Here is a 72,089-nt window from a genome sequence, read left to right as displayed (position 1 = left end):
ACACTATTGAAGTTATGCCAATTAACGTATTTGCTAGAATAATCGAATCGATTCTTCGATCATACTGACATCTGTACTTTAAAATCCGCATTGCTTTTGGTTTAACTTACAGTCTATGGGTATCTACTATATAATTCCTGGTCAACTATGTCCTTGGATGTAAAATCCTATGTGTTATAGCAATTCGATATATTTTAATAAAAATTATATTCGATATATATCGAGCGTGAGACTACATACAAAACAAATTTCCATTGCGCATTGTGAGGAATACAAAGATGTACCCATTCACCAAATTTCATTGGTCCAACGGAAACACAATTGAAGTTATGCCAATTAACGTATTTGCTATAATAATCGAATCGATTTTTCGATCATACTGACATCTGTACTTTGAAATTCGCAATGTTTTGGTTTAATTTCTGGGATATGGGTATCTACTATGTATTTCCTTGTCTACTATGTCCTTAGATGTAAAATCCTATATGCTATAGCAATTCGATATATTTTAAGAAAAAGTAGATTCGATATATATCGAGCGTAAGACTATATACAAATCATGTTTACATTGCGCATTGTGAGGAATACCATGATGTACCAATTCTCTAAATTTCATTGGTCCAACGTATACACTTATCATTTTATGCCAATTTCCGTATTTGCTATAAAAATCGAATCGTACATTCGACTATACTGCCACCTGTATTGAAAAATTCGCATCCTATTGATAACCCGTCCATTCGATGGCCATACCCTTATCCCTCTCTTCTCTACTATCCCCGCTTTCAAAATTTCGTCTATGTTCTTATATTGGTGACGCATATAGGGCGATGCGTGTATTTCTTACGGGGACCTAATACAAAAAGATATAAATTCATATTGATATATCTTCGTTAGGAAACAATACTCATCTAAATAATTTATGTGTACGCATAATTCATTTCTTCCCTTACATATTTTTATAATTTTTATCCCCGTAACTATGTAAAAAGGTCTGAAAAATGGCTCAATCGAAGGCAACCTTTTATCGATCATAACTTCGACTGTAATCGCTCGATTCGCTTGATTTAACTTTTGTCGAAGAAAAGACATTAACAGCAAAATTATATATGACTTTCACATTCATGCCTTGATTTAGAAAAAAGTTATTAGTGATTTAAGCGTAACCAAGGAGATTGGTATCGATATAACTCGCACATGAATCGATCGAGCGAAATGGTCATCATTGCAAAAGTTGACCATTGTGATAAAAATATTACTCTGAAAATTTCATTTCTCTAGCTTAAACGGTTGCTAAGATATTCAAGATTGCATGCTCCACAAAAAAATGGCGACAATGATTTTTCGCGTGCAGGACATTTTTCGGAATTTAATTATGAATAACCCAAGAGGGATACGGAGAAAGTGAGCTCAAACGTGAGGGTTCGGAGAACCCTCTAACGGTTTTTCCTAAAGAGTCCAAATTTTCATATGGCACATGTCTCAAGGCTGAAATCCGAGTTTGAAAATTCGCCCATCACGACAATGTTAAATCGAAATCGTTTATTCCTCGGAATTATTTCGACGTACGAAAATTTTAAGATAGCCAAAAAATTAACCAAAGAATTATCTATCTTTTTGGCAAAGGAATTTGTCGTACGATTATTGGAAGTTGGTCAAAAAAATTCCCAAAGTTTTCCCATAAGAAAAGCATTGAGAGCATTCAAACAGTAATAAAAAATACTAAATATCAATTCGTCGCTATGACAACCACACCAAAAAATCGACCAAAAAATCTAGTCCATGTCCATTGAATATCATGTTCCTCGGACGTTTAAAAGTACAAAATAAAAGCGAAAAAGTTGTAGTCCCATAAGGCTCCCATGTTAATTCAAGTCGATATATCTCGAAAACTAATCGACTTTTTCAACTTTTCAGATTTTTCCTCCCGATGAATTTTTTTTTACTTTCACGTCCAATATTCCATGTACCCACACCTATCACAGTTTGGGCTGCTAATTTGTATCAATCACCCAATCAATGATCACTTTCCCACTTTATAGACGCAACGAGTCGATTGGGTGCTTGAATTCTTCAAGCGGGTAATTAGGAGGGTGGGAACATTGTTGTGTCACGTGTTGTCGAGTATTGTGTCCATAAGTGTTTAAAATATTCAAAAATTTCCCTGCTGGTTTATGAAAGGGTAAGACACTTAATTGTTTATTTTTAAAATTATTTGTTATTTTCAAAATGATTTCATTTGACGGATAGTTCATTATTTGAATAGGCTTAGTTTATCACCGATACATAATTGGAAAAAGGTTTTTAAAATTTCAAGACAGTGATGATTTTGTGGTTATTTTTCAACTCTTAAAGTCCAAAAGCGTTGTGATAATCGAAACTTGAAAATGAAACGCAGATTCCTTGGATAAATATTTAAAGATATACCACTCGCAAAACATATGTCCATAATGCTGTGTGTAAAATACTAAATTGTAACGATTCCCCAAATTTCTTTGGTACTAAAAAATAGTTATTCTCAAGATATTCCAATTTGAAAAAAATAGCTTTGGCATATTTGCTATCATTATCGTATCGAATTATCAAGTATACTGACACGTGTATTGAAAATTCGCAATCCTGTTCCAGTCTTTGATCATCAACCCTAAAATTCCTGGTCAACTATGAACGTGGATAGAAAATCCTGTATGTAATAACGATTCGATATATTTTAAGAAAAAGCATATTCATTATATATAGATCGTGAGACTACACGCAAAACATATTTCCATTGCGCATTGTGAGGAAGACAAAGATGTACCCATTCACCAAATTTCATTGGTCCAACGGATACACTAATCAAGTTATGCCAATTTAAATATTTGCTAAAATAATCAAATCGATTTTTCAATTATACTGACATCTGTACTGTTAAACCCGCAATGCTATTGGTTTAACTTCCAGTCTATGGTTATCTACTACATAATTCCTGGTCAACTATGTCCTTGGATGTAAAATCGTATATGTTATAGCAATTCGATATATTTTAAGAAAAAGTATATTCGATATATATCGAACGTGAGACTAAACACAAACAATATTTCAATTGGGCATTGTGAGGAATCCCAAGATGTACCCATTCACAAAATTTCATTGGTGCAACGTATATACCAATCAAAATATGCTAATTTCAGCATTTGCTATAACTATCGAATCGATCTTTCGATTATACTGACATCTGTACTGTAAAATCCGCAACGATATTGATTTTATTTCCACGCTATGGTCATCTTCTATATAATTGCTGGTCAACAATGCCCGTGGGTGTAAAATCCTAAATGTTATAGATATTCGATATAATTTGTGAAAAAGCAGATTCGATATATATCGAATGTGAGACTACATGCAAAACATATTTCCATTGGGTAATGTGGAGAATACCAAGGTGTACCCATTCACCAATTTTCATTGGTCCAACGTATATACTAATCCAGTTATGCCAATTTGCGTATTTGCTACAATAATCGATTCGATTTTTCGATTATACTGATATCTGCAATGTAAAAACCGCAATGACATTTTTTTATATCCAGTCTATGGTCATCTTCTATATAATTCCTGGTCAACAATGCACGTGGGTGTAAAATCCTATATGTTATAGCTATTCGATATTAATTGTGAAAAATAGGATTCGATATATATCGAATGTGAGACTACATGCAAATCATATTTCCATGGGGCTATGTGAGAAATACCAAGATGTACCCATTCACCAATTTTCATTGGTCCAACGTATTTACTAATCCAGTTATTTCAATTTGCGTATTTGCTAAAATAATCGATTCGATCTTTCGATTATACTGACATCTGTAATGTAGAATCCGCAATGACATTTTTTTTATATCCAGTCTATGGTCATCTAATATATAATTCCTGGTCAAGAATGCCCATGGGTGTAAAATCCTATATGTTATAGCTATTCGATATAAATTGTGAAAAAGCAGATTCGATATATATCGAATGTGAGACTACATGCAAAACATATTTTCATTGGGCATTGTGAGGAATAAAAAGATGTACCCATTCACCAAATTTCATTGGTCAAACGGAAACACTATTGAAGTTATGCCAATTAACGTGTTTGCTATAATAATCGAATCGATTCTTCGATCATACTGACATCTGTACTTTAAAATCCGCATTGCTTTTGGTTTAACTTACAGTCTATGGTCATCTACTATATAATTCCTGGTCAACAATGCCCGTGGGTGTAAAATCCTATATGTTATAGCTATTCGATATAAATTGTGAAAAAGCAGATTCGATATATATCGAATGTGAGACTACATGCAAAACATATTTTCATTGGGCATTGTGAGGAATACAAAGATGTACCCATTCACAAAATTTCATTGGTCAAACGGAAATACTATTGAAGTTATGCCAATTAACATATTTGCTATAATAATCGAATCGATTTTTCGATCATACTGACATCTGTACTGTAAAATCCGCAATGCTATTGGTTTAATTTCTGGTCTATGGGTATCTACTATATATTTCCTGGTCTACTATGTCCTTAGATGTAAAATCCTATATGCTATAGCAATTCGATATATTTTAAGAAAAAGTAGATTCGATATATATCGAGCGTGAGACTATATACAAAACATGTTTCCATTGCACATTGTGAGGAATACCATGATGTACCAATTCACTAAATTTCATTGGTCCAACGTATACACTTATCATTTTATGCCAATTTGCGCATTTGCTATAAAAATCGAATCGTACATTCGACTATACTGCCACCTGTATTGAAAAATTCGCATCCTTTTGATAACCCCTCCATTCTATGGCCATACCCTTATCCCTCATTTCTCTACTATCCCCGCTTTCAAAATTTCGCCTATGTTCTTATATTGGTGACGTATATAGGGCGATGCGTGTATTTCTTATGGGGAACTTATACAAAAAGATATAAATTCATATTGATATATCTTCGTTAGGAAACAATACTCATCTAAATAATTTATATGTACGCATAATTCATTTCTTCCCTTACATATTTTTATAATTTTTATCCCCGTAACTATGTAAATAGGTCTGAAAAATGGCTCAATCGAATGCAACCTTTTATCGATCATAACTTCGACTGTAATCGCTCGATTCGCTTGATTTAACTTTTGTCGGAGAAAAGACATTAACAGTAGTATTATATATGACTTTCACATTCATGCCTTGATTTAGAAAAAAGTTATTAGCGATTTAAGCGTAACCAAGGAGATTGGTATCGATATAACTCGCACATGAATCGATCGAGCGAAATGGTCATTATTGCAAAAGTTGACCATTGTGATAAAAGTATTACTCTGAAAATTTCATTTCTCTAGCTTAAACGGTTGCTAAGATATTCAAGATTGCATGCTCCACAAAAAAATGGCGACAATGATTTTTCGCGTGCAGGACATTTTTCGGAATTTTATTATGAATTAACCAAGAGGGTTACGGCGAAAGTAAGCTCAAACGTGAGGGTTCGGAGAACCCTCTAACGGTTTTTCTTGGAGATTCCAAATTTTCATATGGCACATGTCTCAACGCCGAAATCCAAGATTGAAAATTCGCCCATCACGACAATGTTAAATCGAAATCGTTTATTCCTCGGAATTGTTTCGACGTACGAAAATTTTAAGATAGCCAAAAAATTAACCAAAGAATTATCTAACTTTTTGGCAAAGGAATTTGTCGTACGATTATTGGAAGTTGGTCAAAAAAATTCCTAAAGTTTTCCCATAAGAAAATCATTGAGAGCATTCAAACAGTAATAAAAAATACTAAATATCAATTCGGCGCTATGGCAACCACACTAAAAAATCGACCAAAAAATCTAGTCCATGTCCATTGAATATCATAATCCTAGGACGTTTAAAAGTACGAAATAAAAGCGAAAAAGTCGTAGTCCCATAAGGCTCCCATGTTAATCCAAGTCGATATATCTCGAAAACTAATCGACTTTTTCAACTTTTCAGATTTTTCCTCCCGATGAATTTTTTTTTACTTTTACGTCCAATATTCCACATACCCACAAATATCACAGTTTTGGCTACTAATTTGTGTCAATCACACAATCAATGAATTACTTTCCCACTTTATATATGCGCAGCATACGCAATATGGGCACGACCCGGGTTTCGTAATGTAACCTGAATATGTAACTAGGTTACGAAACCCTGGTCGTGCCCATATTAATATAATAGTGAACTTTACAAAGTTTTATTCCATTATTTCCAATAAACTCAACCTTCAGCAGCTAACCTGTACTCAGGACTATATTAATTATAAAAAAATATACTGCAAAATATTGGAAAAAAATGGATCGCATTGCACTCATCGCCGCACCGCGGACATTTTTGAAAACCTATTATAATGCGAATGAAGCGGTAACAGAAATCAGCCTTCTATGCGATGGATTGGGCCTCCTCTTATAGTCCAGGAAATGAAGCTCCTAAAATTGCTAAACCTTGCAATTTTTTCAAACTGAATCGATTTGCATAAAAATTTGGGATTAGACTAACCATACCCCCTACTTCAAATTCTATATTATGCCGAAGGGCGCTTTTTATTTTTTAGGGGTGAAAACTACCCCTAAATTCTAAAACTTATAAAATTTTATTATCAAGCTAAATAAGGGTCAAATTTAGTTTGAATTAGTTTTATAATTATATTTTTATGGTTGTAAAATAATTTTAGAGTGTTTCAACCCTTAATAATCAACCCTAATTGGGGGTTAATTAAAAAAATTATTCTACCGCAAAAAATTAATTATTTATCACATTGTGTTGATTTAGGAATGCTGTTGATTGAAAAATGTACAATTTCATTTAAAAAATTGTCAACCCTTAAAAACCACCCCATGTTATGCTTAATTGGCATAAGTAGGAATAAAGTCAAATCACAGAATCAGAAGGCGTTCGAAAGATGTACTCTATCTTCTTATTCTCTTTCTTACTCCTTTTATTATATATTCACTTTTTTCTCTGATGATTTTAATCACAGCACAGAAAAGATATAACAATAGGATAAACAGAACAAAATTCGTCATGGTGACGTAAACAAATAAATGTATATTTATGTAGACATTACTGGAAACACTATCAAACGGAGACTGTATGGCTTCCAGTCTTCCCGCCGCATGCATGCAAACAGGTCACATGCGAGGGAGAGCATACATACTCACATATGTGTATGTATATATAGATCTTATGGGTATGTGTGTTTATATTGTATTAAATTTGAGCGCATCGTTAGCTTCGAACGTAAAGCAGACAAATTATATACTGGTTATGAGGAATGTTATGCTCTGAAATGTGGTTTTCGAATTTTTCAAAAATAAATTTGATTGATATTTTAAACATAGCTCCTTTATTTTTAATGATAGAAAGTTCATGTACATATGTATTTTGTAGATTTTTTTAAGGACTACAAGGCTATGTGAATGAAATTTCTTTCAAATCCCTAATTGTGAACGGGGAGGGGTTTAATGGGCTGGAATAAGGTGGTGCTCCCTTGTAAATAGAGGTTTTAAACATCAATATCTCACCAAATATTTATTGTACAGAAAATTAAAACAAACCAAAGTATTTAAAAATAAAGAAGCTGCAAATCATTACTCTTGCATTTTTTTCATATCTACAGTTTTTTTGGAGTTATTTTGAAAAAAAGAGATTTTTTAACGAAATTGTAGAAAACGGCTTTTCACTTTTACCTTGATTTTTTTCAAAATTGAGAATTGTAAATTTACCAAACTTCTAGTATCAATTAAAAATACTTAAATAAAGAGAAATTATGAAGGGAATTAATCAATTTTGACTAGTGTGGTAATAAGGAGTTGTTTTCACTGATGTTTTCGTAGAAAAAAGTAGGGACTGATCTTATTTTTAATCATAACTCGCTCAAATTTCATGATAAAAATTTTTTTTTCTCATTATAAGAAAGCTTTTTTTAAATACTTTTAAACTAATTGAATAAGTTTTCCTCGAAAAATACAGTTTTCTCGCTATTTGATATTGAATCTTTCAAATTTAGCATTTGACAAACAAAAGGTAACCATGAACAAGTTGTAGCTCAGTCCGAATTGGTCATATAGGAAATATAAAATAAGATATTTATTTAATTTTTTACAAGCTACAGTTTTGTAGTTGACAATTTCCTGATAAATTTAATACTTTTCAAGTTATTTGCCAATAACCGATTAAAATCGTTGATTTTTTCGTGATAAAACTGTTACTTTCAATCGCAAATAACTCGAAAAATATAAATTTGACGAAAAAAATGGTAATAACATTTTATTCTTAGAATTTCATTTTCTATCGATTCCTGTGGTCAAAATACAATTAAAATTTTCCACCCCCGAGATGGGGTGGAAACCACCCCCAGGGTAAAAGCGCCCGTCGGCATCATATAGATTTTGATTCTTGGTATATTCCCTACTTATTGTGAAAATTTCAAGAAAATCCATTCAGTTTGAAAAAATTGCGAGCCAAAATGCTTCATTTCCTGGACTATTAGGAGTTCTCTGATTTAAGCGGTGGTAAGCGCCAGCCACTCGCCAGTTGCCCTTCCGAAGGCCGAGGCCGGAGAAGATGAGCGGTCGGCCAAGATGCTTGTTGCCCTTGGCCTTCGCACTTAGTCGGAGAGAGCGGGCGAGGAATGTGTGTGTAACGTACGGAATCTCCCTCCAACACATTCAAGCCAATTAGCATTTTGTCTGTATCGTCACACCCTTACCCATTGTAACAATGGATTCAAGCCGTCACTCTAACCCGTTATAATCCAATGCTTCCTCTGAGCAGCATCAATAGTGTATAAATTTTCAGCTCAATTCAGGAAAGATTTAAAACACTCGTTCTTTTTTGCTGTAAAGTTTAATGGCGATATATATATATATATATATATATATATTTGCCACAATTATCATGATTAAGTTTTGAGAGAACATTTTTAAAATGAGAAGTTTTGAAATTTTATTTCTCGCAGAAGCAGCTCTGGGGTAGAAAATATTAAGTGAGGAATTCTTCATAGGGCTCCCGACGTAAAATGAAGAAAGTTTTTAAGATTCCATAATTATTTACACCACCGAAAACAGCACATGAAGGCCTTTATCATCAGAGTTTTCAACAAATTCAACAAGTGTACGTGCACCAACAACCATGCCCTGGATTGGGGCAACCTACCCAGGCGGGACTTGAACCAACGACCTCTTGTTTGGCAGGCGAGGTATTTACACCGCCGCCATCGATGCCGGCGTCATTAAAGAATATGAGTCATTCAATCCAATTTTGACGAGAAAACCTGATTTTTGAAACAAAACAAAAAACACTTGATTTTTATCCTGGATAAAATGGAAAAACATTGATGCAATAGGTAAGTAACTGATTTTAATCGATTGAAAAGAGATTTTATAAAACTACTTACTTAAAATGGCTTGAGATTTCTGGAATCTACGTCAATAAGGACCATTGAGACAAAAGCTCTCGTGGGATATGAGATGGACAAGAATCATGAAAAGTATCATGCCCTCCAAGGGGGAATGATTTCGTGACGAGTAATTCCCTGGCGTCGACAAAAAGGAGTAAAAGCTTACTCACAGTGCATACATTTGAGTCGTAGGAATAAAACAAAAATATATTGACTGAATTATTTGTCCTCAATTTCCAAACACGCAATTGTTCGAGATTAACATTTATGAAACGCTTACAGCTCTAAATGACGATGTGAGTGCTACAGATTACACAATGCAATTTATGCATATGTCTGACCATTTTGTATTTGATCTACTAGCCACTATTTTATTACGTTTTCCTTACCATTTTTATTTATACATACGTCCAAATTTATGTAATGCATTTGACCGTCATGAGTTCTTAAAATGTAAGAAATTATGGAGTTATTAAATTAACCATCTAAAACAGTAACTGCTTGTTATAGTCAAGTTCTCCAGAAATATTCCAGCTTTTATAAAAATGTATAATTCAGGTACTAGAAGTAATTGCATCGCTCGCTGGATAAAATACTTCGGCAATTACAAAAGTAGAATTATTGCTTTCAACCGTTTAAGGTGGAAATAAGGATAAAATTCCACTTCATTTATTGTACAAACCGACAGAAGAGGCGATTCACGCCATTGCATCCTGTCTACTGAATGCACCCGCTGGGATATAACACCCTATTAAGAAATCAATTTTAATGGCAAATAAATATCTCTCAACACCACATTCAGTATTCTAAAGGAAACAAGGCTGCTCAATGAGCATTTATCGCTCACTTTCGAAACATAATCCCAAATCACGTTCCTCCGCTCTGCACTCCGTCAACTCACCTTTCAAAATCTGTAGCACGGCCGGGAGGGAAATAATTTGTTTCCCTGTCAATACCAGATGTCTTATGCATCGTGTTTTAAAGGCTTCTACCCAGTAATTGAGAATAAAATCCAAATCACTGGCATTGTGGACTCAACGCACGTAAAGAAATTGCAATTGAGGAAAATAAATAGTGGTTATATAAAATGCATTCCGTTAGAACGATTCATATAAAATTATCCAAACGATTACGAAACGCTCAATTATTTTTTGTAAAATATTAATGATAAATTGAGGAGTAAAATCTAGCACACATTCCATTATACATGTAATCTGATAGGTGTGTGTTTATGCACATTACTAATACACACAACAAAATGGCGCCACCCACAAATCCGTATCCTCAATACTCCATATTTTAATGAATCCTCAGAAGCCCACTCCTCTTATCCCACTCCCTTCAACGGATTAATTAAAAATGGGAAACATTTGATATCACAATTCACATGCACCGAAAAAATTTAAACACTTCATACAAAACCGCACCCGTAGCTGGAAGTATAGGTACCACCAAAAGATCCAGAAAAAAAGGTTTATCTCAGGCAATACTGCAGCAATAACATATGAAAACATTATTATGAGAAAAAGTGATGCTTAAAAAGGGTAATAATACACACTTAATAGTGGGATGTGATAGTTGAGTTAAATCATCACCCCCCAGGATGAAAAGTCGTTTGAGACAGAATCGCTCCTCTCTTGATTCAAAAGAGTTCAAGATTTCCATATAAACTAAAAACAGAAAAACCAAATATTAGAAAAATATCAGCTCTATGAGACAGATGGTGATATAAGAAGTATGGAAACTACGGAAACGTAATTACCCCTTTACTTATACACATACAATGCATAGATACAATTAAAATTTATTTCTTAATAATTTCCCTTTTGCTTCATCATTATGAGAAATTTATTAAATAATTTCTAGCAAAAAAATCTGAAGAGAAGGGAATGATAAATGTAAGTCATTTTTCCACTTGGGTTTGAGGAATATGTGATCGTTTGCCAACGTATATTCACAATGACAGGAGGATGTGAATAAAATAAATCTATCCGTAATATGCCTCCAATAAAGTTCCCCGTGAATTTTTTCTTCATGCGGCCTTGATCATGAAAATCATTCCTTATAAAATATTTCTCATCTTCGTAGAAATAAAAGCTAAAAATATTTTACATCGATCGATGAGAGCCTTGAAAAAAGAAAATTATGTTGTCCTTAAAATTTAGTTCTTTATACCTCGGACTTAAGTTTTTTCCTTTCTCTTGACCTCTATTTATTTAAACGTTGATTAGTGTCTCGGAATACAGGTCTTTAAGAATTAAGTGGAAAATTTTTGGCGATCGTTTCGGTATATTTTTAAACCTTCACATTCATTCATAGCCCTGATGAAGGCATACAAATATAACGAAACGTTGGCCACAAAATCTGCATTAAATTTGCATTTAATTCTTAATAAAATACACTCCAAGACCTTGGAAGTTTAGTCACCACCGAGAAAAGAAAGCTGTTTCCGCCCCGTAAATCTCTACAATAAGATTTTTTACTAAATTCTATGAATCATCAGAGTATAAAAAAACATCCAGTGTGACGAGAAAGTAAATCGGCTCCATATCGTGAGTGACAATGTGAATGCAAATTTAACTTCTCAGGACGCTTTGTCCGTACTGCCGTGTATTTAAGTTCACAAAGGTGGGCGAGGGAAATGATTCCGGGTGCATTCACCGCCAACCCATGCAATATCCCTAACCTATCCCACCGCTGACGGCGTTCACCAGGTCACGACGCCGAATAAAAACCACCTACAACCTCAACTTCCTTTCACCCTTCCCCTTTGTATCCCGGCGCCTTTCCCAGACTGCACCGCGATGCCCCTGTTCCGCCGTTTATATTCCCAAAGGGGAATTCAGAAACCGGAGTCGCCCTTCCCATCGCGATCCAAGACTTTCAATTGTTTTCTCCACGACTAGATAAACTCTCACCCTTTTCGCCGGGCGAAAATTCGCCATTCATGAAACATCCTCCTCGCATATTCGCACAACAGGGGGTGAAGAGGGTCGACTCAATTGTTCCCAAGCTGTGGGAAATGCACTCGCGCAGAAATTAGAATTCACCGCAGGTATTCCCTGAGAAAGTGTAGAATCTTTCATTACTCAAACTAACCTCCCTTTCACTATGTAGCCAGGATAGATCTCAGAGAGTGATTAGATATAGTAAGAAGAATGGAGGAACAAGTTTGATACGTGGGTGCGCCAAAAAAGAAAACCCATGAGCAAGGAAATTTACGATATCAACATCGTAATTTACAATGAAAAATGTTCTTCACAAACTTCCCTGTTGGTTTTTTTCGTAAATTGGGAAGATAATATTGTAGCATGAAGTGATTCAAAGATTCTTTTAAAATTTTAATATAAATATTTCTTTAACAAAGTGAGTACTTCTTCTTACTAGATCTCGGATAGGTTCTTTCAGAAGTACTTTTCTCTATACCAGCTAGTGGGTGTAGGGGTTCAACCGTTCCTCCATCATTAGCTCATGGTCCCCGGGGCACACAGAGGCCGTTTGGAAAAAATAACGGTGGCCTTTTGTCAGAAAATAGTTTGATCGTTAAATGATAGTACAAAAACAGTATTTTAAATGACCTGAAGTAATCCCAAAAAATATTAGGATTCAATACGGCATATCTTCATGGTTTACATAAGGGGTTCGTCTCATGATTCACATTGCAGCAATTCTTAATCCTTACGTAGTACTGAATTGAAATCTTGCAAACAATTAATGGTATATAAATATATCAATCGAAAGAAGGAATAGATTTTTATTATTTTTGTCTTTGGATAATGATGCAGAGAAGCAAAATAACTGATTACGGGCGGTGGAGTTAAAAATCCAGTTTGCTCTTAGCTTCACCCATCAATTTGTTCACATCTTTTTGCACTTGTTAAATGTAACTTTGTTCACATTGCATTTTGCTTTTTTAAAGAATAATTGTACGTCTCTTTTTACAGATTTGACTAAATTTAATTTGAAGAATAACTTGACAATGCATTCCTTTGCAAATATTTTACACATGACAAGAGGTTAGATGGATGAATGGGGATTTCCAGTCCCAATCTCACCAAATAAAGACGAATTGTTATCATTGTTTTTATTAATATAATGTTATTATTGCCAATGAGGACATTGCCGGCCTCGGTGCCGCCAGGGCCGGAAACTGCTAACCGGCTGGCAACTACTAACCTAGTGGTAGCGGATTCGAATCCCGCCTGGATGGACTGGCCAACATCCAGGGCATGGAAGTATGTAATTGTCCAACAAGTTAATTGTAAGAGAGGGCTATTTAACCTATTTCACTAGTGAAATAAATGAGACATTAATATTATTATTGGTATACTAAAAAGTAAAACAAAATTGATCTCCAGCTTCTCATATCCTTCTCAGGGAGTTTTTCTGAAGACACTTGGACAATTATGCAGCCTTGCTGGGGTGACATGCGCTCATTCTCAGTGAACTCTCTCGATAACGGGAACCGAAGGGCAGAAATGAAAGATATTCGAGGTGATACACTGAAAATTTCTAACAAGTCGTTGTAGAAGACAAAAAAGTAATAGAATACTCCGAAAGTGACATCATCTTCAGTTATGTCCGCAAAAATACCAAAATTTCAAAACTTTAAGTGCGATGCGGCAAGTTCTCCCGCTATCCGATTACAAAACTAGTTTTCATGATTTATTTTCTCACCGAATGGAACAAAACTGGGGGGCGTCCCAAAAGAAATTCGAAAACTTTAAAAATAAGAACCATCCTAACGCAGCAGTCTATTGATCAGCAGAACATGCATTTTATTTGTCCACCTGTGGCGGAGTATATATTCTCTACTTCCCTCGCCGACACTACAGCTATCTTTCCACGCCTTTCCCTTTCAGAATCGCATTCCCGTGCCATGCAATGATGGCGCTCCGACGGAAACCCCTTGGGTGGCCGACACGAGACTTCAAACGCTCGAGTCTCAGTCAGCCTCCAACAATTGTTCCCGTAGCAAGGTGGACTACCAATGGAAGGGGGAAAGAGAAAAAGATGGAGGTGGGTACAGGGAAATAGAAAGTGACAGTCTCTAGACGTACACAGCTGGAGAGTGACAGATAAAGCTACGTTCCGTCATCCAGCTCCAATCGTCGACGCACAAATGAATAAGTTCCACTGATTCAGGCATGATACAGTGCAAGTTCGACATATTGAAATGAGAGGTAGTTGTATTTTTCCCCATTAACCTTCCGTCGGGCGCAATGGATCTGATAGACAGAGCGCGAGTGTTTTTTTTTTCATTTCTCCATGCCACTAGGCGCCATAGACCCTAGGCGCTTATAGTAGCTTTTTGTTTTGACATGCTATATGCAGCCTTTCCCTTTTCGCATTTATGCCGACAGATCAGAGCCGGATTATTTAGCATATTTAAACAAAAAAATCGAACAACAAATCAAAATAAAGGCATTATTGGCTAAATCAATAGGAAAAATAACAACGCTGATCTTATAGAATGCGAATGCTAAAATACATTACATATAATAACACTTCATAGCCTAAACACCACATTAAATACCACCTTACTGGATCCGTCTGGGGCCGTATGACGACGTGAAAAGGTGTGCATAGCACATAAGACATCATTTAAGTGTCCAACTACGTAAAAAATAGTGATTTAAACTTTAGAGGTGTACCACAGAGCCATCGTAAGAGTTAATAACGTTTTTTCATACCTGTGCCTGTCAGGCATATTGCGCCTGAACTCAGAAATTCCGATATTGTGCCTGACGGAAGGATAATTTAATTCGTACGATGCGTTTCGTCTCACAGAGCCATTATCTGGTGCAAGACATTGTAGTTCTTGGGAACGTACAATGATTTAGATGCCAAAAAATGCTTTAGATTTAGGCCTTTGACCGCATGTAATAGCTGCTTCGGATGAAAAAGTTTCACGGAAAAATGAAACTCAATTTATTGAACCACCCTCAAACTCCAATTTCCATAATTACTTTAGATAAGCTTATCGATTTATTTTGTCCTCCTGTAACTTTTTGCTCAGTACTTGACAGTCTAATGTAAAAGCATTTGTGTCGTTTACCGCGGTGAAAATAAATAAACTAGTGAAACGAAACATGCTCACCAAATTGCCAGCAATTGAAAGCAGAACTAATTAAGCAGGTTTAGGGTACAAAAATCCATGTCAAGGGATGGCGGAGAATTTGATAAGTCTGAGGAAGGGGTAGGAAACAGGCTTACATTGGGGAGACCGTAAGAAAATAATAAACTAGAGTGATAAACCTTCCTCAAAGGTATAGAAGTGATGTTCTTATGTAAAGACAAAGATAAAGAAATGTATATTGTTCTCCGACCCTTGGTTCACTAATAACATACAAAGGTATACATTAGTATCAGAGCTCGAGTACACAGAAAAATTGGATACATGCAATTAATTATATAATAATAATGGTGACAGAAAAAACAAGCATATCGGTAAAATTAATTTTTTATTGTACTAGCATTACTATTGAACAGCATATTTTTGAAAGACATCAGTGATTTGGAGTTTTTGATTAGTTCAGAAGCAGTTTTCCATATTCCAGTCCCAAAAACAGAGAAAAAGATTTATTAAATGTAATGGTCCGATTTAGTAAGACAAGAAATCTGGTGACATTCGAGTTCCAAATTTCGATTTTCCTCTTCAGACTAAAAAAATTGCATGATGTATTCAGGCTGTTTACAACTGAAAAGTTTATATAAAAAGGAGGCAAGCAATATGCATGTATATATGCATATCTACTGCGATGTCTTGTACCAGATGAGAGCACTGTGAGCCGAAACGCTTCGTGCACATTAAATTATTGATGAAAAGTTCAATTACCTTTCATTTCCACACAAATAAATGCCCACACTGCCAGGTTCATTTTTCAATTACAGCGAAAACGTTTGTACGAGAAAGCAAGTTCCGCCTATTCCGACTATTTTCAGAAAGGAACTTCTCTGGGGATATACTATCACAGCACGGTATTTCGAAGGGGAGATTTTTGGCATCACACATTGGTGGTTTGCCAACCTTTCTCCTACATTTTCCAAAGGCTTCATTGTGAGTCAAATGGGACGCCTCACTTGCTTTGGAGAAGAATTTTGATTACCGATTTCCCGGCTCGTCAATGCACCAATTCAACCCAAGTATTTGATACTTTCTTGGTTAAAAGGCGAGTTTCCATGATAGCGGTCATCAATTTTCCACCAAAAAGACCATTAATTTGTACATAATTTTAACATTCCGAGGTAAACAACAGTTACGCTGAATTATTCTCTCTAATTTTGTGAAATATCCACAGAGAAAAAAATCATTCGTTTTGACCAGATTTTTTTCTTCCTTGGATATTTCGCACAATTTGTGCATTGCTGGTGACTCCCGTAAAAGTTCACCGCGGCTAGTCCCGGTATACTTAAAACTATTCTCTCTAACATTCGTTCACCTTAGAAAAAAATACAAGTAAACCCACCAAAAAATGGTCTAGTTTAAGATATTTTAACGCAAGTAATAGATGTGATGTAATGCAATGCAATGTAGAATAACGCTTCGGGTGAACAGATTTTATGGAATTTTGCACAGAAAAATGAAACTCATTTTGAAATGAAAGGTAGTTGAATTTAACCACAGTTTTTTTAAATTAATACGACGCGTTTTTATTGGCGTTGATAATTTTTGTTTTGCATCCAGAGGATGGCTATAAGAGCCGAAATGCGCCGTAAGCAATAAAGAAAATGTTGAAAAGTCTTATATTTTAAGTTTTTTATTTCAATAAGTAGAACGTCCTTTATATCACGCCAGAATCGTTTAAACTTAGATCAAACTCAATCTATTGAACCGCTCTTTGACTCCAGGCTCCAAAATTACGTTACATAAGCTTCTGGATTTATTTTGCTTCCCCGTAACAGTTACTGTAGTTCATGAGAACGTATAATGCTTTAGAAGGCAACAAATGCTTTAGAGTTAGACCTTTAATCGCATGTAATAGCTGCTCCGGATGAAAAAATTGAAAATGAAACTCAATTGATTGAACCGCTCTTAAACCCCTGGTTCCATAATTACTTTAGATAAGCTTATCGATACACAGTAGAATAGCGCAGGCGAAGAGGGCTTTCTACAAAAAGAAGAATCTTCTTACAGCTGAAAATACCAGCATAGAAGTAAGGAAACAATTCATCAGATGCTACATATGGAGTATGTTTCTCTATGGAGGCGAGGCTTGGACGTTGACAGCAGCAGAGAAGTCAAGAGTGTGGTGCTACCTATTCGAAATGTGGTGCTACCGAAGAATGATGAAGATAAAATGGATTGACCGTGTGAGTAACCAGGAAGTGCTAAGGAGAGTGGGAGAAAAGAGAAGCCTCCTAAAAACATTAAGCAGAAGAAGGGACAACTTAGTTGGCCACATTTTGAGGCACGATGGTCTGATGAAGACAATCGTTGAAGGACAAGTGGAAGGGAAAAAGAGGAAGGGACGGCCCCGAATGAGTTATATAGGACAGGTTATAAAGGATGTAAAAGAGAATAAATATGTAGCTATGAAAAGATTAGCGGATAGGAGAGAGAAATGGAGAGCTGCGTCAAACCAATCTTAGGATTGTTGACTAATGATGATGAAGCTTATCGATTCATTTTGCTTTCCCGTTACTTTTTTTTCCAGTAATTGGGATTCTAATGTAAAAGGATTGGAGCCGTTTTTGTCAGTGAAAATAATTTAATAGGCAAAACGAAACATGCTTACCACAATGCCAGCAATTGAAAACAGGGCTAATTAATCAGCTAATGAGAACACTAATTCATGTCATATTAGCATGAATCTTAAATTATGTACTAGGATGCGTGGTAATAAATCTCAATATGACTGAAAATGAAATATACCTGAACGTAATGGTTAAAATACTTATTAATGACGCCCATGAGTGCTGAACTGAAAAGAGCTTTATGATTGATATTGCTTGAGTGGGATCCATATGTAACTCATTTATTTTCCTCATGATGGATTTATACGGATTTTTAAAAGCATTCCTGAATAAACTATTGAATCTGAAAAATGTAAACGATTTCGCTGTCATTGGTTAAAATTTAAGCACACTTATTGGGATAATGTCAAAACAACATTTTCAAAACTTTTTAATGAAAATTAATATCTTAGGAATAAAGACTAAATATTTTCTGAACCTTTGGGATTCCATTCATATAGCACACCTTTTTTTGAGATAAATTCAATTGCTCATTGTGGCATGATAAAAATAATACGTGAAAAAAGTGAAAGTTGTATCTATAAAAGCATTTTAATCAAACGAGTCGTGGCCGTTAAGGTTTAATTATAAATTTATATAACTCTATTGCCACGCCTCAGGTTCATATGACCCTCTGACCTTTCGCATTGTAGATTTTATGTTGCCACTTGGATTGAGTTAGAGGCTTTTAAAAAGAGATTAGACATAGACTAGTCCTATTAAAAGTACTTGGAAGAGTTGAAACTGCTTTATTTAAAAATTATTCAGGCAATAAAATGTAGTTTTTACCGATGAATAGGAATGAGTGAGCGTAACTGACTCTTGTTTGAGAATACTAAGTCGATACACGGTCACAAAAACGTATTTCGGTTGTAAACTCATGCGTCGGTATTTATTTTGAACTGACTAAAAGGTGGAAGAATTCTAGGTAATGACAGTTAATGAAAGAACCCTACCTTACCTCATTAATCCTACACGTAAAAGTCCTATCAAATATAAAAATATTATTGGTTTTCTCATGCTAAAAAATAATATATTCTCCAATGTTAACAACGGTTAAACCGATTTTCCGCGATGAAGTAACTAAAACATTAATTTGGTGATTGGTTTCAATGAAATAGATATTCCTTTTCGTTGAGCATAGGACGTACTGTAAATGTTATTATACTTGATAGGCACGTTGCATAGAGTCATTGGTAATTAAACTTCAATGTAGAAAAATAAGACATATTTCGTCTCTTTGTTATTTGTAGGAGGAGACAGAGAATTTCATACATTTGCATCGAAGAGAATAGTGTGACGATGATTCGAAAATGATAATAAACTAAACATCACATTTGAAAAAGGAAGTAGCGATTCATTCTTAGCCTTCCACTCAACATTCAAGTTAGTATCAAGATTTGTCCGAAAATATAAAAAAATTGGCGATATCGAACGTAGAGCCAAAGGGGAATGTGTGGTTTAATAAGGGTAAGCTAGTACCAATAAGCGTCATATCTAAATTTCCATCATACATCAAATTTACCCCATCTATCAAAGTAGGAATGAAACTTTTTTTCTATTGAAGGACTTAACAAAGATCATTCGCATTGAATGTTTAAACCATAAAAAAATCCTGATTTTTCCCTAGAGATTTTCTAATAAGTACCTACATTTAACTTGAAACAAAACCACGCAGAATACAAGGTTAGTTCCAGGAATTGTGAACGATTATCCCTGAACTGGTTTGTAAAAATATTTACTCTGCCGCTGAACAACGTAATGCTTGACATTGGAATTGTTAGCTCAATCGAAATTACTTCACTTATTTGGTCTGAAAACAACACCACCAAATACAATATACAGCAAAAGGAAAATATGATACAATGTCTTGCATGAAAATCATTACATGATCCTAACTTTTGTACACACAGATATCAAAATGTGTAATCGGAAACTAAGTTCACTCTGTACAGCGACCATTAATCAGAAAATTAATGGCAATAATCATCAGCAATTATTTTTAATGTCTACGTCGAAGCTAAATGCTTCGCTTCTTTAAAAGTCTATCATGTTTTAATTCAGCGCTATTACAATTAAACTGCCTGGATCACGTAACATAAATTTAATGGGTGTAAGAAAAATAACTCAAAGATTCAATTCTCTATCCACGCGTATCATCGAGTAATCACTCATATAATTAAACCACGATTAAATGATAAAAGATATCATTAGTGCGATTCACTGACTCCCACCAACCCCGTAATACGCAACTAGAAAACAATAATTGATTTAAAAAGTTACTTACTTGAAAAAAATATAATGAAGCACAATTGTTAGTAATATTTAGCAAAATTATTAGGAATTAAATGGCTGAGTAAACTAATTTCGTTATCCATCCTTTTCCCCTATTCTGGCGTCTGTTTCCAATTTCATTTCCTCCTCCGTTAGGTCACTAGGTTACAATAATAAGATGGATGCATAATAATTTACGCCTGATGTAGATTATTATTCATCGAAACCCGGGTCGCTTTATGTAAAAACGAAGGGGTATAAGTAAAAGTTAATTAACCAAGAAACCTTTGAATGAAATGGTTGGTTAACCACCAGGCCGTTCTGCAATTAATTACCAATATTACTTTAGTCTCACTCAGTAAAATTCAATCAGTGATTCAATTTGGATGATGAATCGGATAGGTGAGGGTAGAGCTGAACCCCGAATAAGCCACAGGTGTTTATATTTTTCATAAAATTGGAGAGGGGGTCATTTCCCTTCCCTGGGTCACTTTGCTCGTAGACGATTTTAATCAGTTGATATCCAAAGCTCGCATATATTGGGTCAATAGCTAAGCACTCGAACCACTAGGTTACGACGCTCCCCTGAAGCCTCGGCCAGTACCCTGTCCGGTACTCTGAAACGCAGCGATTTCATGAGGGGGTATTCGTAACCATGATATTTTGTCCGTTTTTCTTAAGCGCCACGTTTATTCCCATTATTCCATAACGAGCTTATATAATTAAGAGTGAATGTATTGTAAAATATAAATCACGAATTTACTATTACATTTTTATACAGAAAAAATTTAAATTTACTTATGTCTGAAAGTTTCACTTTTGTCAATTTGTCAGCTCCTGAACAGAGCATAAAAAAGAGCACATAAAAAATCTTTAATGTTCTTATTCATCTCTTCTAGTACCAACATTTCTTCGCATGATATCTTTTTTCCACGTGTCATATTCAATGATACCTATTATTAATGCATAAATAATTAATATTTGGTGTCACTAACACTGAATTTAATTAGAGAATGGTACCTTAAACACTGGTGTTTTAACCACAGAAGCTAGCAAAAGCTTCTTCATTTTTTGCTACTAAAGGTTTACTTTTAAGAAATTTGGAGTAGTGAATTCATTATTAAATTACATAAAAAATCAGGGATTATGCCACTGACTATATTGATTCGCTTAAGGACCTAAGACACTTCCAAGGAAGAGTTCGATAAGCGATTGGTTTCTAAACTTGGATCCCCGATATCCGCTTCCTGGAATTCCTTCCGCACCAAGTAGATCCAAAGAATCTACATGTGATAAAAAAGTAAGGACATATCCAAAGATAGGTGCACCCACCTCCACGAGAAACTTAGACCATCATTAAATGGAGAAAGTACCCCATTTAAATCTCAAAATCCTCCATTCTAGAAGTTGAATCATCACTTACGGGTTCGTGTCGATCCATCAGTTTCGTAATCAGTCCAGATTAGAACTTCCGCTCAGCTACACCGCTCTCCAGGAAATTGAAAGGCAAAAACTTCTTTCGATGCATTAGAAAGATTAATTAAAAGGACTGGTTAAGTAGATTTAACTATAACACAAAGCTTGTTAAAGAATTCTTTGCAAACCTAAAATTCAAAATGACTTTAAATGCATAAAAATTTCATTCAAGGGAATATAACTAACATATCTATTTCTAAACATTTGCACTATGTGCGACAACCATTATAAATATGCATAGATCTGTATAATATCTTTACAATGATCTGTTTATTATCCATATAGATTTACCGTGATTGTCGCGCTTTCTTCAAATGTTTAAAAGCATTAAAGTGATTTATTTGCCTTTGGATTGAAATTTTTATGCATTGCAAGTAATTTCAATATATTTTTTTACTAAAAGTTCCTTTGCAAGCCTTTCAGTATAGTTTAATCTGCTTAATAAGTACTCTCAATGATTGTCACTAGCGCATCCAAAGAATTTTTCGTCATTCAATTTCCTAAGGTGTCGTGTAGCGGAGAGGAAGTTCTCGACTTGTTAACGAATAATTATCATTAAAAATAATTTTTGTAGTTTTATCCAGCAATACTTTACTAATTTTCAATTGATGTGCATTTATGCAGTGTTCGCGCTTCTTGTGGCGGACGATTTTTTAGTTCCGACAATTGCCGCTGGGGGCGCGAGGGGGCGGCCCCCGATCGAAGACTCAGCCGACTCAACAGAGAGCATCACTCTCGAAGAGAAGTCAGCTGAGAGAAGCGAGGGTGTTTGACCGTTTCCCTCTATTCTGTTGTACTAACCCAAGGAACGCGGGTTCGAATCCTGGGCGACGTCTTTGGAAATCACCCGATTAAAATCTTCTACGAGCGATGTGGCCCAAGGAGAGGAAATGCGTCCTCCCCGATTGCATGACATGTACAAGCGTGACGCTTATTCAGGGTTCAGCTGTATCCTCACCTATCCGAGTCATCCCTCATCTTGTAACGCTGATTGAATCCGAATTAGTGAGATTAAGGTAATTGGAGTAATTAATTGGAGGACGGCCTGGGGGTTACTATTATGCTATTGTTTCCGATTATAGTAATCCTGTAATTACAGCTGCCAACGAAACAGGAGTATAACATCACGTCTTTTACTTTGGCATTTCAGTAAGTGCATTCCTCTACAAATCCAACAAAAATATTTTCTCAATACCATTTTACCTCAGAGAAACACATTGCTGGCCGATGCCTACTTGAGTGCTCTGAGGAGGGCACTTAAGTGCGGCACTCCGACCGTCGAATGGGACGTTAAGATGTGGTCCCTTGGCGCCTTTCGTAAAAAAACAGGCTAACTCCGACGCCCTATGTTTCTCAACGGTTCGTTTCCCACCCTTCCTTCATGGGGCGAATAACTTCAGCCATCAGTGGGCTCCTCTAAATAACATACCAGCTACAATAATTGCATTCTTTTAGCCTAGGATAGATATTATACATAAAACGCTCTGCGCTACTTATTTTAAAAGAACAAAAAAGTGTCGTAATTAGAAATAGAATATAGTAGTACAAACAGTAGAATACCATTATCATCTATCCGGGGTGACTGATACGGTACTTTCTTCGTTAATCAAAGCAATGGGCCAATTATTTTTGCAGCAACAGAGGATGTTTCCCTTTTTATACGCAATATTTATCTCAGAGGGACTTTCTAAGTCAATAGATATCTGTTTGAAGAAGCAATGGTGAGTAAATCATTCTTAAGAAGTTAAGCAACCTTAGAGCATGTCTTCTGTTTATTAATGCCTCATACATTTCTAGGAGCGAAGAACAGAAGCTTAGGATCCCTAGGAGGCTTGTTAGTCGATACCTCGCGTAGCACGGATGTAACAACAAAGTTGATAATTTCAGCGAGATCTGCGGTTCGAATGAATGCAAATTGAAGCCTCAAGCATGCAGTGGAACGCTCATTTAGTGTCCTGCCAATCTTTCCTCCGCGGTCTTTGAGCCGCGGGAGGTTAATTGGATAAAGCTACCTCGGATATAACTACACGCACCCGAGAATTCTCCTGACTTCAGGCACAAGTAATGGAGACAAAGCATTTTGACAAGAGATAAAATCGGTAAATTGCACTATCGTCTCGATTGTATGACGGAGGCACTTAACAGCGGATCACTCAAGGTAAAATAGGCCATGAATCTTCGTGATTGAAAGGAGACAATGGGGAAAAACAGCGTTTGCAGTAGCGTTTTGCTGGGCACGATAAGAGCTGAAATATTGTAATGCTCTTTCACCTTAAGCGTGTACAAATTATCGGCACAAGTTTCATAGTATGCTCCACGTCTGGCTATTGATAAAATTGGAAAAGGGTAAAAAGGAAAATAATAAATATTTATTGGTGAACTGCCAAAAACTTGTGCCTTTTACTACAATTTTAAATTTTTAGTACTTCACATTTTAGGAGCTTTGAAAGTGGCACTGAAAAATGAGTTAAGAGGCTGTAATTTATCACGTTAGTGACAACCTCTCAAGTACTTACCAAGCTAATGATATGGTCGCTAATGTAACTCATTGAAATTTGAATAAGTACCAGACGTACTTCTGTATCATAGAATGTAAATTTAAAGAGATTTCTGACAAACCATATTGGTGTCTTATATAATACTTCATTCCCCAAACATAACTTTCCGGTAAGCCATATCTTGAACTTTTTATTCTTGATAAGATCATCGAAAGGCGTAACTTAAACCTCAACGCACATGACGCAGACTGCCTTGTAAGGAAATTCTGAGCAGATATAAGTAACTCGAGCAAGCAGCTCAGCCGGCGCTTAAGTGTGAACATATGGCCATCAAAAAGCCCTTATTTTTCATTTCCGGCATTAGCCATAACTGCAATAAATAACGATGGTGAAATGGCTACTCATGATCGGAAACTAATGCATGTGTGTTGGAGAATGATTACTCTATCATAAAATGCACTCAGTACAATTTAATCTAAATTTCAAATACCGTTTGTTTTTCAATAATCCCATATAGCGACAAAGTAAACCCCAGTTTACTCGTTATTACGTTTCACGGAAGGTTACCCGCGAAGATAAACATACCGCATACATGGAGTCTTGATAATTTTTAAAGAGTCAAGAACCGTGCCTAAAGGCACACTACACCAATCACTTCTGAAATTCACTTCACAGTGTGCATGCCTTTCAGAAGTTCCATTGCACAGCTCCTAACCTTGAGATAAACTGCAGCAACATAGCAAATAATTTTACACCTTTTCGTGAACATATAATTGGACAGTGATATGAAACATAGCGATCAGAGAAGTTACTAATTTAAAAAAAAGTCTACCACATGGTATTCAAGGATAAAATAATAATTTTTCCATATGTATAACAGGAAAATCGAAGGAAATAATATAAGGAAAAATAGGCCTATAGGAAATTTTAACACCATTTTCCGGAATGACTAGAGTTATTCCAGAATGGTATTTCCTTGAAAAAGAAGTGCTGCAATAGGTGACCTTTAAGGGCATTCATGCCTGACATTTACATGGTAATTATGTTCACATTGTCTATTCTTCGCACCATGTTCAACGACACTATTTCCCGGTCCTACAAAAACGGTAAATTAGATTGATATTCTCCAGTGCAGCTTAGGATTTTGCTGTTTCCCGGATAATAAGGGGCTTCAATACATTCTAGGCCGAACACAAGTAGTCAAATCTCTGTCAACGTGAATCTAACTTTGTTTGTAGCCTGGCACAGGTTAACACGTTGGGTACCGATCATCATTTTCCGTGGGCCATACGTTAAAGCGGATAACGATTCTCGTTTTTACTGATGATTACAAATTTAATTTTATTATTTGATTTTTTCATGTCCAACAGGCATTGATATCATTAATAACATAATTTTACATACGTTGTACACTTTTAGAATGCCTGAATATATTTTATGTTTAAAAAAACTCAATGTTTTTGAAGTTGCATATTTCACGCATTCGCATCCCAACAATATGGATTACTAGAATCATACCTAACAATAAGAGCCCCCGCGCACTGAGAACTTTAACAAAGCAACTACTTAGTTAACAGACAATGCCATGTGTTTCACTGGCACCTTTTACAAAGGAAGTAAATAGTTGCTTTGTAAACGTTGCCAGTGCGCGGGGGCCCTTAGTAAGTATTCCATTAGAAATTATTGCCTATTGAACCACATGGCTATTAAGGCGGCTTACTGGGGAAGTAGGTAGATGTAGATGCTTTGAACAAGATTTTCGCATGCTGTAAAACATATTGTAATAGATTCAGAGCATTTAATTCATATATCGTACTGCAAAAGTTGAGCGAAAACATTGCAGAATGAAAACGTCTCATTGATATTTACCTCCTCATGAACAAATGAATCATTCAATCAGCACCCAAAAGAGAAAGAATGCATGATGGAACAATCACGTAAAAGCTCTCGGTAAAAGCTCTGGTAACGAAAAAATAAAAACTTAAAGAGTTTTAAAAATGAAAAAATGTCTACACGCTCAAAAATCACTTTATATTCACACAGCATCTAATGATAAGAAATATCTAAAATTCTATGCGAAGTACCCTTTTTGCTCTTTGCCTCACGGAAGTTTTATGGCATTGTTTTTATGGCGTACTTTTGTTATGCTTTCATTACAATGAAATGCATTATGTAGAGAATTAGGCAAAACTTTACCCATTCTGAAGACAGTGAAGTTGGCTGGCGTTAAGTATTACGTCAATTTAAACATGAGCAATAATGTCATAACTACAAAAAATGAATGAAATGGGGAAATACAAGGACTTTGAGACAGACACAAAACAAAAAGAATAAATTTCCCACGCTTTGGGAGCATGGGGAATTCATTTTTCAACTATCGCAAGAATCTAAGAGTGGTGCACCTGAGTCAAGAGCGAACAGCGTCGCTCAAAGCCACTGAAAAATGAATGAAGAGTTTTGTATGCCAAAGAAGGCGACGGCAGAGAATGGAAAAAATCACTGCATTCCATCACGAGTGGGTGTAAAAACGGCTTATATCGGACACCAGCCGCCAAGCAGTGCAAAACTGGATCTTTATTTGCTGCCACCTCTGTCGGAGCATTACGCCTATCACGTTAAGACTTTCTATTCTCTTTTTTTTTCACCTCCAATTCACCAACTGCACCGCTTCAAGACCCACTTCGGTGAGAACAGAATCACGTTTCTCCCAGTTCATGCAGTGGCAATCCCACGCCACCCAAGGCAACCCAATAAACTAACAACTAATTTAATGAAGAATGACCACAAACTGCAGAATTTAAGAGACCATTCTTCATGCAATACTGGTATAAAAGTCATACTGGAACAGTAAAAACAAATATCACGATATCCCTATCCAGCCAAGGTTGAAATAAATTATAGTTCGTGCATGACCCCGTACAAAGAGCGAGGATCATTGATACATAATTTGAATTATATGTATTTTCCAAAGAGATAACATTTTTGGGAAAAACACACAGGCAAGAAATACTTCAAAGAGTATGAAAAAAATTCCAGGTAAGTCACAGCATTAAAGTGAAAGGCATGAATTAAAAATTAAGCAACGAGAATCAAGTTATTTAAATCTATATCCAGAAAGGAGTGCAGAATTGTAAAACTAATTTTGACCATTTTCCTCGCGATGGCATCCTAACATTTTTAAACCCCATGATATACGAGTCCTAAGTTTGCTGGCATGCATTGAAATAACGTTACATTATTCTACATTATATTGGAAAAATATTCAACCTTCAAACGCTAAAATAGAGAAATGACCGATTTTACTTGCTTTTTAAACGTATGTTATCATATAAAAAATGAATATTGCGAATTGACGCCACAATTGTCGAAGGACCAAAAATCCTCCGTCCGATAAAAATACACTTCAAGCTTTAAGGGAGCTATTTGAGTAAGCTCATAAGTAACATAGAAAACATTGCGACTGGAAGTTTGGTATAATATAAAGCTACGAGTTACACCGGTAACCCATAAACTATTGCATAAACGCCAAGAATTTCGGCTTTCACTTCAACTAGGTTGCATGAAAAACCAACGCTAAGGGTGAATTACTACTACGTTAGAAGCTTGACGGCCTAGGAATTCCCCGATGTGAATTCTTGTAAAAAGAAAAAATATCAAGTGTCAATGACCAAAGTAAAGGCATAATTTAAGGCCTATGAACCCAACTGGAACATGAATTTACTTATATGAAAATGTCGTGAGAGCGAAATGAGCCTAAGAAAGAGTAGAAGAACTTAAAAGGTGACGGAATATCGTCAATACGTAAACCAAATGGAATTGTCTAATCTTTGGGGAACTTTATAACATAATAAAATACTCTTTACCCAATTTCCTACAGCTTTAGCACTGATACAACGGTTTTTATGGAAATTATAGTTACGTTTGTACTTGAAATAAATTGATGTTGAAAGCAAATGTGTGATCCAATGACTTTACCAAAAAGGGAAAGGACAGAAAAAAACCTAACATCAATTTTCCAATCACTCCAAACTATGGACAATCAACGTAAATCTATTCTTTGGAAGGTGTATTCTTTTGGATGTTATTGTAGTAAAGACAGTTAGGGCAAATATACACCATGAATATAGTAGATATCGCTTTGCTCTGGCAACTACGCGCTGGGAGGAAAAAAATATCGGCGTTCAAAACATTTAATCCACCGTACTTGTTAAATCACAGGTCTGCGGAGTTCGCAAACCTAGCAAGTCGAGTTCTGTGGCTCGCTACTCGATTCTAGGGTCCATTGTAAAAAGTGCGAATGTGTTTAACTCAAATGAGTATCAACAATTTAGCCTGAGTACCAGGTTCCCAGGTGCGAAGATAGTATTTGATACTATTTACAGAAAGAGGCGTCCAATTGCAAAACTGCTCTTGACCATTTTACTCGACCAAGCCATATCATCCAATATTATTAAAACATACTACGCACGAGCCAGAAGTTTTCTGGCAAGCATCGAAATAAAGTTACCGATTTCTACAGTATATTGGAAATATATTCATCCTTCAAGCACTAGGAGCAAGCAAATTACTGTTTTTGCTGGCTAACGAAAATTATGCAATCATGGAACAAAAGCGTATTGCGATTGGACGCCATAATTGGCAGTCAGAAAATTATTTCTCATACCTGAAAACTACGAAGTCGAAGAATTTCGCTCGAGAATCCTTTAGAGTTGCCCACCACGAGTCCTACTGGGGCTGAGAATCGAACCGCAGACCCGTCGGAAGCTCGCACAAGCCTCCACCGCGTTCGCTCAACCGCGACAACGTTGGCGTCTCTCAGAAAACGAACAAGGGGCGAAAGGAATTTGGAGAGAAGAGCGAGGTTGAATAGAGCCGGGTAAAAGGTGGTGGTAGGGCGGCCGAGGAAGCTTGGGAGGGACAAGAAGTAATATAGGCCGCAGAGATACAACCACCTTCACAGGGGAGTGTCCAATGGACGCACGTGCGGCTAAAGAGAATGCTGTGGGCAATGTGATAGTCCATTAAACCCCAGGAATTGCGCGGATTAAACGGTCGTGAAGTTGGTGTCCGTCGAGGTATAGCTACGAGAAATACGAACTCACTCATGAGCCTAGGCGCTGACGACGAAGAATAGTTGGTAAAACTTATCCACCAGCACCTGACTGTTATAGTATGCGTCTAGGGGACTGAATAGAGACCCTATTTTATGCTATAGAAGGCTGATTTCTGTTACCACTTCGGTCACATTTAAATCGGTTTTTAAAAACGTCCGCAGTGCGGCGATGTGTACGATGCGATCCACTTCCTTTCCAATATTTTGCATTATAATGCTTGTAATTGCGAGGAATAGGGTTGAAAAGCAATAAATTAGATCACATCATCATGAATGAAAATGTTGGTAGACACCCCTAGTTATACCTTATTTCCCCGTGAAGCTCGGATCAATTTGTCCGTCAGTGACACGAGTAGCGACTTTTGCAAACCCGCGGTGGTTGACAATACATTTAGAGGCCGATTTGAGGATCCTCTTTAACAGGATTCGTGGTATGCGTTATTAATCCATGATTGATATTTAGCTTTAGCTAGGTGTATTTCCTGATTCATTTATTTAGTTATGTGACGTAACTATTGGTTAAAGCAAAAAAGGTGCAGTTCTTGCTTTGCATGAAAAAGAAAGGGTTGATTCATCTCATTCGCCGCCATATTACTTTCTTTAGTGAAAGTACTAAAGAATGAAGTATACTGATTCTAGCACTGACAACTACTTACGGCATTTTAAAAAGTACTACATCGTATTAAAAATATCAACCACCTGTAGTATTAGAAACAAATACATATACTGTTCAGGCGCCGACCGATGTTCACAGACAAAACCATGACCAGTAGACTGATACGTTATCAGTCCATAAATCAGGCAAGAATCGAATAAAGTAGCATTGCCGCATCGAAATATTTATATTTTGTACTTAATTACCAAAGAGATCTTCAAATGCAGAAATGAGGGAGCTGAATCTATTTGCCATTTTAAGTAGTCACAAATAGAATATTACATAATTAATTTATGATAATATCTCCTTACAAATAATGCTGATTCCTGACTGTCATGTTACAATAGGGAGAGGTGGAAAAGATAATTTTATTTGAATTAAGTGCAATGTCGTCTAACTCTTTAAAGTAGTCACTATGGAACTCAGGTTGGATCTGGACCTATGACTCCATTAATACGAAAAATACATTCTGGAACTTCCGAATCAATGCATTTTACTGGTTAAAGCCTTCACCATGATGATAGCTATAATATAATTACTTAAAACAGAGAGTTCAAGTGAGACTTAGCAGGTTTTGTAGCTACACACTGGAATTTCTTTCAAGTGTATCTTTCGACACAGAATACTGCCTCTTATAATGAAGAAAAGTAGCAATTTAATCAGTAAAACAGTCTGCCATCACCATTTAATTGAATTTGCAATGAAAGTCTGTACGGATGAGACCACAGATATTTAGGACAAAAACAGCAACATCCATTAACTTAAAATACGAGGTACTCAGGAGAAAAAAATGCAATTTCCCAATAAATTAGGGGTATTGCTGTTCTTAGAATGTTTTCATTGTCTCAGCGAGAAACGATTGTTTTCTCCAGGCTTGGCGGGTTTCAATTCAATAATACCCCACGCCTAAATTAAGCGGCAGAGGTGGCAGAGGGCATCTTGAGCAGAGCAAGAAAGCATTCTCGCGGGCGATGCAATCGCGGAGAATGGTTTAATAGCAGGAGAAATGGCAGGGAAAGAGTGAAATGCATTCTCGAAAAGGGGCGACTTTCTTTCGTTGCGATGGTGGGGTGGGGACGCAAAGTCGCGTGCCTTGGGGACGGTCGCCGATCTGATGAGGATGTTGGCAGTTGAAGTGATGCCGATGAATGCGAGAGAAAGGCTTATAAAATGTTGACCGATCAGTGAAAGGAGAATAATACCACTCGCTCACTCTATACTATACGCTCCAAGCCGCGTGAAAATAAAATACGGCGAAGTTTTCGTATTGGGAGGTTGCTGGTGGGTAAAACCAGTTTATTCCGTATGCATAGGACTGTCTGAACATAAATTATAATTTGTTCTTGACATGGAAACGAGAATTGAAATGCAAAAGAAGAAGCTCGGTGCTATAATTCGCATACCCTGGACGAAAAGTATCAAAAGGAAGTAAGTACTTAGACGGTACCAAAATGAAGTTCTGCATACCCTAAGTCAACATCCATTACCAAGGATTGCGAAAATATGACACTTGGACTCAAAGTGAATAATTGGAACGATTTCTTTTTGGCAGGCGAAATTTTAAGGATGCACTGGGCAATTCCATTATGATTTTAGATCATTGGGTTGAAACCATGGAATATGTATATATTGGACATGATGGAATATGTATATATTGTTATTAATAAACTATTAAATTTTTTGAATAAAAAAAAAAAAACAGCAACCGACGCATCGACAGTTCGGATATAGAGGAGAGCGCCACCTAGTTACAATTTTTTACCCTTTTGGTAAAAACAAAAACTTTTTCCCTCTTTCCACTCGGATGTTAATTGTTGCGAATGGCTCAGAATGCTTTTCAAAATAGTTCTTACGAAACACCATATTTCATAATTAAATGAAATTATTAATGGATTTTTTACGATGATGGTTGGCTCGAGGTGATCGAAGTTTTTACGCTATAATAAGTCTTCAAAAATTAACGGATTGCTTTCACGTGTACGAACTTCCACAGATGAAATTGTATGGCTTATAAGACTGAGGTATGATATGGATTTGGTACCATTCCTTATTTCAAGTCCGTATAACATGCGAGTATCATGCATTAGTGTGTCATAAAACATAATAAGAAATCAAAATAATGCACGAAAACGAATCTAAATTATTTTAGAGCACCTAAAACTCCTTATTTCGGCGTTTGGATGGATGTAAGAATTTTTCCTCCACGTCGAGCAATTATTTAGGCTTCATTGTGACCGAAAAACTCGAAATAAATATTTCCTATTTAGTTATTTTCAATATCCTATACGAGTTGAAAACCATCGATTGATGTAAATGAGATTTATTTTTAATATAGTATAAATAACGTCAACTATGCAATTGTAAATTTATTGACTACAGCTTCTTGAAATATCATCAGTAAAAAAAGGTGACTGAAAGTGAATAGAAAATGAGATGGATTCGGAAGCCTACCCTCGTAAGCGGGTATAGAGGGGGTGGGCACGTGTTCCCCCAAACTCTTAAAAAATATGCTAGATTTTTAATACGGTCCCATTATCATTGCGTTCGTTTTGTATTACGAGGTTGTGCCCCCCACAGAACAAAATCTTGGATACGGCCTTGCTTGTGCCCCCCCCCCCCCAGAAAGAAATCCTGGATCCGCCCCTGCCAACCTTTATATTGGATCTCACATTCACCATGGCTACCATTACTCTTGCTATGGTAATACATGAACAAGCTTTGAAAGAAAGTACTCGGTACACCTCCGCGTTACACACAGCACCTACCGTTTTTCAACCCGGCTTCTGGAAGGAAATGAGCATTCTACGTCTCGCCTTTCTGCACTTGAAAACATTCCTGAGATCCATCCCCAAAGTTCTATCATTACCCGCGCTCCTTTCGTACAGCTTATCTCAGCAAACTCGCACACATCCCATTTATCCACCATCCTAGGGAGCATTAATATCTACTTCCATGGAATTCCTCTTTTGAAGTCGGCAAATGCTTTTGGAATGCTTAGGCAGATGAGAAAGCTTTAGCGCAAAACCCTATACGGGTGCAAAATTGCGCCGCCTTCACAAACGTTCCGCCGTAATAGTCTGCTGGGTTTCATTATTCTCTCCTCCCGTTTTTTTTCGCTTCCTCTTCCAAGCGTTGCATAAATCATCAATTAGGCAGTCTGGATGTGTTTCTAATGAGAAGAGATCCGATGATTAAATGCAAGTCCTATACAGTGATCGCTTGGATTCAATTCGAGGAAGGAAGATTGAGAATACGATTGATTATCTTCAAGCAGACGCCAGTTCTTTTATGTATGACTACCTATCAAGAAACCAGTTGATACAGGATATATATTCCGTGAAGAAGAAGAAAAAGCTCGTATGTGATGTAAACTGCACTTAAAACAGAAACGGAAATAGCGAGATATTAAGTAACATTATGCTAATATGAATGCAAACATTTTCAAATGGGCTTTGATCCTAAAATGCGTGCACTTTCACTGCTTTCGTTTTTTATGCAGACCCTCATAGTACGGGTTTATAAATGCTTTCATTTTAAGCCTAAATCATGAAAACAAATTTATTCAATGTTGGCATTTTTTATTACATATGGCATCCAATAATACCTAAATCCGAATAAGTACCACAAATTATACTACTTACTTACTTAATTACATTATTTTTTCAAATTGCGATTAATCTGTCCCGTAATTGCTTAGTACGACAGGCAGGAAAAGCCTCAAATATAACTTCCATAATTATGCAGTTATTCTACGGATTTATTGGCAACACCGTATACAATATAAAGTACTTCTCCACACGCCAGGTTACATGATGCAGGAAAAAGCTCATAAACCAATGCATGGTGCAGTGGGGTAGTCAGGAATTTTGTTCTGGGGAGTGCCTGCGGACCCCCTAGACCTCCCCCCTAGCTACGCCACTGGCATGGCGAATATAAAATACTCCAAGTTACCAAACAAGAGTGTGCGACTATCATCAAACATGGCTATAAATTAACCGTGCTATAAACATCTGGTTCTTACTATCATGCAAAATAAATAGTGTATTGTAGTGAATTGGCTTGAAAATCTCATTTCATCGCGTTCACAGAGGCGCAAGGGCTACGCAGGTACTGAAAACATACGTAAATACAGGCACAAAACAGTATGAAAAAAAACTAAATAATGAGGTTTTAGAAGATAATGTGAGCTTAGAGCGCACATTCGTGAAGATAACATTATGTTATCTCACAAACGCATGCTACGCAATAGGAAGGAAACAATCAAAATTTCAAATCATATGAATCATATCAATGAAACCCACGAAGTTGATGTAGCTTACTTGCCTTTAATCAATAGGGTAGGTAAGTTAAAAGAGCTTACTAGACACACCGTTATCTACGATATCAAAATGCCATTCCTCCCACGTTTTTAAAAGAAATAATTAATTTATTAATCTCTAGTGTTTTAAATAACAATCTGGAGACGCAATACTGCCTTGATGGATGATTTAACTTGCGTTTCGAAGCCTATTAATCCAGTTTTTGCGCGAGTTAAGCGAATAACTCACACTTGAGGCAGAATGGCTAACTGACTCATTGATCTGTTTGGACAAAGTGTCGACAACTTTTGATCGATCATCTGTGCTCACTGAGTTTTTTTTCTGAAGAGTGAAACAATAGTCTCGCCAGCAAACGAGAAATAAGTAACACGCATCATTTATACGCCTTCAAGATTCAGTATTGTCTGTCTGATGAAAAGTATGTGACACATGACCGTGGATAAGATATACTGATGGGTTCAATAACTTGAAACAATGAGCAACTTATAATCAATTATGTTACTTCTTGCGTGAAAACTTGAGCAAGCTTGCATGCTTCACTATGCAGAACTATGTTACGTGATAAAGTAATGAGTGAACTTATAGTGAATAGTGAGCTATGATGACTTTCACTTTCTAAAATGATGATTGAAATGACTGAAATGAAAAATTATGTTCGTGAAAATGATGCTTGCGGATGGATTAATTTAAGGCGTTGACAACAACACATATTCTAATAGCTAAAGCAATACATCTAAGTCAACCAAAATGCCGTACATAACTTAGTGAATGTAGCATAGAAAAATGGGAATGTCAAGGTAAAGTGAAAATTTCTTTTATACTTATATCGTTGAGAAAACTCTGCTTTCAACAAAACAATTGTAGTAAATGACCTACGAAAAAATATTTTATTAAAACTATCATTTATTTATGTGCTGGTTTAGAATTCTATTGAAATAAAGGTATTTTGTGATTGGACACGATTGAAGGGCATGTGATGATATTATGATAAATAAAGCTTCAATAGTATTTAAAAATTGGAAAACTTGATTGAATATAAGTAATTCAATAAAACACCATGGAAGCTAAAAATAAATAAACAGGGCAAACACTTTTCACCACTAATATATTTCACTTATTCCTACCTTCATTTTACATTCATAGCCTTCTTTTTTTGCATATTTTAATTTCAATGATGAAATATGATATCTCTAAACATAGTAGTTACAAGAGGATTCAGTGGAAACGAGACTCCAGGGCGGGCTCGCAAGGTTAAACTCCTGGGGCGGGGACTGTAAGCGCGAGCTTTTCTCCTCTGCACCCAGATGGGGAAGGACGGGAAGGAACAAGGAAGGAGGCGCCGCCGAGATAGGAGCCCGACGACGCCTCCTGGGAGGGGATAGGGAAGGAATGGAAGGGACGAGGAATCGCGCACCGTTACACAGGCGGGCGGGTCCTACTACTTACAAAACCAAGCATAAGCAATTAATGTGCCAGCGATTTTAGTGCATTTTCCTATGAGGAAGAAAAATCCATCGATCAAATCGCTAGATAACAAGAGGATACAGCTCTATGTAATAAAACCCACTCCCAATCCCTCACTTCCGGCCCGGCCTCAAGGCCCGGACTGTACAGTCCGGGCCTTGAGGCCAAACTGAACGTGTGTGGCGATGCCTTGAGGCGGATTGTCGGCCGGACGGCCGGATGGGAATCCAATGAGGCCCGGCCTCAAGGCCAAGGGGCCTTGAGGCCGGACCTCATTGTTTGGCCGGAGTCGTGTTCTCCCCCCACGCAAACCAGTCGCGCGGTAGCTCTGTTCGAAGGTGTACCTTTTGTGCTCGACATGTCAACTATTGAAGAGATTGAGGCAATTGCAGTGATAGTGTGTGTTCTAGCAAAAAGGAAAAAGCGCAAGAGAAGCATGTGGGCGAAGTCGTGGCTTGAAAGGAAAAAGTTTACTCATGTTAATTTATTAACCGAACTTCAGTGTTATCCGAAAGATTGGAAGAACTATTTAAGAATGGACGAACCAACTTACCTGGAGTTATTAAGAATGGTTACACCTTTTATTGCCAAGCAAGACACTGTTATGAGGCAAGCTATAACGCCTCACGAAAAGTTAACAGCAACATTGCGATATTTGGCTACAGGCAGGACACTGGAAGATTTGAAGTTCACTACTAGAATTTCCCCTCAATCTTTGGGACAAATTATACCAGAGACTTGCTTGGCATTAGCAAAAGCACTAAAGGACTTCTGTAAGGTAAATAAATAAAATAACTGATTGTGAGAGGCAACCAAAATAAGTGGGCACACCTGTTAAAGTAATATATATATATATATATTACATGAGTTATTACGCTATACATAGTATAACTTCTATATAAACAAAATTTTCTATCTCCCGTGTTGTCTTCAAATTATTAGCCTATTTATACGTTCAACTCGTGTATAGGTACTCACTTTACTTGACTCTTAATGCAATGTACGCAATTTGAAGTCAATTTCTATTGAACAACCGATGGAAATACAAATGGAAATACAAATGCAGGGCTGTTTACAAACACTTCAAACATAAATTGACCCGTATTACTGTCCTTGGTAATGTTAAGTACTTAGGGCCAATATTTTAAATTATAAAAAAACATAAGAAAAAGTTATTGTAAATGGGTGTAATAAACTTGGTTCTATAATGTATCAAAAAAAGATTGCTGCTCCTCCGATGTTGATCGGTAGTTAGAATTAGTTTGATGTTGTTGGACGGATATTTGCGACTGGAAACTGTGATCTGATGAATGTGATGGAGGGCCATATTCCAAAGGGAAACCGGCATTTATTGAAGCATTTCTATGGAGTGATCCTAATTCTGCTTCAAACAGAGCATCATTCATCAGTTTCTGTGCAAAGATTCGCTGTTCAGGAATAAGTAGACTAAGTTTTTGGGCAACATGCTTTCCGTACAGATCAAACTGGTCTTCTTTCTTGACCTCCTGTAATCTTTGGCCCACAGTAACTAAAAGTTGGTCAGTTGGCGTTAGGGGTTTAGCTCGCTTAAATGGCTTGGAAGTTACAGCTCCTGAAGGCCCAGATGGTGTTGACTCAGAGAAGCTCAAGTTATCAGCCTGCTGGGCAAAGCGTTGGGCTGACGACACCTGAGTGGTCCGCGGAGAACATGTATTCTGCTCGGATGTCACATCAATACTCAGTTCTTCCTGAAACCCAACATATATGTTAAGTTCCACAAAATCATTTAATATTGGCTTACTTATAATGCTATTTTTATCATGCACTATTTTTTCAGTGTCCAAAATCAGAAGAGGAATGGAGGATAGTGGCCAAAGGGTTTGAACTGAAGTGGAACTTTCCAAATTGTTTGGGGGCAATTGATGGCAAACATATTGCAATAACACCACCTCCAGGATGCGGGTCTTTTTTCTACAATTACAAAAATTTTCATAGCCAGATACTCCTGGCATTAGTTAATGCGAACTATGAAATACTTTACTTTAACTTTGGATGCAATGGCCGCGTATCTGATGGTGGAGTTTTTGAAATGATAGACATTTACAGAGTTCTTAATAATGGACGCCTTAATGTGCCAAAAGAAGACGTTGTTGACGGAGTCACTCTTCCATATGTGTTCGCAGACGATGCTTTCCCGCTTCGTGAAGATCTTATGAAGCCTTTTAACAGCAAAATCACTGACAAAAGGCGAAAAATTTATAACTGTCGCTTATCAAGAGGACGACGCGTGGTTGAAAGTGTGTTTGGTATACTCGCAGAAAGATTCGGAGTTTTGCAAAAACCTATTTCCTTCATAAATTTAGACAAGGTAGAGAGTGTTACTGTTGCTTGCTGCTATTTACACAATTACCTTCGCAACAAAATACCTAAAGAATACAGCCCTTCTGACTGGTTGGACAATGAAGATTTGGAAACAGGTACATTTACTGCAGGACCACGAATGGATCCGAACAAAAGTTTGGCACATGGATCTAATCGGTCAAAAAGTGATAAAGCGAAAGATGTAAGGGAAAGATTCGTGAAATACTTCAACGACGAAGGAGCCGTGGAGTGGCAGGATAGATACGTGCATTAAGACTAATAACATATCTTAAATCTGAGGTTATGTAATAATTTACTAATTAGAAAGTACTAAAATAAAGTCATATGTTAGAAACCATCTGTGCCTGCGTCAAGACATTGCAAACATTGATCTATGAGTAATTATTGAATAGTATAATAATTATAATTTAATTGTATGCGTACCTGATCACTTCCATCAAGGTTTGATACACCTTCCATTGCCTCCTCTTGATCTCGTAGGAAGTTCAGCTCGTTGAAGTACCATAGTTTCGGAACGTACGCGTCTTCAGTTCCCATCCCCGATTTTTGTGAACATTTAATTTTTTTCAGCTCTTTTCTGTATGAACTCCGTAAGTTGTTTATTTTTTTTTAACAACACTGTCCTTAGTTGCCTGCGGGTCAATATTTTTCATAAAATTCAATAAATCCTGATAAGCTGCCTCCCTCATGTCCCTGTTGCGGTATTCTTTGGCTTTAATTTTCCAGATACTTCCGTGGCCCCGGTATTTCTCTATGAACTGAAGTAGGCAATCCCTTGACCAGAAAGACATGCTTCACCTAAAGTATTTCACAAAATCCTTCACAATTCACTACAACGCCAACAGGCACTCACTACACCATCAACAACAACAGGGCTATTCTGTATCTTGGGGGCGCTTTATTGCGCCGCCGCTATTTCCCTCTTTCGATGGCATCGATTTTGATTCTGCAAATTGCATCGCGTTATATTACGCCGATTTTGGGGGGCGTAATATATCGCCCCCGTGAAATCTGTAGTCGGTATGAAAATTAGTGTAGGGCAAGTAATACAAGTCGAGTAACTCATTAAGTTATTTATAAATATCTAATTATTAGACATAGTAATGATTAAAATATCTTTTTTTTATTATTCCATCGTTATCTAGCGGTCAGCGAAAGCCAATTTTAGGTTTTATGATATTACCTGCAAATCCAAGATCTCCGAGAGCAAGATACAAATGACGGTCGAACACAGTTCCGCGCATTGCAGACGACGAAAATTTCTTACAGTATTTATGATCAAGCTCATCAGCAGAGAATGGGATTTAACATGAAAATATCTCTCCTACCTTAATAAATGCCCTTGCGAGCATTGTATCAGACAGCACCGCTGCAATTGACAATGCATACTAATATTAACTAATAGTACGTACCGTGATTTCCAACGGAAGAAAGGGGCAAATAAACAGAATGATTGCTCGAAACAAGGAAACATTTAATGAATTATTCATCATAAAACTGCATAAATTTCATTTCAACATCATTCCTCTTGCGGCATATCACAAATTTACACTGTACTAGTATATTTAGTCCGAGTCATATCAACGCTAATAGTTGTTTGAAGTAACATGGAAATGGTATCCAAATGCAAACATGATAACACTTCCATAATCATTGCTCGAGGAATTGGTATTAGAAACCGTAAAGTATGTCACCTGAGTTCACAATCACAACACTCGCGATGATTCCTTCCATGACATCCGTGTAATCTAGAAAACATCTGTAAACAGATGTATTTAAAATGGCCTAAAATGTGATTTCAAGTGACAAAAATGTTTTATAATTAAATAATTACCCATGTGGACAACTGTGGATTAACTGTGGACATCGTAGAATTACGGTGAGCAATGAGACAAACGATGTAAATAAGCCGTGGCTGGAGATGAACGTACTAGTAAAAATAATTTCGTCACCAGTAATCATAAGAGTATAATCATTACAGGCGTAGGTGAACGAATAGTGCGTAGCGGACGAAGTCCTCTTCAAGACAATTATACTTGTAAATTCCGATATATTAAGCTCAAAAATTGGCGATATTCTTCCGTCGTCGACTGTTGAACCCTTGAATATAGACGCTTATTAGTTAGGCTAGAAAATATCCGATAGAAAAAGAGCAAAATCTCCAAGCACAAGCCACATCGTATTTTTAACTTCTTCCCGGGCTGCCGAGTATCCTGCTGCGTTTTCGGAGTGTCTCATTTGTTTATTGCAAAGAATCGAGAAATATGATTGGACGTGTACAAAACTCCGCCCCTGGTAGGGGCCGCTATCGGAATAACGCGAGCCAAATGCTGGCGTTATTGTCGATGCTATAAAGCGACCCCAAATTCCGCTTAGGGGCCGCTATTTTGAGATAGTGAATCGGGGGGGCGTAATATTGCGCCAGAAATAGCATCTTCGTCGTGATAGCGGAGCCGCTATCTGTTACAGAATAGCCCTGCAAGACAGCTTTGATGATACGTTCATCAAACAGATTTTCTTATGAATATGTATCCATGTTGCTATGCATGTTGCTATGTATGTTGCTATTATGCTTTTGAATAAACAAGGATGCTGATTACGCTCCATTTTAACAATCAGATCTCAAAACAAGAATAAATATCAAACGCTATTGAATATACTGCTGACATTTAACGTGTATGATCTATGTAATTACATTGCTCACATTCTACAGCACAAAACAATGCCAATAAATTTTCAATTGATCCTTTGGTTTCAAAGTTAGTAAATATTAGCGTTGTTTACAACAAATCTATCAATTTTCGTGGTATCAAAAATTAAATTTCTGCAAATTGTTAACACGTTGCGTACCGGGGTAGTTAAATTCCTAGGAATTCTGGGTGGATGTGTTGAGATTGGAAATATGTGCCTATTAGGGCGTAAATCCTTTGTTTTAAACATGGTTAAAAAGCTAATGTTTAGAATATAACTTTACCCAAGCAAACTTAATGATGCATCAATTCATTATGAATAACGAACAACAATTGAAAACGTACTAACAACTACGCATTGTACGCTTTAAAACTGTTTAGGTTGACGCGCCTAAATGACGAGAATCTTCGTCATCCGTCCGGAACGTTCGGGAAAAAAATGACAAGAATTCTCGCCATCTGTATGCAACGTGTTAATAATAGATTTGGCTATCTTATATAAAAATCCCAAGTTATTGGATCGAAAACTACGGGACTACCAAGCGCTCAAAGTTGGGAAACTCGATTTTAGGCACAAAAAACGGGTACTTTTTTACAAGAAAAAAAATTACAGAAAACAATATGGGGCGGAAATTTTTTTACGTAGATGATGCAACGTAGAAATAAATTCCCTTTCGTAGCTTTTCGTTGCATTGAAATTGATTGCCTCATCTAGACGATAGAGCTCCTCAAACTATGGCGTCTCGCTTTTTTTTTTACAAACAGTAGATGCGAGAGGGTTGAAAATGTGGTGAGAGGGGGAAAACAAGTGTCTCGAACTGCAGGATTCACCCTTCACACTCCGTTCCGACTCCGTTTCGCTTGGCCTTGAGGCCGGACCTCATTGGATTCCCATCCGGCCGTCCGGCCGACGATCCGCCTCAAGGCATCGCCACACACGTTCAGTTTGGCCTCAAGGCCCGGACTGCACAGTCCGGGCCTTGAGGCCAAACTGAACGTGTGTGGGAGGCGGCCAAACTGCGCAGTCCAGGCCTCAAGGCCGGCCTCGAGGCCAGGCCTTGAGGCCGGGCCGGAACGTGTGTGGTGGGCCTTAGGGTGCCTTCACTGCTCTGCATTGTGTCGACGCCACGAGAGCACCCGCCCCGCCGGCAAATTTTGCCCTTTATTGCCAAAAAAATGAAAGGCGAGAAGCGTCGGATCCTAAAAATCGGCCCGGGAGCATACCATCCCATGATTTCGAGCCAAACGCACAAATCATATGCTGTTTTGTGAATTTTAGCGAAATTTAATTTTCTAAAGTATTCTTCTTAACTATTAATCGCATTGGAAGTTAATATGGCCACCATAGAGTCTTTAATCATGTACATACGGACGGCACTGTAACGTGAAAAGTTATCAGGAACATTTATTTATTATGACTGTGGTTCAAACAGATTGGCCCAGCCGTGTTATCTAAATAGCTTCAACTGAGCAGATCATGAGGGCACAATTATAAAATATAAATTGGCATTTAAAAGACCGTGGTAACCAGCAAGTAGCTCTCATTCTGTATTTAGCTGGTGATACCATTGACGGGTAGGTGTTAGGCCCACCACACACGTTCCGGCCCGGCCTCAAGGCCCGGACTGTACAGTCCGGGCCTTGAGGCCAAACTGAACGTGTGTGGCGATGCCTTGAGGCGGATTGTCGGCCGGACGGCCGGATGGGAATCCAATGAGGCCCGGCCTCAAGGCCGAGGGGCCTTGAGGCCGGACCTCATTGTTTGGCCGGAGTCGTGTTCACCCCCCACGCAAACCAGTCGCGCGGTAGCTCTGTTCGAAGGTGTAACTTTTGTGCTCGACATGTCAACTATTGAAGAGATTGAGGCAATTGCAGTGATAGTGTGTGTTCTAGCGAAAAGGAAAAAGCGCAAGAGAAGCATGTGGGCGAAGTCGTGGCTTGAAAGGAAAAAGTTTACTCATGTTAATTTATTAACCGAACTTCAGTGTTATCCGAAAGATTGGAAGAACTATTTAAGAATGGACGAACCAACTTACCTGGAGTTATTAAGAATGGTTACACCTTTTATTGCCAAGCAAGACACTGTTATGAGGCAAGCTATAACGCCTCACGAAAAGTTAACAGCAACATTGCGATATTTGGCTACAGGCAGGACACTGGAAGATTTGAAGTTCACTACTAGAATTTCCCCTCAATCTTTGGGACAAATTATACCAGAGACTTGCTTGGCATTAGCAAAAGCACTAAAGGACTTCTGTAAGGTAAATAAATAAAATAACTGATTGTGAGAGTCAAGCAAAATAAGTGGGCACACCTGTTAAAGTAATATATATATATTACATGAGTTATTACGCTATACATAGTATAACTTCTATATGAACAAAATTTTCTATCTCCCGTGTTGTCTTCAAATTATTAGCCTATTTATACGTTCAACTCGTGTATAGGTACTCACTTTACTTGACTCTTAATGCAATGTACGCAATTTGAAGTCAATTTCTATTGAACAACCGATGGAAATACAAATGCAAAGCTGTTTACAAACACTTCAAACATAAATTGACCCGTATTACTGTCCTTGGTAATGTTAAGTACTTAGGGCCAATATTTTAAATTATAAAAAAATAAGAAAAAGTTATTGTAAATGGGTGTAATAAACTTGGTTCTATAATGTATCAAAAAAAGATTGCTGCTCCTCAGATGTTGATCGGTAGTTAGAATTAGTTTGATGTTGTTGGACGGATATTTGCGACTTGAAACTGTGATCTGATGAATGTGATGGAGGGTCATATTCCAAAGGGAAACCGGTATTTATTGAAGCATTTCTATGGAGTGATCCTAATTCTGCTTCAAACAGAGCATCATTCATCAGTTTCTGTGCAAAGATTCGCTGTTCAGGAATAAGTAGACGAAGTTTTTGGGCAACATGCTTTCCGTACAGATCAAACTGGTCTTCTTTCTTGACCTCCTTTAATCTTTGGCCCACAGTAACCAAAAGTTGGTCAGTTGGCGTTAGGGGTTTAGCTCGCTTAAATGGCTTGGAAGTTACAGCTCCTGAAGGCCCAGATGGTGTTGACTCAGAGAAGCTCAAGTTATCAGCCTGCTGGGCAAAGCGTTGGGCTGACGACACCTGAGTGGTGGGCGGAGAACATGTATTCTGCTCAGATGTCACATCAATACTCAGTTCTTCCTGAAACCCAACATATATGTTAAGTTCCACAAAATCATTTAATATTGGCTTACTTCTAATGCTATTTTTATCATGCACTATTTTTTCAGTGTCCAAAATCAGAAGAGGAATGGAGGATAGTGGCCAAAGGGTTTGAACTGAAGTGGAACTTTCCAAATTGTTTGGGGGCAATTGATGGCAAACATATTGCAATAACACCACCTCCAGGATGCGGGTCTTTTTTCTACAATTACAAAACTTTTCATAGCCAGATACTCCTGGCATTAGTTAATGCGAACTATGAAATACTTTACTTTAACTTTGGATGCAATGGCCGCGTATCTGATGGTGGAGTTTTTGAAATGATAGACATTTACAGAGTTCTTAATAATGGACGCCTTAATGTGCCAAAAGAAGACGTTGTTGACGGAGTCACTCTTCCATATGTGTTCATCGCAGACGATGCTTTCCCGCTTCGTGAAGATCTTATGAAGCCTTTTAACAGCAAAATCACTGACAAAAGGCGAAAAATTTATAACTATCGCTTGTCAAGAGGACGACGCGTGGTTGAAAGTGTGTTTGGTATACTCGCAGAAAGATTCGGAGTTTTACAAAAACCTATTTCCTTCATAAATTTAGACAAGGTGGAGAGTGTTACTGTTGCTTGCTGCTATTTACACAATTACCTTCGCAACAAAATACCTAAAGAATACAGCCCTTCTGACTGGTTGGACAATGAAGATTTGGAAACAGGTACATTTACTGCAGGACCTCGAATGGATCCGAACAAAAGTTTGGCACCTGGATCTAATCGGTCAAAAAGTGATAAAGCGAAAGATGTAAGGGAAAGATTCGTGAAATACTTCAACGACGAAGGAGCCGTGGAGTGGCAGGATAGATACGTGCATTAAGACTAATAACATATCTTAAATCTGAGGTTATGTAATAATTTACTAATTAGAAAGTACGAAAATAAAGTCATATGTTAGAAACCATCTGTGCCTGCGTCAAGACATTGCAAACATTGATCTATGAGTAATTATTGAATAGTATAATAATTATAATTTAATTGTATGCGTACCTGATCACTTCCATCAAGGTTTGATACACCTTCCATTGCCTCCTCTTGATCTCGTAGGAAGTTCAGCTCGTTGAAGTACCATAGTTTCGGAACGTACGCGTCCTCAGTTCCCATCCCCGATTTTTGTGAACATTTAATTTTTTTCAGCTCTTTTCTGTATGAACTCCGTAAGTTGTTTATTTTTTTAACAACACTGTCCTTAGTTGCTTGCGGGTCAATCTTTTTCATAAAATTCAATAAATCCTGATAAGCTGCCTCCCTCATGTCCCTGTTGCGGTATTCTTTGGCTTTAATTTTCCAGATACTTCCGTGGCCCCGGTATTTCTCTATGAACTGAAGTAGGCAATCCCTTGACCAGAAAGACATGCTTCACCTAAAGTATTTCACAAAATCCTTCACAATTCACTACAACGCCAACAGGCACACTACACCATCAACAACAAGACAGCTTTGATGATACGTTCATCAAATAGATTTTCTTATGAATATGTATCCATGTTGCTATGCATGTTGCTATGTATGTTGCTATTATGCTTTTGAATAAACAAGGATGCTGATTACGCTCCATTTTAACAATCAGATCTCAAAACAAGAATAAATATCAAACACTATTGAATATACTGCTGACATTTAACGTGTATGATCTATGTAATTACATTGCTCACATTCTACAGCACAAAACAATGCCAATAAATTTTCAATTGATCCTTTGGTTTCAAAGTTAGTAAATATTAGCGTTGTTTACAACAAATCTATCAATTTTCGTGGTATCAAAAATTAAATTTCTGCAAATTGTTAACACGTTGCGTACCGGGGTATTTAAATTCCTAGGAATTCTGGGTGGATGTGTTGAGATTGGAAATATGTGCCTATTAGGGCGTAATGCCTTTGTTTTAAACATGGTTAAAAAGCTAATGTTTAGAATATAACTTTACCCAAGCAAACTTAATGATGCATCAATTCATTATGAATAACGAACAACAATTGAAAACGTACTAACAACTACGCATTGTACGCTTTAAAACTATTTAGGTTGACGCGCCTAAATGACGAGAATCTTCGTCATCCGTCCGGAACGTTCGGGAAAAAAAATGACAAGAAATCTCGCCATCTGTATGCAACGTGTTAATAATAGATTTGGCTATCTTATATAAAAATCCTAAGTTATTGGATCGAAAACTACGGGACTACCAAGCGCTCAAAGTTGGGAAACTTGATTTTAGGCGCAAAAAACGGGTACTTTTTTATAAAAAAAAATTACAGAAAACAATATGGGGCGGAAATTTTTTTACGTAGATGATGCAACGTAGAAATAAATTCCCTTTCGTAGCTTTTCGTTGCATTGAAATTGATTGCCTCATCCAGACGATAGAGCTCCTCAAACTATGGCGTCTCGCTTTTTTTTTTTACAAACAGTAGATGCGAGAGGGTTGAAAATGTGGTGGGAGGGGGAAAACAAGTGTCTAGAACTGCAGGATTCACCCTTCACACTCCGTTCCGACTCCGTTTCGCTTGGCCTTGAGGCCGGACCTCATTGGATTCCCATCCGGCCGTCCGGCCGACGATCCGCCTCAAGGCATCGCCACACACGTTCAGTTTGGCCTCAAGGCCCGGACTGTACAGTCCGGGCCTTGAGGCCAAACTGAACGTGTGTGGGAGGCGGCCAAACTGCGCAGTCCAGGCCTCAAGGCCGGCCTCGAGGCCAGGCCTTGAGGCCGGGCCTTGAGGCCGGGCCGGAACGTGTGTGGTGGGCCTTATGCTAATCTATTCTCCTCGATGAAATTTAATCAAATCTAGTGTTAACATTTGTCTTATGTATAGGAAAGATACGAAATATCTATGTTATCAATAAATGACACTTTGTTACTTCCATAATACATTTAAAGATTCTGATTTTCTTCAATCATCTTGGCTTCGGCAGAAACGTCACGCAACCGGAATTATGAAGCGTAAAACGCGGAAACGAAGAGGGTATTCGCTGACAGGTACGCATAGATGTGTTACTCCCGCCCAATTATCTTGACTCTATCGTTTTCCTTCTCATTTCATGCAGAGTAATTTTCAAGAGAGGCTTTCCCTGGATCTTGGTCATGGTAGGAGATCCAATCAGACGGGAACGAAATTACTGGGTTGCTGCGGGATAGGCATCTTTCCACGGGAAATTCCTTTCGCGGCTTCCCCTTCGCGTCGGTGAGGATATACCGGGGAGTGACCTAGCGAAGGTCGGGAAGAGCAAGAGGAGGAAAGCACATGATTTAGGGAAGCTAGTTCACAATGGATTTAGAGCGCAACCTCGGAGGCGATGTAAAGTGTAATTTTATTTAAGGAGGGTGGTGCGAGAAATGAAGTAGAGGACATTTTTATGAAAATTTCAGAATACGCTTCCCAAATAGTATTTCGTCAACTGACGACTGTAAAATGTTGGATCTCTGTCCGTGGAAGTCTGGAAATTGCTATAAAGACGTAAAGCCATCCCTTTATACGAAAAAATGTTACTGGGACAATAAACCTTTTCTACTTCATTTTATTCTAACCTCGCCCTATGACCAAATCCTGTAATCATCAATTCCAAAAATTAATCTCAACTAAGGACTACGTCCATTCAAAATCTGGACACCAACTTCTGATGAAGCAAGTAATGGTAACACAGCTCTACGGTCTCTATTGATTCACAGTTAAATAAATGGTCTTGAATGACCATAAAATTTGGAACTACTCTTAAAAAAAAACAGACACCCAACCCACCTGTGGTAGTTTCAGGGAATATTACTTCCTTGCGAAGGACTATTTTATCCTATACGGCTGTGGTAGTCCAGGGTACGGTTAAGTCCATGGTATCAGGGTATGCGGCTGCGGCAGTCCCTGGAGAGGAAGTAATATTCCCAGAAACTGCCACAGGAGGTATTGAAATAAATACAGGCAATTTTCTACGATTATAAAATGTATTCCCGACTTGGGTTTCTATGTCACTACATGATTTCCAAAGTTAGGAACCATTTTGTACCTCTAAGACGACGCCATGTCATCGAAATGTATGTCCGGAATAAATCTTTTAATCGCATTAAATTGCAAGTGTTTATTTCAATAAGGAAAAATTCCATCACGCTTGGATCTTCGGATTTTACAAAAGAGGAGGGTTCTCTGGTTTTTTGTTTCACAAGTGGTGCCAAATTTTACGGCCATTGGAGACCCTTTCTTTAACTTTTAATTTCTCGGAGGAAATTTCATCAGATCTCGGCTCTTTGACCAATGACCAATTGACCAAGGAGGGTGGAACGTTTTGGTGATAACACTCCGCTCACGCCCTTGAAAATCCCTCGAGGGCATCGTGTAGATTTTCATTTCAGCAAACGGGACAGGAAAGGGCGTTGGACCCGGAATGGATGTTGCGTCACCGTCTTCGCTGACCACGCCGAATATTCGCCCCTGCGACTACAATGGACGTCACAGTACAGGCGTTCCGGGCTTTCACGATTCGCTCGTGAAAAATTTTCCGAGCGGAACGGCGCGACGAAAAGATAGGAAGTCACCATGGGCCAGGAGTGTTCCGAAACGTGACGCAATGAGCATCTTTGTCGGAACAATTTCTAAACACCCCCTTCCATCATCACACTAATTTTCTCCCTCACCACACCCTGCCGCACCCTCGCGGACCTCCGTCGCCAAATGGAAATTACTCCACCGCGATTGAACAGCTCAAGGTAGGGCGGAGAAGGATGAGTAAAGAGAAACCCAAAGTCGTCATAAGCCTGACATTAAAAAAAAGGCTCCCAAACATGGGCGTACCCAGCGAGGGGCAGAGGGGGGCAGCAGAAATCGCAAAAGTCTTTAAGCAAAATCAGTTCTGAATTGAAACGGAAGTATTCAACAAATTTTCTTTAAACCCACGAAAAATGATATGTATTAGTAAAAGATATGTAACTAAAATAAAACTATTTTTTAAGGCAATAATCTCATAAACTAATAAAGTGCATTAATAATTTTCTAAAAATGTTGGTTTCATTCACCTTTTCCATTCTAAAATGTCACAACTTGACTTGCTCTCCCTAGACTATGGCTTATCCCCCTCTAGACCATGGCTTGCCCCCCCCCCCCCAGTTATGATTTTGGGCACGCCCTTGCTCCTAGGGGTTTATTACCTGCCTATTGCTTAAGGATAATTTGGAACCGAAATAGCGTTAAAAAAAGAGGACCGATGTTGCGGGTTGCCTAAGCTCGACATAAATGACCTTGACGCCACCGCAGTATGTCAACCTACAGGAACAAAATTATTCTCTGTTCACTTGGTACCTTGGGCTGCATTTTGGCGTAGGTTAAACTTTGAATTTCGAAAAAAGTTGTTTGATGACCGCCCCTAATGGGGGTATGGTATTTAGAGGAGGCGACGGACAGCTAAGGTCATTTGCGCCATGAGGGAAGGGTATGGAAGGAAGGGTGGAGAGAAACCCGGCATCGGCATTAGCGTGCTCTTAACGAAAGGCGCCAAGGAGACCACGGCTTAACGTCCCATCCGACGGACGGAGTGCTCCGCTTTGCATTTAAGCAGGGATCAGGCAGTCTCAGAAAATTCTTTTCCACAAGTGGGATTTAAAACTGAGCCCACGGGGTGGAAAGCCAACACTCTAGCTACCACAGAAACCTAATCCCCAGGATAATGAGTGAAACTAATTATAAAATAAAAATCCCGATAGGCAATCATTTGGTTAGGAGCTTGGAACGAAAGAAGAAAGAGAAATAAACTGCTTGTGCACGTGCGTTTTGTGTCCTGTAAATACCTCACCTTTATTTTAAGTAATTTTGAGCTGGTTAGTTTCAGCAAAAATATCCGCATCCTATATCTTCATTTTTAATATCATCCAGCAGGAGAGATATAAAACGGTCTAATGGCGATAATAATTGGTGCATCACGTTATATTTCATGTCTGAATCATGAAGATTGGAATTAGTTATATTTTCTCTTCCTACATTCAGACATGTAAGAGGCACGTGTCCTACAAGCGCTCTCGGTCATGCAATAAAATTTTATGCTAAAATTTTTAAAATACTGCATATGACATAAAAGAAAAAGGAAAACATCAAGGAAAAGAAAATGACAGCTGAACATCGTGAGGAAGTTAATACCAAGAGAAAAACCAATAGAAAAAGTTTAGCCATCGAGGAAGTTAGGTAAAGTTTTGTAAAGTAAATAAACCTTTGAGGCAACATAATAAGGAGTGATGGATGCGAGCATATTGGGTGATACTGATTTACCCTGCGAGCTCATTTTAACACCTTAACCTCCTATTCATCAGGCCTGGGGATTCAAACACAACGAGCCTGCCATTATCTAGGATCTATACGTATTTATAGATACACCCGAGGGAGCATTTTTATTTGAGGAAATTCTCGTGGAGTAGCCAACGTACAAAAGAAATCCAGAGGGAAAAACTGCTGAAGAAGTTAAATTGGTAAAGCACTTGGTGAGAATTCGCGGGACACAGGCTAGTATCACAGTCAAATCAATAATTTTTCCTCAAGAAAATGTCCGTTCTAAAATACTTGAACTCAAGATACATCTTTAACATTTGGTATCCACAAAACAGTGATTTCAAAACTTAATGACTTCTTTTCAATGAAGACGTAAAAAGCAATCGACTAGAGCGTTGATATGAGGTAACAAGCAATATACATGAGGGCACCTTGATTATTTCTACGCTTGACATTACCATCCTCATCACACACACAAAAAATACATTATTTTCACCAGTACGTAGCAAAGTAAGATAATCTTAGCTTGATTCAATATTTTAAAACGGGAGAAATATATGGACACAACCTGTTTTCTACCTAATAACGTTTGATCATAAACAAGTGTCAACTATCACCGTAAAATATTTGCGAGGCATTTAATGACGCTGGATACATTTAATGACGCGAAGCAACAGCTCCCTTTCTTTCTAAAATAAGACAGTTATAACTCGGATATGATAGCAGACAATTATTTATTTTTCTTTACTGCGAATGAAAACATCAAATGCTAATGAACTGTGAGTTGCAATACAGTTATGGCTAATAGAGCAACTAACAACTTGGTATAAAATTCATTTTGAATCCAGAAAACGTTACTTTGATACAGAAAAGTTTGCATACAGACATTAATAAAATGGTAAAAAAGTCGTTCGAGAATCATTTCAGCAAAATTATAATTTAACATTCAGGCATGATTCATTTTTAAGTACTCACCATAACCTTTGGATTCCAAGGCTATAATCATAGCGTAACAGAGCTCTTTAAGGTACATAATTGCTATTGTGTGGCCAACATATCACAAACTAATCATGAAGACTACAGAGTCATCCAGTCACAACGGGCCGACAAGTGTGTTGGGAGGAAAGATGTTTATTAAATGCATGAGCTCGAATATTTATATCAAAATCAAGTAGTTATATTAATTTTAAAAAGAGGAAAAATAAAGGGCTCAAGAAGACATTGTGGAAAATTAGTGCACAAAAATGTTGTTTCGCACAAATCATCCGATTGATAAATCAAATTTAGTGTCTTTAAAACTTAACTATGATTTAGTGTATGATTTAGATTTTTGTGTCTAAAACAAATTTTGGAAAAATATTTATATCAAATGAAAACACTTGCTGACAACAAGCCCAAAGACTGCGCGCTGTATTGAATCGTCAGCACACATTCAAAATTGTAGCCACAAATTTTGCATTTTCAAATCCACTAAATTAGCGAAACATTATGGTAATGCACAAGATAGACGTTCCATTTCCCAACATGAAAAAGATGAGCACTTTTTTAGCGACATAATGAAAGCTATCAAAAGTTATATCAGCTCTATAGCTTCTCTTTAAAACTGAAATGGGTAGATAATTATTTCAAAACACTTTTTAAATATTAAGCAAGTCACACTTTGAGCGGCTAATGGGTAATAGTAACGGCTTTTTCTGAATAGAAATTGTTATACTCGTCATTTGCTCGTTAAATGACAACTTGTTTACATGTCACCACAGAGAGATGGCCATTATGATGCCAATAAACACTGTTCATTCTCTAGAGCGTGGGAACAACTAAAACCTTTCTTTAGTGACTGCTCTTTCATTAGAATCACGAATTAGAACACGCTGTATGATATACGCATGCAAAACAGTATATCTCTGGTAAGTGGATACCAAGAGGTAAGAGGTGGCTGGAGATAAATGGGAACAGGTTAGGCGTGGGCGAAACTGGAAAACTTAAGAGTGACAATAGCGCATAGGATTGGCGGGAATTACATTCTCTTCGACGATTATTAGCAAGCAATAAGGATGAGGGAAAGAAAGGGTATGAGGAAAACGATGACCGGCAAATTAAGTGGATTGCAGAAATTAAAATCTGGAAAGCGATTGTATAGCTGTAATTTTATAATTAATAATGAGTTGCCCAGAAAATTTTGCGAGATTATATTTGAAGTACCATAACCACCTAAGAATTATCAGGAGTTTAAATTTTAATTAAAGCACTGAACGCTCATTTCTACATGACAAATGGCTCCATATCTGAATGAGATCATTGGATCAGAAATAATTAAAGACTTTCAGGGACTACATTACAGTGAACTTCAGTCAATGAATACAAAAATTTACTTAAAAATTCAGAGATCATCATTGACTCACTATTGTCTAAATGGGACGGAAGCAGTTAATTATGCAATGAATAATATCCACATATTATTGAATGCTCTTTTAGTAATTCACCATCGTGTATGAGGTCATGTACTCGAGAAAAATGCACAAGTGAAAGAATTGGAATGCATTTCAATATCAGCGAAAGGACATGAGAAATAATTATATGCAATGAAATGATTATTAGATTTTCATCATGATAAAACATTATTAAATCAATTCCAAAGTGTTACATTAGCATTAGTACGTTCCGAAAAGTACCATCAATGTGTTGTTTTCTGATGAATGTTTGTTTCAGTGTGGAAAGGCACGTTTTTTCGTACCCAAAGCTCCGTTGATAGTGGAGAGGTTTATTGTAGGATTTTCATAATATTAGGAGCCGGTCTGACGTTATCAGGAAACGCATCCTAATTTTACAATGAGCGTAGCAATACACAATTGTTTGAGGACTATTGGCAAAAGATGCTTTATTTTTTGAGGGGTATTTCAAAGTAAGACTAATTTAAACAAGGCGAAGCAGTTAAACTGAATCAACGGAAAAGCTAACACAGACTTGAATGAAACACCGCATGATTAAGTCACATAGTTCAGAAGAGTAAAGGGAGAGGCCAATGTTTCATAAAGTATGAGCTGCCGTGCTTTGATAGTGACATAGATGGTCTCCTGCGGACGTACAGCTTCCGGGACACAGCAAAGCACTAGGCGTGACCCGTCACCATTATACCTAGAGGAGACTTGCAACCGGCGGCTCATGTAAATGTGCATTCGGGCTCGTAAAATGAAATTTTTATGCAAGCCTTTGTTTTCCATCATAAGACCCGTTTCCGTTATGGGACGTTGCGGCATATTTTTTTCCCTCGGAGGCAACGCTAACGCATACCTAACACTCGAATAGTGTCCCACCGGGGCGCAGATTATGTAACGCGCGCAACACTGCCCTTATCACGCAGAAATCAGAGGCGCCCATCTGGAGCAGTCAGCACGCCCGGTCGCCTTTCGAAAGCTTACGCTCACCCACGGACGTTACACACAGCGAGATAGTTGCGGCACTCATGAACGCTATTTAACACCACACCGAGAATTGCCGTCAAAACTGAAAACTTAGTGAAATACGAGAGTAAGTCAATTATTATCCGCAATGTAGTAATAAAATTTTACACATATAATGCTTCAACAGTAGTGAAAACCGTGACTAATTTGCAGACGATGCGCCACTTCGTCAATAGGCACTCGTCTGAGAGAATAATTTCACGTGAACGCTCAATGTTTTCTTCATCTGTGACGGTAAACGGTCGTGTGGCTCTTTCATCGCGCGTAACACCTGTGCGATCATTTTGAAAATTTTATATTCATTCGTAGACACTCCGTTGTGGCAAAACACTGTTCCCGTACTGTACCGAAAGTCTTAGATGAATTTCGGCTCTTGATACGCCTTCCGACCACAAAAAATGGATCGCTGAACGTTGCTCTTCTTTGCTGTTAATAGAAAGCGTAGCAGACAAGACTAATAGCACGACAGCGATAGCGAGAATGACCCAGCAGCTTGACATTTGCAAAGACAGGACAACAGATAAAAAACATGCGTCATCAACATAAAACGACAGCAATAACAAAACAAACAAAGATATAACTAAATTGAGGATAATGTTTGACTTGCCCTCGTATATAACCATGGGGAATCATACTATGAATTGCATAAAGGAGGCTCCATTTCATTCCATAGAATGCTGATTTCTGTTGCCACTTCCATCGCATTTTAATCGGTTTTCAAAAATGTACGCGAGGCGGTGATGAGTGCAATGCGATCCACTTTTTTCCAATATTTTTCACTATATTGTTTGTAGCATTGAAGAGTTATGAATTTGATAGATCACGTTATCGTGAATGTAAATTTAGATGACACCCCTAATTATAACTTAATTCCCTATGAAATTCGGATCAAATTTTCCGTCAGCGACGCGAGTGGCGACCATTGTAAACCTTTTTAAATCCGTGGTGGGTGTCAACACTTTTTGAGGCCGACTAAAGCATCCTCTTTTGCAGTAATCGTGTAAATAACACTTTCCCAAACTTAAACACATTGTGTTAGGCATAAGATTGGTCTAGTATCAAGAGCGTTGACCATGCGGGTTAGGCGTTGTACTAGTCATGTTAAAAAATGTAATATTACGATATCATTAATTAATCATGCTATTTAACTAAGGGTCATGAAAATTTCACAACTCATTGTGGTGTACGGAATGACACATGCTTGTTGGGTGAATTACAGCAGTACTATGTTGGAGTAGCATTTGAAAAAAGTCAGCATGTTGACTATCGCATATTTGTGAAAGAATGGCCTCTTCCAAACCCCCTACAATCGATTTTAAAGATATACCAGAGACACATGATATGGGAGGTGTGAAATGGAACGTTCAATACCAGGTTCAATCGTGCAATGACTAATAAGAATGAATAAGCATTTTGGAAAAAGCAGTATTTTTCCCTAACAGCTTTCCCCTTTATTTCTTCCGTCTAAGCCGCCCACAAACCATTTTCTTTTCATTTCAAATCTTTCCACTGGCACCTTCACACCCACTTCATGCAAGGCCAGTTGAGTAACAGCACTCGTATCAAAAGTGCGAAATTGCCGCCAATGAAGGACAAAGAAAGGTGACAATGAATAGCCTTCGTCACCTTCAGGACCTGGAATACTGCTACTTTCAAATTGAATAATTTCAAACATGCACTGAAAGAACACTTTGGATATGAGAATCGTAGGTTTGGGTGTCATACCCAAACCTGAGGTGAAGGAAAGGACTCGCCCATACATTTGGATGAGCCACCCAAAGGGAACGGGTGATGAAAAGTTGGATGTTCCAACTACTCCTTTGGTTGCTACATCCAAAGATGATGAACGAGTACTTTTGTTGTGGGAACCAAAGCGTTGGGTAGCTCATCAGAACAACGTTTGGATGCCGAATGAAAACTTTAGATCACCTGCCCAAAGGATTGTCCTCTTTCCTCCCTTCTTTTCAACTCCTCTACACCTTAATATTTTTCTTTTTAACCCATTTTGAAACAGGCCACTAGGACAGTGCAACTAAAAAAATGAGCAAACCTAGCTCTGTGGTTGTCATAATATCTATTATCACATAATTCAACATATTGTAACGTGCGTTGGTGGAAAAAAATATCCCTATTTATAGAACACTTGAAAGAACATTTATTCCCAAAATATAAACACACAGTTATATTGAAGTCACTCTAAACACACAATTTTTCTCAATGGCAACGTGTCGACGGCTCCACGGCTGAACGCAGAAATGCGGGTGCTAGAGAGCTTCATGAAATTGCCACCAGAGCGCGTAAAAATAGAATAAGGTTTCACACCTAAACCAGCAGAGTGCACCAACCATAACTTTGGTTCTCCTATAAGGACGTTGACTGCATGTGTTTGGTGTGACACTCTTTGCCTTTGGTTCTCACATCCAAATAATTAGTTCTGACGTCGTATCATTCTTGATGGCTTATCCAAACCTCCCCGCCCAAAATGGTTTAGGGAGTAGCATCCAAACCTGTTCTCTCAGTGTGAGTACAGAAGTATTCATTGAGGCTTTCGCGGTTCATAGTGGATATTATAAACTTTTTTGGAGTTAAGCCTCGTAGTACAGGTTTACTCTAGACCTATCGCGACCCCTGCTGGTCGTTTCATCGAAGGCGATTGGGCTGCTTGCACACCGGAAGCAGCCCAATCACCTTTGAAGAAGCGATCAGCAGACGTCGCGAAACGTCGGGAGATAACCCGTACTATCCGGTAAGACCCGAAAAAGTTTATGAGAACAGAAGTTCACATTAAAATAATCGTAAATGTGACAGCATTGGGACATTTGATGAAAAAAAGTTAAAAACCATTTGATCAAGAAGGAGTGAATCATTATACTGCATAACTTAACATAAGTGAAGGCCGATGTTCTATAATGAACACATCACCCTCTAATTGTAAGTATAGAATTTTATATATTATTTAGATATATTCTTTTTGAGAGTCACATGCGGGAAGCATATTCGTTGGGATAAATTATAAACCTCAAGAGTAATTTCCACACTTCACTGTACAACTATACTACTGACCATGGTTTCGACGCAATGCCATATTTAAGGTGAGTCAACTCTGGATATATCCCATTTCCACCACGTCAAACCTGAAACGATTTCATAGATTCGTTTGGAATTCAATCAAATTACCTTATTCTCAATAAATTCCCGTAATTAATCATCTGAATCAATAGAGTTTGCATATTAGATAGTGGGATGAAAAGTTTCGACAACGACGACATATTTTCGTATTTAAGCGGATTCGTCACTTAGAGCAGGTGAAAAGTTGAATATCTTAAAGGCATTTGGTAAAGAGTTCTCGGGATCGCCACCGGGTCAGGAACTCCATATCTGCCAACGTTTCGATGTCCGACTCGGTCATCGTCCTCAGGGCTGTGAATGTCGAGTGAGAATTTGACTTGCTTATATACAATCACTCTGGTGGTCAGGTGACTGCTGATTGGCTGTCGTCAGCGGCATGCTCTGATTGGTGGTTTTGCCTAGCCTTTTGTATAGTCTGTGTCTGACATTCACAGCCCTGAGGACGATGACCGAGTCGGACATCGAAACGTTGGCAGATATGGAGTTCCTGACCCGGTGGCGATCCCGAAAACTCTTTACCAAGTCCATTCGCTGGGAAAGCACGAAATCTTTCATCTTAAAGGCAGAATGCATTTATCCTGCGCTGCAAAATTATCAAATTTTAATCAGCACCATATCCACACCCAATACGAAAATCAAAACGCACGATTTCTTCATCACAGTACAGCCCTAAGATAAACACCACACGGGACGTTAATATTTTTCTCCCAGCCAGGGAGTGATGGAGAAAGAAGCAATATAGAACCAACACTGGGAAGGATATCATACGGATTAACTCCGCCCTTCACTGAGTTCCACAGATTCTTCTTGAACTGAGGGCCTACTCAAATATAAAACATATGACATTATATATAATTGCGCACATCATAGGCCGGATGAGAGGAAAACAGGAGAGTGGCTGTATTTCTTCCACACTAATCAACAACTTATATCTCATGTAACAGAAAACATTTCTACACTAAGGGATCGATGCACGAAAAAAATTACCAACGATATTTCATTGTGTCAAAAGGCTCCATGGCTTGAACTATTATCTCCACAAAAAATACACAGGGAAAGATGCAGAGAATGCATCATTCCTCCTTTACAATGACTTACTTATTCTTTATGTATTGACTAATTATTTCTGAGGAAAATGAATGGGAAAGTTAAGCTGCTTATTCTTCTTACATTGCATTTCGTATATAATTTCAATTCTCTAATAATTGCGCTGTTACAGCCGATGTTACTATTTTTTCGATATTACTCAATCACGGAAGGAAGGCAAAACATTATCACAACATATTTACGTGTTATGAATAAATATTGACCCTATTGTATACAACGACGACGACGATCCTCAATTTTCACCGGGTTACATACCCTTGGATGGTCCAGCAGCCGGTGAGTATATATGAGTGGTTTGGAAGAAAAGGGGTACAAGTGATTTTTTTTCTATACACAGATAGGTATAGAAATTAGGTATAGAAAACAAACGAGATGAAATAGATATTTGATATAGAGCATTTGATTTTCCACTCGATGCCAGCACAGATCTGAAACTCACCCTTATTCCCTGGCAATCAATTCTTGTGTATTTCTTCTAACACTTATCTTTACCTAACTCTGTTGAGAAAAAAATCACTTGTACCCCTTGAATTCTTACCCTTGATTTACTACCTCTTCCAGCCGCGATGATTGTACGCGAAGTGCGTACGCGGGACAATTTTTAACAAAACAATTGTTAAGTGTAGCTTTTTCAGTGTTAATGAAGAAACCTGTTGTATACAAAGGAAAATCATATTCAACTGATAGGTGGAATATGATTTCATATTCACACTATTAGTAGATACATATATGTTATGCTCTAATGAATAGTTTTTCCTCTGAACAATTTAAGTTATTATTTGACGCAATTGACAAGTTTTTCATTTCTTAGAGCGACTGAGCCGGATTTTGGTTTTGGATTTGAAAATGCAACACGTGGTTACTATCCTACGGCACTCGGCGTCTCCCGATGGTAACTCCATCTCTTGATAAGGATTCACAATATTCGCCTGTAGTATTCAACCTTAAAAGTAATCTTCTTCCATAACAACTTTGAACGCATGAATAAGATTTCAATGTAGGAAAATGACACAGATAGGTAACACATGTTAACAAAGTCAGTTTGGACATATTTTTAAAGTAAGGAAACTATATTCTTGTAAAAGAAAAGAATCACATAATTTATGTATGAGTAGAGAACCAATGATGGACGAAAACTCGGCGGTCAAGAACTCGCATAACAAAACTGTCCTTCATCTCAGCTCAAAGCCCTTTGGTGCACCAAGGACTCACACCTACAATCGAAGTGAGCAGCAGAAAACCCAATGGCGTGATCGGAACACCGGATACTACAAAACAGAGAAAGAATAGGGAATTACCGAACCACCAACGGTGGTCATCCCAAGGTCTTGATCTCACTTGCTTTCCAGGCGTTACTTGCGCTTTCCTCATCCGGCAAACCGTTTCCTTCTGCAATAACATCCATCACTGCAATAGAGGGACGGAACAATTGACCGGCGTATATCACGCCAGGTGTTACATCAAAGGAGGCGAGATATAATTGACGCGAACCTCAATGTCGCCTATCCCGTCTCCACTGCGAAGCAAACGAAACTCGGAGAGTAAAATATTTTCCGTTCGCTGCAAACCTGGATGAGAAATGTTACCCCACGTCCATTAGGAAAAATATCTTTATATATTCAATATCAACATTGCAAATTGGTGAGGGAGAAATGGTTTTATGGCACGTGAATGGGAAAGAGTAATGGATGCGGAACAGTGATCAAAATGCAGGCTGCGAATATATCCATCACTGCACGTGCACCGCGGAGCGCTTAAATATTTCATTGCAGCGAAAGATTGCTATTGTGCAGTCCAGCTGAGTCACGTTGGTGCCAAGGTTTATTCCTACCAAATGCACATGCGGATATCGGAGAGCTACGGCATCGATCTTGACCTTTTGATGGAATTGCATTCATTACTATGCATTCATTACGTTGTAAATTTTTCTTTTGAAAATTTAAATTTAGAGTAAGTAACATACCTCTGGAATTGACTACAGCACTTCAGGATGGAAAAAAGTGAAACTTGTATTCTAAAAATTTTAAATTTCAGCTTCAGATGATAGAAATTTAAAAAATGTAGCCAAAAAGTACTGTTAGATGTGGCATGAGGATAAAATATACAAAGATTAGTCGTCTAAAAAATAGAAAAACAGATTTTGTGGAGCTATAAAAAAAAGTTGAAGAAAAAGAGTGAAGGAAACACTAATTCAATGTTACTATGGTTAATGCATCAATTGAACATAAAGTACACAATAATGACACACGAAATATTTTTTTTACAATGTAATTTGCGTGAAATATTATAGCAATTCCATGCCTCAAAAGGAATTGAAACACCTACTAAATGAAAAGAAATTGGTGGTAAAAAGCCTCTTACTGGATTTTTGTATCTAATTTCGGAATTCGACTTATTTTTCTGTATAGTTCACACATTTCAAGCTCATTTCACATCACACTCGTCATTATTAACATCGAGATTTTAATAATATTCGTTCATTCGGTGGCGCAATTGTAGAAACTATTGGTTGTAATGTTTTTAATTAGATCAGCCGTGCGTTGGTGAGAGCTGATCACAATCGCATTCAATCTTTTCGTAGTGAATTTTAGAGCTGTCAGCATTATTTGTCTTCGCCTTAGATAGGATGGAAATAGCCCTGTTCAATGGCGGATACAGATGGGGCCGCCCACCCCTCCCTTGCGGGTCCGACCGTATTGCTAAACATTGCAGAACCACAATTTTGACTTTTTTTATATCATAAGATGGCATCATGTCATATGTGTATAATTACTGTAATTAAAAATTTCTTTTACTCTGCCTGTGACTTGATTATTTTTTATTACAACAAAAGTTAAGGCAACTCAAGATATCTTTTGCCCCCCCTCCTCCCTTGAGTGTTTTCCGTATCCGCTGCTAGCCCTGTTAAACTGAACTGAAATTGTATTCGAGTCGGAACTCGCCCTTCCCTCTGTGTAAGTGAAAAGATTTGCTTACTCGTAGTATGAATCATGGCACGTGACAAAAGTTGGAGCAAAGAGAGATATCACCGAACGAAGCAGTTTTCGGATGCCAAGAACAAGAGACAATAGAGCTACGTGCTCTGGAGTCACACAAAAAATCTGTGGAAGGTGCGCATTAAAATGACCTACGTAAGGAAGGAATTGGAGGTGGTGCAAATATGAGCTCCCTTGTAGAGAGCGTGCTGTTTTAAAATTTACGTCTTCTGCGTGACTAATTTCATAAAATCAGAGGTGTCATGGTGCCGGTAGCGGTACCGGTAACGGAAACAGTTCCGGAGCGGTTGACAAACGACATAATAGTGAAAAAACACTTTTATCAATTTTGTTGCCACAAAATTTAAATGTATAATTCGAAACCAAAACAAAACATTTTGTAATAAAATGTAAATCATGATTTGTCATAAAAACATACTGAGTAATATTTCACTTTAAAAAATCTTAAGAAAAGTGCGGTCCGGCACTGCTAATCATGTGAAACTTATGGATCAATTATATGAATGCATGAATTTTCTTATAATGAGTTTCACCAAGTTTCACTGAATCCAGTTTACAGGCCAAGTCAGTACGATGGAGATAAAATTGAGGAAGTAAAATAAATTACGAAGAGTCTAAAAATTTGATTATTCCACGAAGAATAAAATACTGGAATACCTATCAATGAATTTATATTTCAGTTGGTGTGTAATATAATTTAGCATGTAAGCTAATCCCTTACCCAAGTAATATAAGCATTGAGCTAAGTAATGGGTGGCTTAAAATCGAAGCGAGTGGGGACAATATTACGCGCAGGGGATACTTAGTGAGGTCAAACCATTGATTTACGTATTTGCGTGTTGGTACTATGGATATTGAATACATTTCCAGGATAATGCTTGATGGAGAAAACTCATTTCCTTCCTAGGAACTATCATGAAACCTGTGGCGTAATATGTAGAGATAGGGATGTAGGTATTGTAGATGTTGTTGCTCATTACGGGAATCAAAAGGCTGAAGTGGAGATCAAAGAGTAATTTCTGCTGACACAATATGTTTATGAAAGATGATGGCTATTGGTACGTGCCGTTCATGTACGTGCTCCCGAGTCTTGAAAACATGCGGAGAGTATTACAAAGAACTGAAAATTAACGTAAAAATACTGAAACTTCGTTATGCGGCTTCCAGTGCCACATAATCAAGTACTCCACCACAACAAAACATCTAGTTTTGGTAGATTACTTGGATTCCCTTTTACAAAATTCATCTCTAATGCCCAAAGGCGGTTTGGCCAGGTCGGCTGGTCAGCGATCGCCGAGGACCCCCCCACAAAGCTCTATCATGAGGCGGTGGGCATGTGCTGTTGCGCTGCTCGCGTCTCCTCTCTCTCTCTACCTTCTCCTGTCCTAGTCATGTTTTTCCCTCCCCCACTCTTCCCAAAGTCTCCAGTTCCCTAGCGAAACCCTATACCCCCGCAGCTGGATTTCTGAGTAGGCGAGACCCTAATTAGGTCACCGACGAAAAATATCACATTACAACGTATGGATACCATTAGACATCGCGCTTGTCTGATAAGGGAAGTGTCCGTAAACCGGGTTTCAGATTTCAATCAAACTTTGTCGAGTTTTAGTCCATCGAAAGCTGTCCACGAATCACCCTCCATGAGTGGTTATATAACCAATAGTTTCAACAGAAAACGGAGTTAAACATTTACAGGTAAAATATATTCCCTTGTAAATGCGGCTCCATCAAGAAATAGCCGGGAGTTCGACTCCTACCCGGCGGTCATGGGATCAATTCTCTGCTGCAGCATTCATTTTTCATAATATGTTTCTACTTTTCATTTTACAAAAACCTGCTCTTCATCATTAATTCCATAATTTTCACTGAAAATTTTATTTTCATGCGTGGAAATCTTTTTCTGCAATGCAACAGCGTCTCATTTTTTCCCATTTTTTCACACGGAAGCCTACTTTCAATCATGTTATTTCCGTGTCGCAAAACAAAGCATTATTACCTTGAGCATTTACTTGGTTTCCTTTTACGTCGCAAAGTGGACTAATATTCTTAAAATTCAAGCATAATTTTTGGAACAGGATTGCTTTATTAGGTAAAATTTCAGCTCCGAAAATTTACGGATAAGGAAAGGGAATGATAACCGCAAAGCTCAGAGATGCCGACTCACAAAAAATATTAGGGGGCCCAAGCCGGGGATCTTGCCCCGAGAAATTTTATAAGTACTTAGTGAGTTTTAAGTTTTTTAAGCATTTTAGAAGAGTCGTATGATCAACATTAGAACCATGATAACTCAAATCTCGATATCTGGGCACTCCGGGGAAAATTGACAAGCCTGACAATTTTTTTTCAGACACCCATAACGAATTTTTGAGGGGGCTCGGGCCCCCTCAGGCCCCATGGAGTCGGCAAAGCTATATGTTTTACGCATAAGAATTGATAATCCTCATTCGGGGAGAGGTAAAAGCAAAATTTACCAATGAGATGCTTCTGGGGAGACTCTAGCTACAGATGGTTTGTTAAAAGTTGAGCGACCGCTCGCTGAAGAGATGGATGACGGCCCGGATCTCCGGAAGACTCATTTCCCTCCCCGGCTGGCCTCCTTCGGATTTCAAAAAGGTTCTTCTCCAAACACATAAACCCTCGAGCGGGCGTTCTAGAATATAAAGTACGCCAATTTTCTAAAAATTATGTATTCTTACACTGAACTTCTCACGCCATCGCCCGGTCGTGTAAAAACATCAGGCGCGCCCGCTCGATGGTTACGAAGAAACAGTAGTAAACTGGATACGGAACTTTCTGAGTGACCGTAAGCATAAAAAAATATGAAAAAAAAACTCATTGACATGAAGTAATGTAGACTTAGTGATAGTTCAACAAAATCATATTTGTGCATAAATTCGCGAAGGAAATTGAGGACAAATGTGCATCGCAGTATAAGGCGATCGATGACTACCCATGTTAAACACTTGAATACTGAATCATGAGGTTCCATGCAGATCTTCATAATGGCGAGCATCACGACACTTGAAACAGAAAGAATAGATCGCGCAAAGGACAAATTCCACCGACGTACGTAGTCTATGGACGACGAGAATCATAAGCGATTAATCTTCGAGCTCTCGAGTCTAAAAAAAAATACTATAGAGTGCGCGTATTGAAATGCATTGGTTCCGGATGGGAGAATTCCAAGCAACAGCGTTAAGGCTGTTGGTGACGGGAACGAAATGTGTGTCGTTTTCATGGACATTTCAAAATAAGATCTTCATCGACAGACAGCCAGAGAAAATTTTAAGGGGTAGAATGCGGAGGCAAAGACTTATCGGGACTTCGTTTATTTATTTATATCCTTGAGTGCCCCGATTGCTTCTTCATTGATTATTGTTTTCCATCATAGCGATCGATTATGATATTCCTCGCATTGATTAGTTGGAAGCCTTTATCTCTAATTATCTTGGAGTGTCATAATAAATCACTATATAGGAAAACAACAATCAAGAAAGAAGCAATCAAGGCACTTAAGGATAAAAATAAGAAAACAAAATATCATTATCTACAGGGGTAGAGCGTTCTACCCCTAACGGCCCTGGAAACGATATCAGCCTTGGAAATTTTGGGGCCAATTAACAAAAACCACACCCGAGAATTATTCCTTCAGAAGAAAAATTATTTTCTTGCAAAAGTATTTTGCCTGGACTTCATTCCTTTAATATGCGTTGGATGTGGAGGTGAGCAGGGTCACCGTTTTCCATAGCTTGAGGGCAATCGATATAGTAAAGCATGGGTGGAAGTATATGAGGAAGGCATGGAGGTCACAAAGGCGTGGTCAGGTCCGACGCAGTTTTTATCATCGCCACATAACTGTCACCCACAAACATTGTTTCGAGCGCCACCATAAATGAAAAACCAAATGGAATTGCGAGCATTGTGCGCAAAATTAAATTGTGCAAGCACGAACTCTCATAAATCCATCCCCTTCACCATAGATACACCTTTTGCTTGAAATTTCTTCACGCTGGCGACCATTCTTTTCATTCACTAAAATGAAAATCGAGTCGTAAATTTTCGAATTATGTGATTTTTCACGTTCAAAGCATAATCATCACCTTTGCGGGTGAGGTAATCACAACCGTCTTTTCTAACATGCGATATTTCTTCAAGCTAATTTCAACACGAGAGCAGCATTCCGTTCATAAGCTCCGAGCACACAATATCCACTCACAGCTACGCTTTTTAACTTGCATGAGAACACTCATAAAGCATCAAAGCGTATCAGGGTTGAAAAGGTGAAAATAATGTATATCCACGTCTTCAAAAATACTCTGGTCACTTTTAATACAGCTGTAAATCCGAGCATTAAAAAATATTACTTTCCGTATTTTCTCATTGGAATACTCGTAAAAGACTCGTGACTCCTTGAAAATATTTTGAAACGATCATTACCATGGACTTAGCGGATGTAGCGGTTGATAGACATTGTAGCGACGTGCAGTCCTAGGATCATTAAGGATTCGGAAGAGAACGAAATTCACTAACTCATTCTTAACTATGTGTTATTCCATTATTAAGTTCAGTGGAGTACCCAAGGGGGGTCCGGACCCACCCGATATAAAAAACACGATTATTTTCCTTCATAAAATAAAACAAAATATCGAAAAATCATGAATTTACAAAATATTTATTAAACAAATGAAGTTTTTCCGATTATGAAAGCTGTTAAAATTATTTTAAAACCCTCTCTTTAGTACCCTGTTTTTTAACAATTTCCCCCTCGTTTTGGACCCCCCCCCGTATGAAATTCATTGCATACGCCCCTGATAAAGTTTCTTAAATATTTCACTTTTTCCTTATACCACTACCTTAAAGTTGTGATATAAGTAAAAGTGAGATTCGGATGAGGCTCAGAGATGTCTTAAATATATTAATTAGATAAAAAATTAAAATTTATCATTTTCACCTAAAAACATTCTCAACTAAATTTTCACATCAGTTAAAAGGTTTTAAATTGAGGCATTACTATCACAGGTAACATTATTGGCAAGGTAGTTATACAGACCTCATTTTTAATAGTACAGTCACAGAAAAACCCTCATGCTTTTTGCTACACTCGAACTAAATCACTCGATTTAAAGTTATCAATGTTCATTACTAGAACTCGCTTTTATCACTCCACGTGCTAACATTGCGTTTCACTATTTTAAGGTATGATCACAAGCTGATTCAGCTTTATACTATAAATTGGATTATTTTTTTCAATTTAACGTGCCTCTATTAATGCAATAAAAGGAAAAATATTTCCCTTTCACTGACTTTAACGTATGAGTTAAAATTATAACTTGAAAGAATAAATTCAACGATCGCCGACGAAATCGTTATAACATATTGCAGAAAAGTTTTGTAAATGAAGCTAAATGCAGTAAATTAGCAATCAAGGCTTTGTAGTCTTCTGTATAAATATACATAGGTCATCTTTTTATCGTATGTTGAGGACTTTTAAAGGGCAATCATAAAGAAGTTGCCAACAACACATTCCAGATGCGCATAAATTTTAAGCGGGCGGTTTTTTAAATCGAAAATTGCTCCAAGGCGTATTGGTTCCCTTTGAAAAACAAAGCGAAGTGAATTAAATATTCACTAACAAAATCTGTCATAAAATATGGCACTAGATCCCATAGGCAGACGTCAATTATGAGTGAAATATATTTTCTACGAGGGAGCGTGATAAATATACCTGCCGAAAACGAGAAGGACTTTAATGATATTCAGAAGACTGAGCTCATTCCGGATTGCATAAATTGGAGCGGGTTCAAAGATCTATGCGCTGAGGTAGGGAGCCTGAGAAAAATGGGTGATGATGTATATGATAATTTCGGAAAAATACGTCAGCGAGTGTTCTTGTTCGAGTTATGTTACTTCTAAAGGAATTTTACGGAGGGAAAAATTCTCACAGGTATTTAAAGCAACACATGTATATTATAAGCTAATGTTCTAGGAGACAGACTCGCTGAACTTCTAAAAACAGATGACGTTGTACTAAATTGAAAGACAGAAAAATGGGCTTCCTGTGTAGATATTTGAAATATATGAGTGAATATTTTGAAATATGGGAATGAAATTTTGCATAATTGCCATCGCATGATTCGTTTTTTTCCAATGTGTGGAAAGTGCACATTGAGGAATGATAATATGCTTCGGGCATTTGAGACGTGGATGCGGGTGATACTGATAGAAAAGACGGAAAATAATTAAGTAAGGGACATGATGGGCGAGGGAAAGTAAACTTTTTAGATATGTAATAGAAGTCAAAGGATGTATATGAGCTTTTAACTTACCGGAGAAGAGATCCCATACTCCATCATTATGTGAAGCGGGAACCTGAGAAGTTTCGACCAATTAAGTTACAGATATGACTTTTCGTACCTTTTTTTTCATTTTTTATTAACCTTCAGTCCCAAATTGACCCCGATTTTTAAAACATATATGCAGTCAGATTAAGAAAATTATAATGGTAAAAAGATAATTTATTCACTTTCCTGATGTCCGATCGTACACATAATATTACTCATTTTCATTTCTATGATATTTTTCACCAAGATATTTTTTCCATTTCATCGTCTTAATTTCTATATGCTCTTAAATTACCGACATAATAAAATGCTACAGTTCTTTTTCAACTAAACACCAATAATTTTCAGCCTTTCAGCAGTATAAAAACCAAGTATTCAAATAATATTGAAATTTACGATGTATAAATGGCATTGCGTGTAAAATGCTATCAGTATATATTACCAAGGAATTTGAACAAGGTTCTACTCGGCTTCGGCTTTAAGGCAACACTGACGAAGACATTTCAAGTATATGCTTGATTATAACCGTATAGTGGGACAGTATTTCAAATAAACTTCTAAAAAAATCCAGCTGAAACAATACCCCATATCCTAACAGATGAGTTAAGTTCCTGTTGATGTGGGGAGGCCACCACAAGTAAGGGCCCATCCATCTGAAAAGTATCACGTGATTTTTTTCCTAACAGATGAGTTAAGTTCCTGTTGATGTGGGGAGGCCACCACAAGTAAGGGCCCATCCATCTGAAAAGTATCACGTGATTTTTTTCCTAACAGATGAGTTAAGTTCCTGTTGATGTGGGGAGGCCACCACAAATAAGGGCCCATCCATCTGAAAAGTATCACGTGATTTTTTTCCGCAAGAAAGAGTGTAAAATTACGAGAAAACTTGGTTGAATTTTTTCACCGTGATACTAGACTACCATCTTAGTGATCTTGAATACAAGTCTTAACTAATCTTAAATACAATAATTAAAGAAATTGTCTTTTAACTAAAAAACGCATGTGAAACATAGATTAACGAATTAACACTAAAAATACGCATATTGAACAATTTCACGTGAGTTTAAATTTTTAGATTTAGAAAAATATTTATTGATCCAGGACTTTTGTCCTCTAAGAACAAAAACAATTTATTTTACAAAAATCAAGATTAGAGAAAGGAGGGGGGCGAGCCAAATCTCACGATATCTCACAGAGAGGGGCCCAAAAATATTTTAAAAAATCACCTTATGTAATTATGGACGCCCTCTAACTACTCTAAAGTTTCCAAAAAGAAAACTCCCACAATCTTCAATGCATGAATACGAAAATGGAGTAGCTATCAATGCAGAATTGCATCACCACCGAAGACGGTATTATTGCAGTTGTTATTCCTTCGCAACCACGTGCATAATACGACACCAATCGTCCTCAAGGACCCGCCATTGTCTGTCCTCAAGACTTACCGTCAATGAGCAACTCTGCAGCCAAGAAAAGAGGACCAAAAATGCGGGGGTAGACGGATGCAGAGTGTTAGAGCGGATGACAGCTGGTTTATATATGCACTCACGCGGAACACAAGACACCACGCCTAACTTCAGACGCGAGTCTAGTCCTGGCTGTCCAGTATGGCTGATACAAGATAGTTAACGCGAAGCCTTAACCTTTCACCAGATATGCTTCGTTGGAAAATATTATACCTCAACATCTTAAAAAAAATCCTAAATTTTACAGGCCCTTGGAAGAGCTCAAACGATTCTATAATTTATTCAAAATTCTTTCGAAAGATCGATCAATTTAGATCTTTGATCTGTATACAAAAAAATTGTAGGAAATAACCGAGTATGAACAATGAATAACTAAGGAAATCAGATCCGTTAAGCACGACTGTTTCATCCGCCAAAAAATGAAATGAATGTATCCCAAGCATGAATTTAAAAATATGAAATAGAGTAATCCAATAGGAGACAAACATTCATAAATTATTACCGCATGGCTTTTCGGCACTTTTAATTCTGCTTAGACGCATGAACTATTGAATAATGATACATTTGGTATTTATGACACAGGACATTAGTATATGGAACCTGAATAAAAACACTGTCAAGTAAACATAATAACTTAACTGTATTTACCAGAAGATTGAGGTCATATCAGTTTGAGCAACTTTAAAAAAAAGTAAAAATAACGGTTACGGTGTCCGAGACATGTTTTGGGATACAGGACGATAAACACCTTAATGGAAAACTAAGAATCAATTATAAAAATGAGATTGCGATAAAAGCGAATTTCGCAAATAATCATGATGCTCATGCGATAAAATGTGTCGACGCACATACTGTTATGAGATAACTAATACTACTGCATTGATAGCCTATGAATTCTCCATGATCTTTAATTTAGCCGCGAGCCAATATGCAGAGAAATTGCCGTCATGCTAACGTTCCCCGCGTTTTCCAACGTCATCACCGATAAATATCCTGAGCTCGGCGTGACGAATCTCTCAACTCCTATCAGCTGTTATTTTCATGTTCACACGCGTATAATTTTCGCATTTACATATTAGATAACTTGCCCTACATTGTCAACTCGGTTTTGCTGATTAGGCCGCCCCGACACATCATAGGCGATGCTCATCAAATTAAGTAAAATTGGTGCACTCTGGATGAGGATTATTCAATACTTATTTTTTTAACTCGATAAGTTATCCCGTTATTTGAGCCAACCGCAGCGTCATTTCCATGTAAATAACGTGATTTAAATTCAATCTCGGCATAGATTGGCTAATAACGAAATTAGTAGGACGGTAATGTGTCTAAAAAATTATTTTTGTCATTTTTCATATGGCACAGAAAAAATTGATTTCATTTGTCAATCGAAATTGCACGCTTGGGAGTAATCAACATTTTTCATAAGCATTGGCTATTGGTTCGAGATCCTTCGGGGACACACACTTAAGCTCGTGCTTGCACGTCTGAGACTTGCACGCTCTGACTAGGAGGAAGGGAGGGATATAGGAAGGAGACGCAGCTGTGATTGAGGAGCCCGACAACGCCTCAACAGCTTACGGATAGAGAAGGAAGGGGAAGGGTGGAAGAACCTTGCACCGTCATTAGGTCGACGAGAGCTACCAGATTTATTGTTTCATGGAAGATCATCCCACGAATGAATGACCTAGAGATTTTACTCTCCATACCTTCGCTTAGAGAAGTAATACTATGAGAGCATGTGCGCAAAACAATGAAATTCCAAATAAAGAGTATTTTTGCCACCATCACTTGATTAAGTAGAGAATAGTCTGAGGATTATATATTGAAATTCTCGTAAATATGCCGCTTTAAAGATGGCTGTACTGTTATTTGAAGATCAGGATATAAGTTAGTTCAACATTTTTCTTTTATGTTGATATCAAAACTTTCCATTCATAAAGGTGTTCGCTACGTTATCTTAAAAAATTTTATTTCTGTATTATTCATATTTAATATTTTGTTGTGCCGTTATCAAAGCATTTTTTTCATGTGAGGCCTCGGCATGGTTTCTTTAATACCGAAAAAAGTATTTCTTGTATCGCAGATATGAAATATCTAGTTAAAATGATATCTGTTTTCAGAGCAAAATATGATACTTTTTTTATTTTCCGTGCTCTTATGGGTAATCCTAGAGCATAATAAACATTAAAATTATTTTGTACCCTGAAGATGATGTAGTAACATCGGAACTTAAGTCGAAATTAAATTTATAATCGTGAAAATTGCAATTGTTTCTTTCAACAATACACATTCATTTATACTTTATTTTGCGCAACAACATACTTAAGGTTTTCGTTAAATTTCTCATCTCCTTCACTTGGCACTACCTCATCACTCACACGGCAACTTAATTTCATGTCCTATTTTCCAGTATGGCTAAAATCATAGATGTCGTAACCACTCTTCTTGTCTCGGAGGGATATGTGGAGACAGATTCCTACTCGGAGCAGTAGGGATACCGAGACATCCAATGGCCTGCTATCTCCCATCACACCCTCTGATTCGCAGTTCGTGGGCCAGACCCCTTGAAATCCATCACCGCCCTAAGATAACCACGATCGCAAGCTCATGCACGTGCACGTTTTCCACGCGTGCTGATGGTCGCGAGGGATTGGACGGAACAAGACTGAACCTAATCACGACACAGACGCTGTGATCCGCTAGCAAAATGGAATTCACCACAACATTTTCTCTAGCATTATGATGGATGGCGATTAGGAATGAAATAATGACCGGCAAAAATTTTCGAGCAATACCTCGAGAGTGAGTTACAATTTATAAGATATCCAGGCTTCAACGCGCAAGTAGATACAATGATCTCTTGCTATTCAGTTTTACATTTCACCGCCACTGGTTTGGCATTTGTCACGGAAAGATTTTTCGCAATAATTACTTCATTACCTACAACTTTATAGAAAAAGAAACGAATATCAAACCATGTATTTACACGCTAATTGAGATATTTAATCACGGCTCGGGTTCCATTTCGTAGACATCACCTCAACATG

At 37.6% G+C, this 72,089-nt stretch overlaps 1 protein-coding gene across 1 annotated transcript; it reads right to left on the bottom strand.

Annotated features, from left to right (window-relative positions):
* Positions 1 to 37,193: 37,193 nt before the first annotated feature.
* LOC124159720 lies at positions 37,194 to 39,209 on the bottom strand. The gene is made up of 2 exons (XM_046535631.1): positions 38,776 to 39,209; positions 37,194 to 37,718 (listed from the first exon to the last, which is right to left on the bottom strand). Exons 1-2 carry the CDS (start codon positions 38,887 to 38,889, stop codon positions 37,194 to 37,196), a joined length of 639 nt encoding a protein of 212 aa, XP_046391587.1. The 5' UTR covers positions 38,890 to 39,209.
* Between the last annotated feature and the right edge of the window lie 32,880 nt (positions 39,210 to 72,089).

This window comes from Ischnura elegans, chromosome 5 (genome assembly GCF_921293095.1).
Source record: "Ischnura elegans chromosome 5, ioIscEleg1.1, whole genome shotgun sequence".
In the NCBI taxonomy this organism is placed as follows: domain Eukaryota; kingdom Metazoa; phylum Arthropoda; class Insecta; order Odonata; family Coenagrionidae; genus Ischnura; species Ischnura elegans.
Note: the sequence above shows the minus strand (reverse complement) of the source record. Positions and strands in the feature narration are given on the sequence as shown.

Excerpts from the sequence above, each read along its gene's own strand:
- LOC124159720 (XM_046535631.1), bottom strand. The coding sequence starts at position 38,889 with ATGGGAACTGAAGACGCGTACGTTCCGAAACTATGGTACTTCAACGAG. Across the intron at positions 37,719-38,775 it reads ACCTTGATGGAAGTGATCAG|GAAGAACTGAGTATTGATGT; the intron begins GTACGCATACAA and ends GTTGGGTTTCAG.